Source organism: Dermacentor variabilis, chromosome 9, assembly GCF_050947875.1.
Source record: "Dermacentor variabilis isolate Ectoservices chromosome 9, ASM5094787v1, whole genome shotgun sequence".
Classification (NCBI taxonomy): domain Eukaryota; kingdom Metazoa; phylum Arthropoda; class Arachnida; order Ixodida; family Ixodidae; genus Dermacentor; species Dermacentor variabilis.
In genome coordinates this window covers 51,447,898-51,505,559 of record NC_134576.1, presented here as the reverse complement: position 1 = coordinate 51,505,559, position 57,662 = coordinate 51,447,898, and the positions used below count along the sequence as shown (strand labels likewise).

General features: G+C 48.4%; 1 protein-coding gene across 1 annotated transcript; it reads left to right on the top strand.

Annotated features, from left to right (window-relative positions):
- The first annotated feature begins 14,105 nt into the window (after positions 1 to 14,105).
- Positions 14,106 to 54,525, top strand: LOC142592674 (uncharacterized). The gene is made up of 8 exons (XM_075704239.1): positions 14,106 to 14,193; positions 27,881 to 27,925; positions 28,022 to 29,047; positions 39,884 to 40,064; positions 41,856 to 41,918; positions 43,971 to 44,258; positions 49,767 to 49,966; positions 53,015 to 54,525. The coding sequence occupies exons 2-8, from the start codon at positions 27,918 to 27,920 to the stop codon at positions 53,670 to 53,672; spliced, it is 2,424 nt and encodes an 807-aa protein (XP_075560354.1). The 5' UTR covers positions 14,106 to 14,193; positions 27,881 to 27,917; the 3' UTR covers positions 53,673 to 54,525.
- The last annotated feature ends 3,137 nt before the right edge of the window (positions 54,526 to 57,662 follow it).

The following is a 57,662-nucleotide window of genomic DNA, read 5'->3' as shown; positions in this document are numbered from 1 at the left end:
TCAGGTCATCTGAGGCCAGGCCAAAAGTAATTATGCTGCAGGAAACATTAGCGGACGAAATTAGGCTTACTGGGTACAAAGTTATATGTAGAGACAAAAAAACGGGGAGAGGGTTGGCGATCCTCATTGACAAAAAGTTGCCATACATTGAGCATGATATTCATCTTAGACATTCCAGGTTTGAATTTATTCTAGTTGAGATAATACTTAAAAGGAACAGAGGTAAGACGCAAAGCATTTTCTGTTTGAATATTTACAGCAGTCCTAACGACATGAGACAGAGGTTTAGAGCACTCTTCAACAAGGTGCTTTCGGTTGCCAAAAACTCCCCGCTCATTATTGGAGGGGACTTTAATGCTCCCTATCACACATGGGGATACACTTGGAACACAAAGAAGAGAGGGGAGCTATGGAGTCTTGCCATGGATTTGGGGTTATGCTTGATTACTGATCCGGCGTATCCCAACCGTTGTGGCACGTCCACAAGCAGGGACTCCACACCAGATCTTACTTTTGTAAACAATTCAAGAGGAGCCAATTGGGAAAATTCAAGCATGGATCTCGGGAGCGATCATTATATCATACACATAACCATACGCATACCGGGACAGGAAACTAGAATCTTCAAATTCACTGATTGGGATCAGTTCAGAAAAATCAGGGCGAACAGAAGGACAGTGGGGCCTCTAGATGCCGAGCAGGATCCCCTTCAGACGTGGGTCACCCAGCTGAGAGAGGACGTCAAAGAGGCCACTAAAGAAATCAGGACAGAGGAAAATATTGAGGCTATGGACAGCAGGCTGGCGCATCTGATTGAGGCCAAACAGTCTATATTACATAGACGGAAAACGCAGAGACTTAACAGAAGGCTAAGAAAAAAAATTGCGCAATTAAACAGAGAAATTGATGACCACTCGAAGACTCTCGTGAAGCAACAGTGGGATGAGATCTGTAATTCGGCTGATGGTAGACTCAAGCATGGAGGTAGCTGGAACCTCCTCAAGCACTTGCTCAACGAGAATGAAACAAGGACAAGCAAGAGAACAGCTATATCTAAGTTGGTTCATCAGGAAAGCCAAGATAAAACACAGAAGGATATCATGGATAGTCTCGCAGCCAAATATCTCCCACTTAAACAACCAAACGAAGAAGACGAGAGCCCCGAATATACTGGAGGCATATGTGAAGAACTTGACCGGGACTTCACTGAGACTGAAGTGAGGGCGGCTCTTCACAGTCTTAATAGTAGATCGGCGGCTGGACCTGACGGAATAACTAACAAGATATTAAGAAATCTGGATGATGAATCAATTTCTTATATAACTGAACATTTCAATGAGTGTTGGAGAAAAGGGGTATACTCAGAGGAAAGGAGGGTGGCCAATACTACCCTCATACCAAAGCCAGGAAAACAACTCACTCTGGAAAACCTCCGTCCTATTTCCTTAACGTCCTGTCTAGGCAAAGCTATGGAACATGTCATCCTAAATCGACTCACTAAATACGTTGAGCAGAACGACATCCTCCCATACAACTTGATCGGCTTTCGTCCCGGGCTGTCAACTCAGGATGCTATGCTGCTGATCAAACACCAACTTATACAGGCCAGCCCAGCGCATACGAAAGCTCTTTTGGGATTGGATGTGGAAAAAGCTTTTGATCGTATAAAGCATAAGGCAATACTTGGCGTCCTCTCGGAGATGGGGTTAGGTAAGAGACTTTTTAGCATGATTAAGGACTTTCTTAGAAATCGAACTGCACAACTCATGCTGGGCGAGCTTAAATCAGAAGCTAAGAAGTTGGGAAATATGGGCACTCCACAAGGGGCTGTGCTTTCACCCATGCTATTTAATTTAGCAATGTCCAAGGTTGCAAGAAATCTGGAGAAAATTGAGGGTATACATTATGTGGTATATGCCGACGACATAACCATATGGAGTGCCAAGGGTAATGTAGGACAGACACAGTCCAGATTACAGGAAAGTTTATATGTTGTAGAGAACACACTGAAAGACATGAGGTTGAAATTCTCGGCAGCCAAATCAGAACTCGTGGTCATTAAACATCGCAGAAAAGGTCGCAAACCAAGAGGTTGCATTCCGGAAGATGAGCCAAGAGTGTGCTTATACACTTATGTAGGATCCGCAGTCAGGCTAGTTGAAACAATCAAGGTTCTTGGGTATCACATAGACGGAAACAATGCTAACTATAGAACAATACAACATATCTCGAATAAAACAGATGAAGTCATTAGGTTACTAAGGAGAATTGCCAATAGACAAAGAGGCTTAGGAGAGGACAGCGCTTTGAGGCTAATACACGCCTTTGCTCTCTGTCACTTCACTTATGTGGCTGGATTATTCAAATGGAAGCAGGCAGAGCTTAACAAACTTAATGTGATGCTCAGGAAGCTCGTTAAAGTAGCCCTAGGGATACCCAGTAACGCTGCAACTGACAAACTCATGAGTCTAGGGGTGCACAACACAATGGAAGAAATCGCGGAGGCCCAACAGCTAGCGCAACACGAAAGATTGACAAAATCACGAGCTGGCAGGAACATATTACAGGCAATAGGTGCAGAACTGCATACATCATGGAGCCCAATAGAGGCTGAAGTAGAATTAAGGACTGACGTTAGGAACAAGATCAGAACCAACCCTCTCCCCAGAAACATGCATCCAGAATATAATGTCGCAAGGAAAAAGGCAAGAGCTAAAGCACTCTTGCAGGAAATAGAACAGCAGAACCAATTGGCAGCTATAGTTGATGCAGCCTGGGTGAAAGGTAAGAAGCATATACGGAAATTGTCTCAAATTATCAAGGGAAGGTGCAAGATGCTATCACTATTTTTACCAAGGACTCCATGGTGGCGGAACAAGTGGCAATTGCTCTAGCCATCAGGAGTAATAAGTGGGCCTGCATTTACAGTGATTCGAAATCCGCTATTAAGTGTTTTGATAAAGGCTACGTAGCTGGTGTTGCAGCTAAACTTTTTGTAAACGTTGGGATTATGAGAACTGAAATTCGATGGTTTCCTGCGCATATGGGAAAAGTGGACTAGACTCGAATAAACCTCAATGAGGTTGCTCATGGCTTGGCACGAGGACTTGCTAACCGTGACAGTCACAACCGAGCCGTTCACCCTGAAGGCAGGGAATCTAGAGATCATTTAATAACATACAATGACATTACCAAACACTACTATTTAGGACGCAGGCAATTCCCATTGCCACATTCAAAACTGAACAGGGCTAAGGCAGTCTCACTGCGCTTAATGCAAACAGATACATATCCCACACCGTACACCATTAATAAAATATATCCAGAGAGGGAGATTAAGATGGACTGCAACGATTGTAATGGCATCATTGGAATCAGACATATGCTGGCGGGGTGCCCCGCGATTCTCCCCAACCTCGTTGAAGAATGGACACAGTGGGAGAAAAGGATTCAAAGCCCATTGTTTCAGGACCAACTAAGGGCCGTCCAGAGGGCCCATGATGTCGCTGAAAGGCTTGGCCTGACAGTGCCAACGTGGGAGCGGCCCGCCTTGACTTAAGAAGTCGAGCCTCCGGACCTCATTCCAATAAATGTTTTCACACACACACACACATGCCTGGCCTCAACACATTTTGTAGTTCCTCCAATATATCGATTTTCGCCACCCACTTTGATCTAAATTTATAGGTTGCATTGCCATTCGACATGTCATCGACGTTACCGAAACCGGCCTCTATGAGCTGGTCTTATCCGTATCACCTTTGCCTTAATAGATAAGGTTCATCCTACTTTCTCAATACCCAAGCGGGATTTTCTTTGAAGATTAAGAAAGCGATGCTGTGCCCTGAAAAAAATGGACTTGTTTGCGACGTAACGTCGGTGGCGGCATAAAACGGTATGCAAGGTACAATGTCAATCCAGTGCGCGCTCGCTGCAATGCCCTTAAGCGGATTAGGCATTCTAGGGAGACGTCTTTCAACTGAGATTAAATGTGGCGCCGCTTTTGGCCACTGGGACTTCGCGGCCGAGTTGAGCAACGTGTGTTAAGCTGGCGGTCGCAGATAGTACGATTGCGGAGAAAAGCTTTCCACGTAGTGCCAGTTTCGCCGTCACCTGTTGGACGCCTGTGAATGAGCTCGAAATGCCGCCAACGAGCCGAACAGGTCATCTAGGAACGCGTCCACGTGCACCGAATATCAGATCAAGCTTATGACGCTCCTCTAGTCGAGCGGACCCGAACATGGCAGGAATAATAATGGCGTCATTTCATGCGTGTAGGTAAAGAGCGGCTAAATGCCGGCCCACAGATGGCCTTCATAGATTACGGTATCTCACTCAGTAGAGATACGAGCACTCATGACAAAATGCGTAATTAAGTTGTACAGGAAGCATACGTGAATATCTTCGCAAATATTTATAAAGACCACTCCACAGCTAAATTAATTCTCCACAAGTAAAGCAAACATAAACCGATTAAGAATGGGGTCAGGCAAGGAGACTAAACCTATGCAATGCTACCCACTGCTTGCTTAAAGGAAGTATTCAAGCCATTGAGTTGGAAATGATAAGTAGTGATGATCAACGGCGAATATCTCGACAGCCCAAGATTTGCAGATGGAATTGTCCTTTAGGCAATGCTAGGGACGAATCGCAACAAATTATTGAATACCTAAGTCGAGAAATTCTAAAAGACGACCTCAAGAATAATGTAGCACTCAGCCTCTAGAATCAGCGGAAGAGTACGTCTACCTATAGCTGACTTATTCACAGGGGATCTGGATATAGAAAAGGAAATTCACAGATGAATAAATATGGATTGGAGCCCGTGCGGCAGTCATCACCAAATCATCACTGGGAGCTTGCCGCTATCCTAAAACATGAAAATGCACAATAACTGCATTATACTGGTATTAACATAAAGGCTCGTAACTTGGATGCTAATAAAGAAGCTTGAGAAGAAGCTAAGGACTGCGCAACGAGTGATCGAACGAAAACTGTCAGACGTAACGTTAAGAGACGGGACGATGGTGGTGTGAATCAGAGAGAAAATGGGGTAGCTGATATTGCAGTTGACATTAAACAAAAATATGGAGCTGGGCAGGCCACGTGATGTGTAGGGCATCAGTGGTCTATTAGAGTTACAGAATGGGTTCCAAAAGAAGAGGAGTGCAGTTGAGCGCAGCATAGAATTAGGGGGCGGGAGCGAAGTCTGAAATTTGCAGACATCACTTCGAATCGGCATGCACAAGACAGGGGTGATTGGAGATCTTTGGCAGAAACATTCGTCCTTCAGTGGACATAAAAAATAGCCTGATTATGGATTGCCGGTCTTGTTCTCAGTCCCCCGAAGACCTTGGCCGGGCTCTTGTGAGCAACAACAAAGGATAAGGTGCCGAAGAAATGGCGGACGAGGTACGGTCGCTTAGTGGTCACCGCTTGATCGACAGAGTCGATCGCAGCTGTCGAAACCAACATCTGAATGCTTCGGGACCTGAATCTACAAAAGGTACGAGTTGAGCTGCAAAGGTTTTTCTGCCCTCCTCTGCGAAAGATTGTTAGTCCAGCAAGCTGCAAGCGTGAACGAAATGGATGGAACGCACAATGAAGACAACATGGACGCAGAGACCACCTCGGTACAGTCGCTATGCTCACAGATGCCCTCGATGTCAATAAGAGGCTATGTTGCGAGATTTGGCTTGAGGACTTGTGGTAAACGGAAATTGAATGCGCCACTAGTGCTGCATTCCCTCAAACGGAACCAAATGACCACGTGGGCGCCTGTTGGTACTGTTTTGCATCTGAGGTCGACAAGAACAATGCGTTCATGGAAAGCATGGTCACTGAAAACGAAAAGCGCTCGTTTCTATTAAAGATACGACACCACACTGTAATGGTGGCGCTGGAGTGCCCACAAGCGTAGCCCCCTTCTGGTTACAAGGTACAACAGTTTCAATGCGACTCTCATGGATGAATAGATGGATGCTGTTAATGTCCCCACCCTTTGAAACACGGGGGGGGGGGGGGGGGGGCTTGCGCAAATACGCTTTCTTTGCTTATTTTGCTGAATGTCTCACAAAAAAAAATCCGGACCTGCCTTTCTTTACAGATCCACACTCAGTTTAATGAAGATGATTATTATTTTTTGTTATCTTCTTTTAAACGTGGCAGTGACAAAAAGTCACCTAGCCTGCTTGAGCTAATCATGTGTGCTATACATGCCTTTCACTCAAGCATTTTTGTATATATCTATTTCATATATTTAATGGGAACAACATTCTTTGTCTACTTTAGCCTTTCTGAAACTATCTATCTATCTATCTATCTATCTATCTATCTATCTATCTGTCTGTCTGTCTGTCTGTCTGTCTGTCTGTCTGTCTGTCTGTCTGTCTGTCTGTCTGTCTGTCTGTCTGTCTGTCTGTCTGTCTGTCTGTCTGTCTGTCTGTCTGTCTGTCTGTCTGTGTATATATGTCCTTGTTTGTGCCACTATCTATGTGCTCCTGGTCGGGATACAGTCATGGATACAGTCTTCATCATTTCAGCTCAGTGATCTTACTCTAGTCATGATGTCGTCGTCCCGCTTCATAGTTTAGCAAGGCGATGAATGTTGGTAGGACGCTGATTGAACTGAAGGTGAGATTCACACATCTTTTTCATTTGTAAGTTCTGTTTGCGAGTGTCTGTGGTAATAAATACGACTGACTGGCCTCTGCTCTTGCGAGGTACACTAGCGTAATAGGTGCCCTGTATTACAAAAGCGCTCTAGTGTTTTTATCTCTTATTGCTGCGTCTCCTTTCGGTTTCTGCCCTTTTTTGCACTTGTTGCGAAATATTTTTTCCTCATTCCAGGCGCTTTGTGGTATGTAGGTAGGCAGGTAGGTAGGTATTTCTTCGCTCGCCCTCCTTCGGACATCTGTTAATAAGAAAGAAATACGGCAGTGCCCATCTCACAATGACTGTCGACAGTAATGTGTTCATCTTTGAGTCAATATCGCGACACTGCGTAATGCCATTGACGAGCTGTGTATGAAGCATCCACCGCAGCGGGATTTCTCTTCCGCGCTTCCCTAAGAACACTGGGTTCCACCTAGCGCTGCCGCCGCGAAGGCTTCACGTGGCTTCCGAAATGCATGGCGGGCCAGTGCGTGCGAACGCTGAGAAACGCGTCATGCGCCAACCGGGCTCCTCTCTCGTCCTTCTTTCTTAAGGTGCCTGAATAGCGTCTCCCTCGCTGCCGCTTCGTGCAGGGTGGGGACAATCTTTGAAAGGTACTCGCCGCCTCGACCCGTTTTCCCCGACGGCCACCGCCATTGCGGATCTCACTTCGCAATGCGACAGGTGAGTGGAAGGAGCTACGGCCGCTTGGTCGCTCCTTTTTTCAGTGAAATGACTGGATGCTGCGTGTCCATGTGCACGAACAATTCCAGAAATGGTTGGAAACTTTACCGTTTTTCGACAGAGACCAAGAGAAAGCTGCAATGCGTCGTGAAGATTGGGGGGGGGGGTGGGGGGTCGGGGGGACCTTGCCGACGTGCTGTCAAATGGTAAACAAGAGCGCGGAGAAGTGACGGCTGATGTCATCGATGACTCTGAAACTTTATTCATCGAAGAACTTGAAACAAATGAATGCAACATCCTATTCTACCTAGGCGATTTTCTGTTAAGAGGGACGCTGATAGCTGTTGCAGGATGTGAGTAGTGCAACACTGCCGTGTTAGCCTCGGGTAACAGCGAGCACGCGCATTTGACTCTTCTTAAAGAATAAAGGCGTAAAGGCGGCAAGCTCACATATCGAAGTGAGAATGTTTTGCTGACGCTAAAATCTTGCGAAGGGCACTTCAGGGGCATCATAAGTTGAACTGATACCTTGCTTCACTAGTGGTCCCCTTTGAAAGCTCCGACTATTTGAAGAAAATGGTATGTCCTTGCGTGAAGACCTTCCACGAGCACTGCGAGCCTTCAGAGAAGTTCCTGATCTAGAGTTATGCAAGGCTGATGCATCGCAAACATTTGCGCCACGTTGGTGAGAACGGCGTCAACGAAAATGGAAGCAAGACATGTGCCAGGGGCCTCCAGTGACCGAAAAAACTGGAATGGCTTTTTACTGTGTGCATTGATAGTTTTCGTTTTCCTTTCAGAAAGTTTTATTGTTTCATTGTATTATGTTGTGCTCATAGAGATTCCCCTTATTCGTGACAAAATGCCACGTACGCAAATAAAAGAAGCATTGTGGTCCTTGATCTGAATAAAGTTCTGGTTTTTGAAAGGGGTTATTCTCAGTGCAAATGGTGATTGTCGGAACAATACAAGGCCCAGCGTCAATGAGGCGGAATGTATCAGGGATACTTTATTGCTGATTTGATCGGGCGCTTTTATATATAAAGGAAGTTCAAAAATGCAGGTCTATTACAGTAGCAACATTGTTATTGCTCTATTTCACGTTCTACCGTCCTAGAGATCTGTAAGCAGTGTTTTATTTTCTCAGTGGTCACTCAAAAAAAAAGCAAGATTCATTTATGTGAACCAAATTTCACATTCTCCGTAAGCTTAAAGGGAAAAAGAGTGACCTGATAAGCATTGATGCTCCCTCCGTCAAGCTACGAGTGTACGCACCATGGATGGCGAAAAAAAGCAGGTTTAAACCGTGTAAGATGGGTCCGAAGCGCACAATGAGAAAAACCACACCGAGCGGCTGACAGGCCGCACGCCCACCGAGGAGTGTGAGTTGCGGTGACAGGAAACAGCATGCGACCGCTAAATTAATGTTATTTGAGGCTGCAAACCGTCTATAAGCGCAGACATGCACATTATGACCAGTCTCTTTTGCGTAAAACGGCTTTGGTTGCAAAAAGCTCATACTATACGCGCGCGCCAGTAGTGCGTTCCGTAGGGGGTGAGATATGTAATGGCGGACGTAGTAGCAGACGGCGCAGTTGTCCCCACCCTGTACGGAGAGGCAACGAGGGAAAGACCATTCAGGTATACTACTCTTTCTGGACCGGCTGCGCCGTCTAATGGCACTACCGAGAAGTCCGCGTGCGGCCTCCGTGGCGAGAAACGTGGCGCGCCTGTGCCTGCGAAAGCTGACTGTTTCCTCGCTTGCCGCACACTCAGTGGCACATACTCACTGACCCAAGTTGGCGAGTGGTTTGTTGAACAGTGGCACATACCAAGTGCATTCATAGTGCAGCTTGCTAAAGCGTCGGCGTGACGGGACTTCACTGAAAGTATCACATAACCAATTAATTTGTAGGACAGCCTGCTAATAGGCCGAATTGCTGTCCTTAGGAACCCTTGTGACGTGGGCTCGATTCCGCTCAGCATCGAAGAAATTTAGGGGGCCTATTTTTTTGTCATTTCAGAGTGGCACATTCCCAGTGGCACGTGCCTATAGTTACCCAAGTTGCCGTCAAAGACGATCCTGGAAAAGCCGCACACACTTTCTGGTAGATACCCACTACTCCAAGTCCTCCACGTCTTTGAGTTTCTTCAAATAGCGGTACCTACGCCATCCCACGTCTACAGTCGCCTAAGTCGGCGTGAAAGAGGTTCGTTGAATAGCGGCACGTACGTACACATTGCCACACACTCAGTGACCCAAGTTGGTCCGACGGTTGGTTTCGAACCCTGTAACCTAGCACAGCAGCCTGGTGCGATAACCATTCGACCGCGGAATACCCAGTGACCTAGGTAGGCGGGACAAAAGTTATATACAAACACACATAGAGACAAGGCTGCATACATTGATAAATAGCTCTCGGAAAGTCACGAAGTACCCTAGGAATGCTAATGCATTAATATTCATGAACTATAGTGGAATCGAACCTCTGCCTTCGAGCGCAGAAATCCGGTGCTCTACCCACTGAGCCACGATATTTTTTCATTGTTGACCGGGACGCGATCACATGAGTGAGTGAGTGAGTGAGTGAGTGAGTGAGTGAGTGAGTGAGTGAGTGAGTGAGTGAGTGAGTGAGTGAGTGAGTGAGTGAGTGAGTGAGTGAGTGAGTGAGTGAGTGAGTGAGTGAGTGAGTGAGTGAGTGAGTGAGTGAGGGAGTGAATAAACAATTATTGGGTTCAGCAAATCAAGATAAAACGCTCACCCGGCTAATCCCACGGCGGGTCTGACAGGTCTAGACTGCCGGCCCGATCGCGGGCGCGCAGGACGGCCAGAATTTGGTCTTCAAAGACGGGACCTCGCAGGAGCGCGTCCCACTTTTTCTTGGTGAACTTCGAGCCCAACGTCCTGCACTCCCAGAGCACGTGAGACAAAGTAGCAGCCTCACCACAGGCCACGCAAGAAAACTTCGGGTAAATCTTAGGATATATGCTGTTAAGGGACGCCGGATTTGGATAGGAGTTAGTTTGGAAGAGTCTGAGCGTGGCCGCCTGCGGCCTGCTTAGCTTGCAACGAGGCGGCAGGAAAACCCTTCTCTCTAAGTAAAAGAATTTAGTAATTTCCTTGTGCGTGATAGGAGCGTCCCTGTGTCCAGGGTGACGGTTGCACGATCCTAGGGCAACGGTCTAGGGCAACCGGGAGACGGTTGCCCGATCCTAGCGCAGCGCGGTCAGTAAAGCCACGCGCTGCCTCGTTGGCAGACTCGTTGAGATTCAGAGGAACCCCTAAATCGCCCCGATATGGGCAGGGACCCAAAGGATGGAGTGTATGGAGCTGTCGGCGTGTTCAGCGCCTTTCAAAATTTGAACTACCTGCCGGGCTACCCGCCACTGGAATGCCCTGATGGCCGCTTTTAAATTGCTGTACACCCTGTCTCTCCGACCATCTTGCATGGCGAGTGCAATGGCCACTTACTCGGCCATCTCAGGGTCCGTCATCCGGACCGAGGAACAGTTGATGACTTTGCCCAGCGTGACCACGACGGAAACCGCAAAAGCCTTGCCGTCTCGGTACGCGGCGACGTCCACGAAGCTTGATTCGATCCTATCCTTGTATATTGGCTTTCGTATATTCGACGCTCTTGCCTTGCGACGACCTGCGTTGTGCGCGGGATGAACGTTGCGAGGCAACTGGGCAACGACGAGCTTCTCCTCTATTTCTCTCGAGATTTGGGTTTTGTCAGCCAATTTCTTGAATGGGGGGGGGGTGAGGGATCTCCTCGAGGATACACCTTCTGGCCGGCATGGTGGACAGCCGAGTTAGCTGGGCCCGTTCCTGAGCTTCGGCTACCTCCTCCATGCTGTTGTATATGCCAAGCCGGAAGAGGCCTTCGGTATGCGTCCTGACGGGCAGCCCGAGGGCTCTCTTGGCGAATTTTCTAATGAGGGCATTGAGCTTGTCCCGCTCGACTCTGAACCAGTTGTGTATGGCCACCGTGTAGGTGTAGTGACACAGCACAAAGGCGTTAATGAGTCGAAACAGGTTGTCCTCCTTGAGGCCACGATGTCTGTTCGTGACCCTTCGCACGAGGCGAAAAGCATTGTCCGTCTTTGCAATGATCTTGCACAACGCAGTGCCGTTGCCGCCACCCGATTCGATGAACATACCCAGAGCTCTGATGGTGTCGACCCTGGTTATCGCATCGCCACTCCGAGTGAACAGGTGAATGTCACTTTGTGAGACCGGTTTCCAGCCCTTGGTTTGCCCCCTCTTTCTTTTATGTAAATCAGAAGCTAGGATTTGGTCGGGGAGCACCTGAGTCCGTTGGGTCGCAGGAACTGCTCCGTGACGTCTACGGCCCCTTGCATGGCGCTTTCCATTTGCGCTTCGCTACCGCCGGTGCGCCAGATCGTGATAACGTCAGCGTAGATGGCGCGTTTGATACCTTCAATTTTGGCCAGCTTCCTCGAGAGGCCGACCACGCAGGTGTTGAAGAGAGTGGGCGAAATGACCGAGCATTGCGGTGTGCCCTGTGGGCCCAGGAGCAACTCGTCGGAGACAAAGTCGCTGATCCGCAGCTGCGCTTTCCTCCTCCGTTGGCAACGAACGGACGTAGTTACTCAGTCTGGCACCCAGCTCGAGGTCCGCGACGTAGGCCACGATGTATTCATGGAGAACGTTGTCAAACACCTTCTAGAGGTCAAGTCCGAGCAGGGCCCTGGTGTCCCTGACACTGCCATCGATGATTTGATGTTTGATCATTTTCATCGCGCCCTGCGACGAGAGGCCGGCACAGAAGCCAATCATGTTGTGAGTATAGACGTTGTTATCTTCGAGATATCTGCTTAGTCTGTTGAGGCCGACGTGCTGCGCCACCTCCCAGACGCAGGACCTGAGAGAGATGGGTCGGAGGTTGTCCACGTTCGGAGCTTTGCCGGGTTTGGGGATCAGGATGATGTTGGCAGTCTTCCATTGCTCTGGGACGCTGCCGTTTTTCTACGTCTCGTTGATCTTCTCTATGAGTCATTCGATCTAACGGTCGTCAAGGTTCTGCAGCATCTTGTTAATGATGCTGTCGGCACCTGGCGCAGAGTTGCCGTTGAGCGCAAAAGTGGCTTGTCTGGTTTCCCCCTCGGTGAAGTATTCGTCCAACTCCGGACGGGCTGGGCCGAGGTAGTCGGGAAACCGGACTTCCTCCTCTCCGTGCTTTCCGGACAAGTACTTCTCCATGAGCTTGGAAACCAGCTCGTCCGCGGAACAGGATCTGGTAGCCTCGTGCAGGGCTCTGGCGAGCGTGTGTCTCTGACTGGATCTGGTGCTGCCCTCGTTGGGGAGATGATTGAGCATGCCCCAGGACTTGCCGTGACGCAACAGCCCGTCGATCGATTTGCTGACCTCGTCCCATTGCTACTTGCCGAGGGTCTGACAGTGATCTTCAATGGCCTTGTCGAGTTAGGAGATCTTTTTCCTCAATCTTCGGTTGAACCTTTGTCCCTTCCATCAAAAGAGCATTGCCTGCTTGGCCTCAGTCAGATGAGCTAGTCTGCTGTCCATCTTCTCCACCTCCAGGTCACTGACGATCTTCTTAGTGGACGACTTGGTGTCACTCTTGGTTCGCTCACATCAGTCTTCCAGCTCTTTGGGGATGGGTGCGCTTTCGTTGCCAGGGAGCTTGAGAAAAAGGTTCCAGTCTGTGACCGTGAACTTTCTGGATTCACTTCGGGCGACGTCGAAGCGGGTATCGAGCACGTAATGGTCGCTACCACTCGGCCCCCTCGACGTTCTCCACGAACGCAAGACCGGGGGTGGTGTCCCAAGTTCACCGAGTTGCCGATTCGGGTAGGGAACACTCCTCCCGTGAAAAAGCCTGCTCAATCTTTCAGACGTTTGGCGCGTACCTTGCGTGCCACGTGTTCTCTCCTCGGGACAGCTCGCACATGTGAGATTCTGCGTTTAAGTGCGCGTCACCGGGATCGGGCCACATTCCCCTGTACTTTCCGCCTAGTAGATACCGTTACGTAGAAACTGTGCAACGCTCTATCGATTTCCTGATCGGCCCCGGTAGAAAGAGTTTTAACATTTCATCGCCAGAGTACAAATGCCGTGGTCGCTCTAATACACGCCACATAATATAGCCATAGGCAAGTACGATTGTAGAACACATAGTTACTGGTGACGTCACAATCTGTATGTCTCTCGCTTACCCCCCGTCCGGTACATATGTAACAACTGGCATGTCTTAACCTCGCGTCGAACAGCCAGAGTAGCAATCAGGTCGTTGGCGTCCCACCATCGTCGTCACCGTCGTCTTGCTGCTTTCTTCACTCACATACGCGCTCGTGTTACACGTAGCTGTTCGTCTTCACATACGCGTAGGTACACCTGGGAACGCTTCGCGAAATCCCAAGTAATTCTGTTGATTCCCATAACGACGGTGATATCCTTGATTTCCTTCCTTCCTTCCCTCTTTTTGTCCTTCTCTCTTTCTTTCATGGCTTCATTCTCTCGTTCTTCCTTCAATCCGTGGCCACGCCGCACGAGCGAGACGCGACCATACTGCTAGAATTCTCCACATGTGGATGGATAGGCCCACGTTTCGCTCCGTTTTCGCAATCGCACTGCCCGCCAGCGAACCCGGGCCCGCGGCTCGGCGCTGGGGCGCCCGTTTCGGTGCCACAGCGCTCGAGACGCGGCGCTCGCGACGTCGGCGCCGCCGCCGGCCCGCTCCCTCTCGGCGCGTGGCGCCCAATCGAAGAGCGGATGCCGCACCGCGCGAAGCCCGCTGCAGCGATGGATCGGGGCTGGCCGTAGCCCTGCCTGCACCACCACCACCGACGCCGCTGCCGAAGACGGCGCAGGTGAGCGATTCGAAGACGGCCGGTCGATGCTGCGGAGAGCGCGTGCTCGTGTTCCGGCGCGCTCGCGGCACCCAATGCGCAGCAATTGCGGACTGCGCGTAGCCCAACGCGAGAAGGGGGCCGAGAACCAAACGCGAAAGCTGTCGCGACTCCGAGGCGGAATCAGATCGCGTTTCTCGTAACGCGCGTGTCTCCTCGCGGCGCTATGGTCTGTTGCTCGTCGTTAACGTATGCACAGGTAGCGTGAAAAGAAAGAGTTCGTTAGGTGCGAACTGTGTCCGAGGCGTCTCTCACCAGTCACAGTCGTGTTCATTCGCCGATGCGCGAGAGGGAATAGAGGAGTAAACGGTGAGCAATGCTGTTGAACCGACTGGTTGGCCACTAGGTTCTTGATTCACGTTTTTGCCACCAGCGCAGTGTAAACGGGACAAAAACAAAAATGAAGGTGCAGACAATGCAAACTACTTCCTACTGCCTCTTCTCGTTGTGTCCATTTATGTTGAGGTGGTAGCGTGAACCGAGAGTCCAGTGAACGAGCAGGACCCAACAATCCTCCCGGCTACTTCGCTGCGCAGTAACGTTCGTCACGCACTAGTAAATGTAGTTTCGTGCCGACGCTGCCTAGATCGCTTCCGACCCTGCAGCGATCTCTCGTGCTCGCGTCAATACGGGGCTTCGGTTGCACGTCGCGGAAGAACCAGGCGTGACCTAGTGTCAGAATCAGTGCCGCCGTCGCGTTCATCAGGCAGCGAGCCTGTTGCGAAGGCCTCGGCGAAGGCCAAGTCGATATAGCGAAAAAACAAAGCACAATAACGTTGTTTCGATGGCCGGCTTCTTTTTTTTTTTCTTCGCTTTACACTTTGCGGCGATGCGGGTAGAGGCAAGCTTGCGAAATTTGCGACTTGGGTGACGTGGTTGCCAACTGACGTGATCAGGGGAAATTGATTCCTTCGTAATCAGCGAGAAAGCGGCTAACGTCAGCGACGTCTGCGCGTGACGGCTCCGTTTCGTTGACGGTTAACTGCTGGCGCGACTCCGCTCGTATTTGCGGTAAATGCGCCGTTCGTCGGTGGCTCACGTTCGTCTGCTTTCGAGCGTCACTGGTGGTGTGCGACGCTCTGTTGAGCACGTAGTTTTGCTTTGTCGCCAGCGAGGCCATCGATGATTCGCGTCGGTGCACATTCGCTGAAAATGATGGCATGACATTTGCCTCGCGAATGAGAACCTGTTGTTGGCCAAGTTGGTACGAGGTTGTTAGGTGCAGTGCTATGCGGAAGACACACATTAGCACTTGCGTTCGGCCTTTGTGTGTCTGTGCTTGGTGGTTGGGGGAGTGGGGGATGCCTTCGTTGACTTGCATGCTTACGATGCTATCCGTACATCCGGCACAAGGGAGACCTGACGTTAGGATTCGGACGCCCTCGGGTTGCCTCGGTTAGGTTCGGATGCGGCCGTGTTTATTGGACGGCCGCAGGCCCAATGTCTCGCCACCCGGGACGATGCGTTGTTCGTTTTGAAAGACACGTTGACTACTTCACACGAGATCCACGGGATAAAGCTCGCGATAATGTTCATGCGAACAGTATGGAGAGAAATCGCCAGCTGTGCGCGTGTGTTGACTGATTTATGTAAGTCTACGGAAGTATGCTCTGTGGGGGACAGTCCACGTGCCGAACAAATTCCATTGACTAGGATGTTTAGCGGAATGTCAGTCGGATTAGATCCGCGGGCCAGAACAAAAATTTCTTCAACCGACACGTTTGGTTCCCGAAGGCGCCAAAACGGGATAACTTGTATCACTCTTCCACAATCACGTAGGCGGCACTTTTTTTTTCCGGACGTGGTAACGCTGTCAGCGGGGATCGCCACGTCACTGGCAACTTCATTTGTATGGGAGTCTGCAGAGACGCCTAACCTCTGCACGTGCTCGATTCCATACTCACGCGTGCAGTGCATTGGTTCTTTCGACGTGCCTCGCCTAAAATCGCTGCTCTTCTCATCCGTACCAGCCCTCGATTCAAAGGTATCCATTCATACCGCATACGGATTTCGCTTTCGCACCTAGGCTTGTAGGTAAACGTATAGAGCGCGACATAACGCAGGCAAGGAACGAGACGAAAATGAAGGCAGTTGTTTGTGGCAACGGGGATATTTAGGCACCGTTTGTCGCTTAAGTGCGCACATCTTGGAGAATAGAGCTGCTCACCGGCACATCTATCGGGGCACTATTCAGACGGCTATATGAGGTGATTCGTTGGCCTCGCGATCATTCCTTCGCATACTGGGTAAGAAACAAAACTCCCCTCACGCGAAATCTGTCACCCTCGCCCCGCCTCTCAGCCAATTAGCTGGTTTTAGGCTTATGAGCGCCATTGCCAACCAGCGACCGCAGACAGTGGCCGAAGTGTGTCGCTGAAGTACAAACAGGACGAGCACTATTCATTCTGCTCTGTCACTGTATGCACTTACACTTGCGGCTTGAAAAAAGTAGCGATGTAATGTGTCTGCGATTCCCCAGAGAGCGTGTCTCGGGGGAGAGCTCTCAACGTCGACAGGTTACGATCCTTCGGGTGTCGCTGTGCGCACTTGGAGAGTTAGGCGCAGGTCGTTCGCAGGTTTGTATATCGCATTTCCTTCACACGTTTCTTTCAAAGGGCTAACAGGGAGATCCGTCGCGAGGAAAAAAACAAATAAAAATAAGGATATCGCCGCGGTTTGCCCTACTCCTATTGAATCCGCGTAAAGTTGCACGCACTTACTTGCAATAGCGTGTCTGTGGTTCGATTACCGGCTGCTGCCTTGTTCCGAGTTGTAGTGGTCATGTAGTCCACCATGGTAGCTTAGTGGCAGTATCGCGTTGCGCTGCTGAGCTCCAGGTCACCGGCTCGACCCCGGTGGTGGTGGCCGCATTTCCACGGGGACAATACATACATACACACACACACACACACACACACACACACACACACACACACACACACACACACACACACACACACACACACACACACACACACACACACACACACACACACACACACACACACACACACACACACACACACACACACACACACACACACACACACACACACACACACACACACACACACACACACACACACACACACACACACACACACACACACACACACACACACACACACACACACACACACACACACACACACACACACACACACACACACACACACACACACACACACACACACACACACACACACACACACACACACACACACACATACATACATACATACATACATACATACATACATCCGCCCGTACACTTAGATACAGCCCTACCACTGCGGCGTTTCTGGTATGAGATTGTGGTTTCATTGAGTCTTCTGTAATAAATTATTAGCTGGGGTGTGAAGGGTATTGGGATTGTACGGGGTCTGATTTTCGTCAGACATCTGTGCCGCTTATTCAACGTCCTGGTGAACATTTTGTAACCTTTATTTTGAAATGTTTTCTTAAAAAAGTATCATTTTTTTAGGTAACAGCCAAGTTTTAGTTTTTGCTTTCTTTCTTGCTTGCTTTCTTTTTCGTGGTGACATGCAGTGCCAACTCGCGCCGGTTTGTTGTACATCGAGTCGGTCGCTCGTTGGACGCTGTTCAACTAGCTGAGATTAGTCGCCGCTGTTGTGCGCCGATCACTGATCACTGCCTGCCGGACGTGCGCGGTGAGGGGATCGAGCTGGAATCAAACGCGCCGCTTCATGACAAGGCGACTTCGGCCGAGACGCGAACAGTGAGTGATGCATCGTTCGTTGAAGAACCAACCCACAGCTGGCTGCGCCGAGGAGGACGCCGCTCGTGTGACTAGCGGTAAAAAAAGGAGTGGGCGACGAGTACTCTTTCCGAGAGAGAGAGAGAGATAGCAGAGAGAGTAAAGGCAGGGAGGTCAACCAGACGAACGTCCGGTTTGCTACCCTACACTGGGGGAGAGGGAAAGGGGGAATAGAAAGAAGAATCGAACAGCGAGAGAAGGAGGACAGAACCAGCTTCCGGACGGTAGAGTAACACGCGCGCAGCCCCGTGTCGACGGCGTTGTTGACCCCGTATCGGAGGCTATTCGGACGAGTGTCGTCCGAATAGCGAGATAAAAGTGCCATGCCCGCCTCTCGGGAGAGTCGCTTTCGCGGAAATGTCGGATGTAAAAGGCACTGGAACTATAGGTTTCAAAAAGGCAGTATTTATTTATTTATTTATTTATTTATTTATTTATTTATTTATTTATTTGTTTGTTTATTTATTCATTTACTTGTTTATTTATTTATTTGTTTGTTTATTTATTCATTTACTTGTTTATTTATTTATTTACTGCGGTCGTCGGACCGTTGCTTGCGTGGGATAACGCCTGGTGCAGTCCTGCTCGTAATGCCTGCCACGTAGTAGGCGTAGTATACGGCGGGCGAGCCCGGAATACGCTTAGGCCGCTAGTGCGTGAGTTGAAACGCTTCGCGCTGCTTTGCATTCGGGATGGCACGGTGGCCTGTCGGAAGAGAATTCACCGGCTCTGTAACTGACGTCATTGAAAATATTGCGCAGCTATCGAGTGCGATGCGCGGGTTAACAATAGGAATTGCGCCAGTGCGTTTTTTATACGTTAGAAAGGGGGAGAAGGGCACTCGGCTTGGGCGAAGAGAAGGGAGACTCGCTGATGTAGGGTTTAGATGAAACTGGTGACAGTCCTGTCGTAGTCGTAAAGCGTCAACAAAAGGACGTGCCTTGTGAAGCGTTCGGTTGTATTATGCCCCGAAGGATTAGGACGTAGTAGTCTGCAAATATGACGACGTTCTGGTAACCCCAGCTCGTCTGACATTTTCTAGTTTAGGACTCGCACAATAGTTTCGAGAAGGCAGCTACAGTTTGAGTTTTTTTTTTTTACTATACATTGACGCACAACTCCAACTAACGTGAGCGAACGCGTCGTTAGTACGTGTCGATACGGGATAATAACCCGCGTTCTTTTGTCCCCGGAAATGACGTTTCACCCGGTCCTCGAAAGAAGACGAGCCTCAAAAATAACGAAAGAAAAAAAAAACATATTCGAGTGCCAGACGCGCGGTTCAGAAGCGTTGTCGTAAGACCACTCGTAGCACGATGGAGAAGCCAGACAAGCGCATGTACTTTAAAGAAGTGCACGAACAGTTGCGTTTGAAGGATATAAACATGGGCTAAGCCTCGCAAGTACTGTTCTGTCTGTCACTTTTTTTTTTAGTTCAACTTCATCTTGCAAAACCATACATTTAACATCTCGCTCTCTGTCCGGGTCTGGGGATAATGCAGTCTTATATACTTATATACGTGAGCGCGCCCTCCGAAGTTTGATGAAAGGAGAAACTCCAAAGAAGGCAGGGACACAGAGTCCGGTTGCTCCCGGCGAAGCGCTCCCGGAGTCGCACGGGGCGCGCGTGCCAGCTTTGATCTCCTCAGGAGCCAGTGCGCCAACGTCCATTCGCAGAGACCTTAAACTTTAAGGAGGTAAGGAGAAGAACGGGTGCCTCAATAATTCAAGAGCCCGGAAGGAGAGCAGCGTCCCCCCCCCCCCCCCGGAAAAAAATTGGCCCGACCATAATCTCGCGGATTTCTCCTTCCCGAGAAGCTCGCTCGCTCGCTTACTCGGATCTGTTACGCTCGGCAGACCGCGCGAAGAGGTGCGCGATGCGGGCGTTCGCGGATGAAATATTCACGCACCTTATGCACACCGTCGAGCAGACGGTACGGGGCATTCGCGCGCGTGCGAGCCCTGCGGGGCGACTGGGAGTCTCGGCAATGTTAAAGCCTCCGCGGTACCGTTCTCTTGGCCGTCACGCCTACGGAGACCGCGCTGCGTGTTTGCCTATTGTGTGCGAGGCTGTGTGAAAACTACTTCGTGGATTCCTTTTGAAGGATTACTTTGTCCGGGCCGTTCGTTAAGCGAGTTCTATCTATCTATCTATCTATCTATCTATCTATCTATCTATCTATCTATCTATCTATCTATCTATCTATCTATCTATCTATCTATCTATCTATCTATCTATCTATCTATCTATCTATCTATCTATCTATCTATCTATCTATCTATCTATCTATCTATCTAGTAGTCTGTCTGTGTGTCTGTGGTTTTATCCAGACGCTCACCAATATAGTTCAATAGCGACACTTATATTGTGATTCGGTACGTTTATACCTTTGCCTCTGCATCTTTTTCTCCTGGTCTAACGGCTTATCTATTAGTCTGCCAAGTCTTCTCATACTGCATTCTTGTTGTCTCTCTCTGTAACTGCCCCGTGAGGGGCTTTCCTCGCGATATGGTACTGTACGGTATGGTATGGTACGGTATGGTATGGTATGGTATGGTATGGTATGGTATGGTATGGTATGGTATGGTATGGTATGGTATGGTATGGCAAAACTTCATTCTGGTCCTTCTGAACTCGCACCACCACGTAGCGGGCCGCTCCCACGTCGGTACAGGAAGGCAGAACCTCTCTGCTGCGTCGCGGGCCCGATGGACAGCCCACAGCTGCGCTTCAAGATCGGGGTAGCTTAGGGCAGCCTCCGACGACGTGACACCGTCGCCTTCGCGTAACGCGGGGCACCGCTAGCTTTGTTGTGCCTTCGTAGGTAAGCAGGCTGCTCCTTAGGGCAAAATATTAAGGACTGGTAACCAGTTCACGCCATTCTGAAGCTACGATGCTTTACTAACCGTACCCTCCGTTGAACTACTGCTAGCTTTCTTGGGGTTTCAGAACCATTGGACAGGCTCTGCGTTCTGTCGGCACACAGACTGGATGCATTGTGGAAGGACGGAGCCTTTTGTGGCTTATTTTCAGAATTAATGGGTTCGAGGCACCTCTGTCAAAGCTGCGGATCTATCAAGTTCTAAAACCCTATAAAGTACGTCTAGCGTCATGTTTCGATGTAGACCCAGAAGGCGACGAAGATGACAGAGAAAGAAAGCATGTACGAAAGACATATTTATTTATTTATTTATTTACTTACTTATTTATTTATTTATTTATTTGTTGCAATAGGCCGCATTACCTCTAAGATCATTAAAGCGAGGATGGGTGGCGGCATGGTATGTTTGCTTTTTAATGGACACGGCAGGTGAATTTCTGCCGCCGCCGTCGGCGGCGCCGTGAGGTTCCGTTTAAAGTCCAATGACGATAAAACCAACGCCGCGCGCCGTATGCTGCACGTGCGAGTGAAAGCTTGCGACGGTGATCCGGCGAACTCGGCTCAATCTCACGTGTGCGAGGGAGGAAGGCGAGCCTAACGCGCCCTCTCCTGTCGCGCGCGAGGCACGCGGGTGAGGCGAGGGAGGGGAAGGCACCCTTCTACGGCGGCTGCTGCTCACGTCGCGACCGTGCGGGCGCCGTGTCTTGAAAGCGATCTGCGACGTGGCCAAAGTGGCCACCCGCGCGGGCCTAATCTTCAAAGCGATCTGCGATGTTTGCAGAGAGCGCGTCGCGCCGGTAGCTTCGTATGCACTGTGCTTTCGACGTTGGGCTGGCGTTGAAGCTAGATATACACGAAGGTCAATTCAATCGCTGCTGCTGCCCCGATTCCTCCCTCCAGCATTTTGAAAGCGACTTTCCGTGCTCATCGAGTTAGATGTGTTCGTGTTTACCTGTGCGCACGTGACACCATGCTGGTTAATTTAGTTAAAACACATTGGCGGGCTAGTTGGTTTGAATCAATGATGAAATGTGTAAGCGCGACTGAACTAAGGCGCATACCGTGTGTGTCTCTTTCTTTCTACGTCCTCGTTCAGTCGCGCTTGCACATTATATCATTGTCAATTTAGTTAGTAAGCGAATGTTTACAAGTTTGCCTTCTAAAGAAGTTAGTTATGAGTTCAGCGCTGTTCAGTGTGTTTCCTGCCTTCTGCCTTTGTCGTCTTGCGCGGCACCTTCAAGATGTTCTACAAGCTTATACGGCCGATAAAACTACTGTCCTTACTTCGTGTAGCTATCTACTAATTTGCTGTCGCAATAAGTGCTTCGCTTTTCGGGCGAAACCGCGGCTTTTTTAAGCAATAGCACGGTATCACTGTTAGCTGCGAAGCAAAGGCGGTTACAATAAACAGTACAATAAAATGCAGTCTACCATGAAACGCAGCGTATTGAGGTTATCCAGAGGTTGGCATGTTCGGCTGCTATGCAGTTGCAAAAGGCCCTACGGAGATACAAAAGTGCAAGAGAGCGTAAAACGAGAGGAAGATAGACGATCATACAGCGCCAACCGGTGACGTTATATAGGCTCTCGTGTAGTCAAGAAAACATCAGGAACTTAAGTTGCACAATCATAACCTTGAAGCGAGTAACAGCCACAGTTATGAATATGCTTACGACGTAAACTTCGAATTCGTGGTTAAGACTCTGGGCTCCACTTCATTGCTCCGCAATAAACCAGCAATGTTTGATTTCTTTATACGTTTAGTTGTTCGCTTAATTTGCTTTTGCTTGTTTTGTCGTTTGTTTTGTTTTCGTTTGCGTGTTCGTTCGGTCTTTTGTTTTTCGTAGTCTCCAAGAGAAGCGCGCTGGAGCAGCAACCGCGCGCCTGCTTACTGCATCGACCGCATCAAAACGTGCACCCAGTCACGACAACGTCGACGCCACCGCACTGCTAGCTATTCGCGTGTGGTTTCTGCTTACCCGTGTTATAACGAGTGTACGCAAATGATATCATTTATTCACGCGAACTCGCTGTATTGCCGTCCCCAGGCGGCGGTGGTCTTTCGGAATACGCGTTAGTCGCGCAGGCATTGCAGGATCAGGCTGCCCGGGTGCTGGAGTAGAAAAAGAGCGAGCGATCGTCAATGTGTGTGTGCGCGCACACACACACACACAAAGACGCGGTAGTCCTCGGCTGCCCACCAATGCCGTCTCGGGGGCGCTGTTTTGGCGGCGTTGTGGTCTCCCGGCGGCAACAGGAGTCTTCATTAGCGAAGCTAATCGATACGGCTGACGCGGTTTTCTCCTTCGCGCCTAGAAGCGTGCCAGGAAAGCCGCAGGCCACTCCGGTCTGCGTACATCAGCGCGCCCTACATTCGGATAGGAGGCGGCGGAAATATTCGCTTAACGTGAGGATGATTCGGTTTACCCTGAATAGCGAATCGGAAAAGACGACCAGCGCAAACCTTCGTCAGTACCATGTGGGACTATACTTTTCGTCCACCCGCGGGCCTTTCCTTGTGCGAGAGTACACCTCTATATGCGTGCCGCTCACTTTGGTTCGTCCGCCGCCGTTGCAGTGGTTGCTATGCGAGAGGCGCTTATTTATTTATTTATTTATTTATTTATTTATTTATCTTTAAATATGAAATTGCTGACCACTTTCGTTGTCACACACACACACACACACACACACAGAGAGAGAGAGAGAGAGAGAGAGAGACGCTAATTTACGTCTGTCAAAACCATAATTAGCAGGGAAACTTAAGGTCCCTGTACTTATGGCGGGTACTCTTCTTGAATTCTAAATATATAATTTTAAATATAGAAACTGAATGAAGCATTTAACTGGGCGGAGAGAAGGGGAAAGAATTCACCCACTGTCAACGCGCACAAGATGAGTTGTAAGGGCGTTTTCTTTTTTAATTCTTTGTGAAATTAATGCTAATCGCTCCAGTGATTAGCACTCTCGTGTTGCTAATTGTACAGATGGCTGATATGACGTCAGCTTTGTCCGTCACGCAGGGTACGAAGCTATCATTGCGACAGCTTTTACACTGGGCGCCGACCTTCGTGTATGACGTAGTGGAAATAAACATTATAGTACACAGTTTGATGAGGCCAAGAAAGAACGAACACAGAATATCTCTGATGTGACCAGAAATTTGCGTAAATTTTCGCAGTGCATAAATATAATTGCACTCGCATGCAATACAGATGCGTTACCTACGCCTGGCGCCTACCTTTGAATCTAGGTTTTTGAACGCACAAAAGTTTAAATCCGCTATGCAACTTTTGTGAGTAGCTACCGCATGAAAGCGCAACACGCTTTGCAGCGTTACGCATTTCAATTCGAAGGCACTTTCTCTAAGGCACCATATTGTCAGAAAATATTTCTGCAACGCCTCGTTTATTTCGCCAAAACCAATGGCGCGCGCAGATTGTGTACTGCGACTGAAGATCACATGTAAGCTTTAGTGCGAAGTTTTCCCTTTATGGGATTGGCCAATGCAGCGTTATTGGAGCTTAGTTGTACCAGTAGAAATTTTGTTAGGGTAATGCATTTTCGTCTTTTTCAACTGCTCATTTGATCATCCAGCGTGTGAGCGGACACGCTCCCTCTATTTGCTAAATGCATGCCCCACATGAGGTACGCGCAGCATTGTACGTCGAAGACTGCAGCTGTTAACTTCCTGCATTTAATTCGAAAACGATGTGTGCTAGCAGAAACGTAAAAACAATGCAAATGTACTGCATGCTTCAGTACATTGAATTTCCTTTTTTGAAATCTAACTTCGGCAAAGCTTTTTTCAGCAAAGCTTTGCTTTTGTAAACGTCAATAGCCCATCAACCATTAAATTAGCGCTGTTTTGGATGTCTTGGAGGAGCGCGTACTCTTCCGGACATCTTCCAGCCTTTAATTCGCTCAACTGCGCGCGGGAGTTTTGGTCAGAATCTAGGTCATATGCTCCAATAGGAGTTGGGTTAGTTTAAAGCTCTTGTACGTGTAACGTTGCGAGCCTTCGTAGAACATTGACGTTACTGCTCGCCATTGGATGTTATGTGTGTGCTTATCAATCACCACCAGTGAGGGAACGGTGCCGTTGTTGCACAGCCCTCTCTTGCTTATGCTACGCAGTACCTCGTGTAACTCTTTCCATGGACGACTTCCTGGTGTTGAGCTAGCTCTGTGAAACTTGTCGAAGTGAGCCTGCAAATACGAAAAACGGGGAGCTGTGCATTCTTGTATGCGAACTTGAATGTTCGCACGCATGGGCAGGCAGGCCAACGAAAACACGCGCGCGCGTAAAAGCACACGCTCGGTTGGCCACACACGAACTTATGCGCATTCGTGCATGCACAAAAGTACACACCTGCCTCCACGTGCAATCGTACAAATGCAGACACAACAAACACACGCGAGTACGTGTACAGTGCTCAGCAATTCAAACGCGACACTCGTACCCCACGGTGGTCTGCGCTTTTTTGCAATGCCGGTTAACTCTTGGTGGTGGTTGTGGTGGTGAAAACTTATTTATTGGCGGTATAATTGCTACGGAGAGACTTCGGGTGGTTGGATGTTTTTGACTTGCGGTGGGCGGCCCTCAGTCTAGGGATCTGCTTGCGCCTCCCGCTCTGCGGGCCCAGTCATTCAGACTCAGCTGATCGTCCAGGCTCTAGCTGGCCAGCAGCTCCTCCCATCGCTCCGCTGTAGGGTGTTGTATGGGGGAGGGGGGTGTACACCAGTGATGGCCTGACATGCCCACGTGGTAAGACGTGGCTTTAGCTGGGCACCGTGGGCAGCGAGCAAGGTGTGCCGTATTATCTATTTTACTGAGGATGTGCGAATTGGAGTACGTGCCAGTTTGTATTTGTCTCCAGCTGACCGATTCCTTTTTATTTAGTGTTCGGTAACTCTGGACGATCGCCGAGGGGCCGAATGCGTGTTGCAATTCATGGCAAACAGTCTCGCTTTCACGCGATATCAAAATTCATCAGCTCGGTGTCCGCTGCGCACACCTGTGGCCCAAGAAGTGTCAGGCAGCCACGCGCTCCGACAATCGCGTTTCAATCGCTCAGCTATGTGCATGCTGCACAAGCACCCACACGTGCGCGAACATAAACCGATGCACGCACGTGCGTGTACGTACAAACAAGAATGCGTGCGATCTTTGCATGCTTCGAACACTCTTTGGAACAGCGCGCCAGGCTACAATAAATGCCAAATATAGTAAAGCTACGTCGCCAGCTTTGCATACACACGGTGACTTCGCAGGCTGCCACTTGTCTCGTTTTATTTGGCGCGATATTAAAAGCACATTTTTTTTCGCTCTCTCTTTCGCTCTTTCGTTCTTCCTCTCTGAAAAATGTGAACATCTGCCAGGCATCTCCTGAAGTAATTTGGGCACGGTGGATCACCGTACCCGGGAATAGTGTACGGAGTTGTCAGCTGACGCCTGCAACAAGCGCGCAGACAGAGCTGCCGGCCTGAGCTGTGCGCTAAGATGGCGGAGTGCGCCGGGGTAATTGGTCTAAAGGGGATATCGTCGGCTTCAAAGAATGTCGCAACCTTGCACAGAGCGGAGGAGGAGGCGCACATAGAGGCGCACTACGTAACACTGCGACCCTGCTAATACATATCGAGGGTGTCGCATTCCCGTGTGACATGGGAACATCTCTTCGTTTTGCTTCCAGAGGTTTCATTCATGATGCCCACTATAGCGTTCGTCCCCGCCTTCTATCATTCTTACTAGTCGATTCTCACTCAGTGTATTTAAATCTGTACGTCTAAGTGAACCGGTGTTACTCTTCCTTGCCGCCATCGTCGCTCAAGCTGACCATTCCGGTCAAGCAGGTTTCTCCTCAATAACACCAATATTGCGGCGGAGCACGCTCTGCAGGACAACACATCAGACTTGTCAGAAGCGAAAGCGAGGGGTAAGAAGGGAGAAGGAAAACATCACTGCTTCGAAGTCAAGTACTCCCTCTGAAAAAATAGAGCATTGCGCACTCTCTCCTCTATTTTTCAGAGTCGTGTTGCTCGTCGTCCGCAGCATGCGTGTGAGGGTGCGATAACATCATCTTGCCAAGGGTACAAATACGCGTATTTACAGGATGTATACAGGGAGAAGGTGTACTGCTGTTCGAGTGTAACAAGGTTGTACAAATGCGCGTATTTGCAAGGTGTATACAGGGAGAAGGCGTGCTGCTGAGAAGGCAACATGGTTTGTCATCAGCTCGAGCGTAACGTTTATGGCGGTGTCACATCATCACCTTCTGCGCCTAATAACGTCCGTGCACCTCGGCACAAACGACTGCGCAACGATACCATTCGCCCTGGTTTCGTAACAGGTGGCGTGACTGTACGACAACCGGTTCCGCCACAGAATTGGCATGTCAAAGGTAGCGTTTACTCTGCAGACCATTCTAGACGTTTGATCAATGGCAGTCGCTGTGTTTGAAAAAAAAAGTTAAGTCGCAGTTTCGCGCCACCCCCATCCCCCTCCCTCCCTCCCTCCCAGCCCGCCATGGCCTTTCGTGCGACGGAAGACGGCGCGCTTGCACTCAGCCTTCGTTCCTTCGCGCCCGCCAGATTGAGCCGCACTCGTCGGCTTCCCTCGTGTACTTTCACTCGCACATACAGCATACGACGCGCGGCGACGGTGTTATTGCCTTTGGACTTTATGTAAACATCAAGGCGACGGCAAAAATGCACCTGGAGTGTCCATATAATTCCAGTCGCGATAAAATAAAAGCGAAATCTATATTTGACAGTAATCAGAACTGTGTTATGTTTAATGTGTTTAAATATATTCAGCTATTCTTACTAGTCTGTCGTCGGTTATTTCGCAGGGATCCCTTCTTTCTCTTTCATTTGAAAATTTTTCGCCATCACTGGCAGTTAAAATTTTCTATCCGCAAGTTCGAGCGTTACAAAAATTTGTAGCGCCAAAACGCCCTGACATTCCTGATCGTTTGCTTTCCAACAGGTTTCGAATACCGGGCAAGCAGGACCTCCCCTACGTGATGAACTCGTAAGTAATAGCCCTTACAGGTTTGTGAGCGACCACCAGCACTGTCTAAATTGAAAACTTATTAATCTACTCGTTTTCTCTTCTCTCCTTACGAAGGTACGTGCCCTCCGGAGGCCCGTATGCGGCTCCGACGTGGGCTTTCGGTGCTGCGACGACGAGAAAACCAAGCCGCCCTGCGTGGTCAAGTTTCGCTCGTTTAATGCTCGTGCTACTCTTGCAAGCCAAGTTTAGCGTCAGCGGCGAGCCTCCTCCCCCGTCTCCCGCGAGCAGTACTCGGACTCCTCCCGCAAGGGAACAGACGGTCGCGAACGCCAGCTGTGCTTTCTCCGGTTGTGCTTTGACCATCGACAACGGGACGTCGGTTTCCGCGGAAACGACAACGTACGTCGTGACCACGATGAGCGAGCTTCAACAGTCGAAGGATTACTTTTCGACGACCGTCATCCCCGCCGCTCACGAAGGAGTCAGTGCCGCTCCTTCGTCCAGTTCGAACCGCCCCACGGTGAGGAACGATTCTAGCTTGGGTCTCTCCGGCGGGAACGCGAGTGAAATCAGGGGATCTTCGGTGCAGCTAGGGGAGGTTCCGGCAAAGGAATCGTCGCAGCGCCCCAAAGAGCTAACCACGGAGACGACCGAATCAGCGACAGAAGGCACGACTGTCCCAGGGAGAACGACGCCGCAGCTGCCCGCCGACGTCACGAGGGCTGGCAAGCCGCCGCGCCGCAAGTTCCGCAAGGGGCAGCGTCGGAACGGCGGCGGCGACCGCAGGAACGCGTCGCTGTCGTCGCCTTCTTCTGCCTGGAGGGAGGAAACGCGCTTCCTCTGGGAACCCCGCGATCCGGTTCCGGTGCCGGGCTACGCGTTCGGCCTGGCGTTCGGCGTCGTCGCCCTGGCCGGTCTCGTGGGCGCCGGCACCATGTGCGGCGGCGGCGGTGGCGGCGCGAAGCCCATGCTCGGCACAGCGTGGGCCACCGCCGTCACGGCGCTCGTCGTCACCTCGGCTGCGTCGCGCGCGGCGGCGCTGCTGCTGCTTCCGGCGCCGCCCTGGCGCCGCCTGCTCCAGGCGGCGTCCCCGGCGGGACTGTTCCTGGCGCTGGCCCTCTTCTGGCTCGCACTGTGCAGGTAACGCTTCTAGCCACCTGAAGACGCGGTTAGGGTGGCTAGCACTGACAAGGTCTTACTTCGGCGACTTCAGATTGATTCGGCTACCCAGCTGCCACTTTCTCACCACTTTTGTCAAAACGATGCGATCTGAGGCCTTTTAGTGCAAGAGAGACGACTAGAACTGGTACAGCGCTACATAGAAAGGAAGAAAAAAGCCGAGCCAGCCACATAAAAGAACTTAGCGCTAACTTCCAACTAGTTTGTTAGCAAGTTGCACGAAATATATAGCTACAAGAAAGCATTAAGAAATGCCGTGACAACACTTCACAAAACGTCCCACTGATAGAAGTCTGACTGGCTCGGTTTGTCTCTTCCTTTCTATGTTGTGCTATGTTGCGCTACCCCAGTCAAAATGAAGCTTGGCGCAAGAAAGACTCACCAAGCTAGCGTAGTACGCACGAAGCATTAATATTGCCTAATTAGCGCAATACGGTTGAAATTATGGCCAGATGAGCTCGTTGAAACTCCGCGCGCCCACAACCTGAACCGGAAGGGTGGCATTGGTCAAATATATATATATATATATATATATATATATATATATATATATATATATATATATATGTGATACATATGGGCCAATCCCGGAGACGTTACAGTCTCAAAATGTGGGTCTATCCCGAAGGTAGTTATTTCTAAACAACACAAATGCCCCCACGAAGACCTCGTCTATTTGCGATGCCAAGCGCTATTGACTAGCCTTTACTATCACTTGTACAATTATGTTATTTGGCATATAAGGTCGTCTAAATACGTTTCTTTTTACATCTGTAATAGCAAGAGTACCGCATACCGCACCGCCTGCATCTATTGTATTTTTGATCATCTGCGCACTGTCACGCTAAATGGCTCATCATCGGAAGTTATGGCTGCACACTGAAAGTTGCAAAGCGCCGTCTAGGGTGCGTTTTAGAACAATTTCTTTTTCAAATTAGTTCCTCACTAGAAGAGAGAGGAGAAATTGAAACGTCGCGTTTCTGGGCTGCCAGGAGGCGACCTTCAACGCCGACGGAGACACTATCTCCCTCTGCCTCCACCGAAAAGACGGGTAATACGGGAGATGGAGATTCAAGACGATGAGCAAAACGTGAACAAGGTGAATGCAGGAGCCAACGTTTTGACAAGTGGACTTGTCGCCTTGAAGAAGACAAGTCCACTTGTCGAAACGTTGGCTCCTGCATTCACCTTGTTCACGTTTTGCTCATCGTCTGCCTCCACTACTGTCCTCAAGCGACATTCCTTCCCTGTTTTCTCTCTTTCTGTAGCCGAGGATCCGCGTGACGTCACGTTACGAGCGCCACCTCTTGTTCTCTTTTTCGTTCTGTATTGAACAATCCGCAGAAGCCACGTGCCAGTAATCGATGTCGTGGCACTCAGTTCGTCTGATTTAGATTATTCGGTAGAAAGCAGGGGTTGCTTCAGTGGAAGGACAAGCAGGCATTTGTTTCAAATATCAGCTCTTTTCGCGTCGTGCAACGTTTCGATTTTATATGTTGCAGGCGTGATTGGCCAGAGCGCGATCTATGCACCGCGCTCGTCCGTTCGCAGTGACCGAACCCTGTGAAAGGCGCCCTTTAAATTCAGGCCGCCATAATGAAGGCTTTAAACAATGTTTAAAGGGACAAATGAGAAATACAACTGGTGTAGTTGCCGCCATTATTTCTCTTTTATTGTTACGAACACAATAATGCGCTGTAAAATGCGCGATTAACATATGTAATGTTCACACATAAACGTATCGACGTTGAGATTTTTTATCTTCGGGGTGAGAAATTTAAAAAAAAAAGATTATGCAGTTCCCACGCGCTGTGGGAATCGATGTTATTCGAAACATTTTGCCGCTGTAGCTTACTCTATTCAGCATGGCTCGAAGTTCTGCAACACGCTTCCAAGTAGACCAACGCGCTTTTGTGAATCGGGTTGTGTGTGTGACGACAGCGGCACGACGACGGTTACGACAGTCGCATAACGGCGACTACTCCGGCAGTTCGACCCTAGTTTATGACATGTCCGTTGCTGGGTTCTTGAGTCCGTGTCTATTGCAATTTCTTCAGTGATCCGTGTTATATAGCACGTGACTTTCAAGTGGACTCAGCAACTGCAGTCTGCAGCTGGTATTTTCGTTTTATTAGTTTGGCATGATGGGGGCGGCATGTCCGCAGCCGTGTTGGTAATATACTGAAGCAAGGTTTGGGTACGGGCTAGTTGGTATTCCATGGTATCAATCGTCACTTACAGCGCATACATAGACGAGGGACAAAAAGGACGACGAAGACAATGTCTTCGTCGTCCTTTTTGTCCTTCGTCTATGTATGCGCTGTAAGTGACGATTGATACCGTGTTGGTAAATTAGAAAAAAGCGGTTGTTTAGAAATATGTCTAGAATAGAGCAGAGATAGATGATAGGGTAAATTAAGTGTACATACAGTACTAGACAATGGAGCACACAGAGACATAAGGCGAGGACAGGTTGTGACACACTATATCGAGCTTCCACACTCGCACGTATAATGAGGTCCGAACGTATCCATTTACACGAGATGAATACGCGTGCGAATGACGATAATACGCGGACGTCATAATACGCGCACAGAGTCACGACAGTCGAAACCGCTCTTAATCACATAAGCTGCACAAAGATTAGTATTGTCCCGCCGTAGAGAGGGCATCCTGCGCCGAGTGATGACTTTGCAGCTATAGTCAGCCGGCAAAACAAAACAAAAAAAGTGACGATCCCTTAGACAAAAAAAAAAAAAAAGCCGGCAGATCCCAAGCCCTATGGGAATTGATGTTATGCGAAGCAGTATGCGGGGAGCCTACCAAGTTAACGAAACGACCATGAGAGCACCAAGGCGTAGGCGGATAGATAGATAGATAGATAGATAGATAGATAGATAGATAGATAGATAGATAGATAGATAGATAGATAGATAGATAGATAGATAGATAGATAGATAGATAGATAGATAGATAGATAGATAGATAGATAGATAGATAGATAGATAGATAGATAGATAGATAGATAGATAGATAGATAGATAGATAGATAGATAGATAGATAGATAGATAGATAGATAGATAGATAGATAGATAGATAGATAGATAGATAGATAGATAGATAGATAGATAGATAGATAGATAGATAGATAGATAGATAGATAGATAGATAGATAGATAGATAGATAGATAGATAGATAGATAGATAGATAGATAGATAGATAGATAGATAGATAGATAGATAGATAGATAGATAGATAGATAGATAGATAGATAGATAGATAGATAGATAGATAGATAGATAGATAGATAGATAGATACTGTCAAAGTGGCAAACGTTCTCCAAGAAGTGCTTCGCATTTAAAACGTAAACGACGTACGCGCGTGAGTGTGACACACGTAGTTCACAACAAGCGGACATGTACATAAATGACGGAAGTAGATTGCGCTTGCGTAACCCTGCCCAATGTGGCACGTCTTGTTGGACGCAGCCAAGGCAGTCAAATGACCGCACGGTTGACATCATGGTGGTCACGCTCCGTTCTTTGTTGCCGGCAAGCGATCCTGAGGTTTCAAACTAGCTTCGAGCCCGAGTTGAGCCATTTTCTGATAGCGGCGCGCATGCACTTTCCAATGCGCCTGACGAACCGCAAGTGAAAGTCAGGCTTGCTCGAACGCTTTCACACCGTTAATTTCAAGCAAGTACTGCGTCGATCCCAACCCACCCAGCCTAACTTCGTCAATCTCAATAGAGACTCTCGAAGGTGGTCGAATTCTGCAAGACGGCTGTGGCATGGATCAGATGATAAAGAAGCGCAAGCACTTTTGTTTCAAATAACCGTTCTCATTTATTTATTTATTTATTTATTTATTTATTTATTTATTTATTTATTTATTTATTTATTTATTTATTTATTTATTTATTTATTTATTTAGATACTCTCAATGTCATTGCGGTGTTACGGAGAGGAGTGGTCTTACAAGTTCAACATGGCAGTCTTGAATGATGCATGCTCAGTGTTGCTGGCAATGGAGACCGGGAGGTTTTTCCATTCGGATGATGTCTTCGGCATGCAGGAGTGGAAGCGTATACATGTTGTTCTGGCAGAGCGGCCAAGTTATGGTTGACACGAGATGAGAGGTAACAAGGTGGCGACAGCAATGTGCGTTTCAGTTCAGGATTCGTAAAGATTTTATGAAAGGGACATAGGCGAGCCTGCTTTCTTCTGACAGAAAGGTTAGGAAAGTCTAGAGCAATTTTTATTGAAGTAAGACCGTCATTACGAGAATAATTAGCAACAATGAACCGAGCTGAACAATTTTTGATGGCTTCTAGTGCGTTTACAAGTGTAGAAGAGTAAGGATCCCAGTTTGAAGAAGCGTACTCGAATTTAGACCTGATTAAATTTTTATAAAGAAGCTTTAAGGAAACAGGGGCCAAAGCAAAGTTACGACGCAAAAAACCAAGAGTGTGATTTGCATTGTTAATGACATAGTTAATACGAGTATTCCATGATAAATTGCTGTCTATGTGGACACCTGGGTATATATATGTATTGACAGATGACAAATTAAAATTATTAAGGGAATAAGCAGGCATAGTACAGTCAGCCGTTCTTCGGGAAATCCTCATTATTCTGCACTTGTTAACATTGAGTTTCATGGAGCAGAGTGTACACCAAGAATTAATGCTCTTAAGATAAGATTGAAATTGAGAAGAATCATTAGGGTTAGTTATTACGCGGTAGAGGACATAATTACTGGCAAATAGCCTGATTGTTGATGTTTTTTTATTGATATGATATAAGGAGATGTTGGCGCACAATTTAGGCGCCGGCTACTCCTCATCTCTTGAGTGGTTCCGTCATACATCATACAGGGTTCAATATTACATATCAAATACTCTTTTCACACAAGCACCAGTACTTATCACGCAACGTTTCCACAGGAAGACTATCACGTAAGGAACACATGGTAGATACAATATACAAAGTAAATGTCTCCACACTTATATACATAAAGGTCTCAAAAGTATAAACGATACTGTCGTCTAATAACACATTGTCTAGTCAGCGGGTGGTACATACATCGTTTAAATGCATTATCACATACAGTTACAATAGAACAGTCAACAAAACATAATTCACAAACAGATGCATATATACAGTAACATTGAAATGAAGGGAACAATGAAAGCGCTAATAACGTCCAAGAATGCCGCTGTTTTCAAAAAAAGTATTTAGTGCTTTTAAAGCGCTCTCCTGCAAGGCCGTTGTTGGCCAAGGGCCCAAAAGTTTCCTTAAACTGAAAGGTCTGCGGTCTAATTTAATTAGCGCTGATTTAAGTCGGCATCTTGGTGTGTCATGATGTAAGCAATCTAGAAGGAGGTGGTATATATCCTCGTCTACAAATCCACAATCACATTCGGGGGTTTCCGCTCGGCCAATTCTGTGTAAGAAATACTTTGTGTAGGCAGTGCCTAGCCTTAATCGATGAATAAGGGTTTCCATAGTTCTATCTAATGACAATAAAAATTTGAATTCAATAAATGAATCAATATGGTATAAGTCCGAGCTCTTAGAATTCTGGTCAAACCAAGTGTTTCTAGGCATTTTGAAGGACGTTGTCTTGTAATGCACCGTAATTCATTCTTTGATAGTGGGAGCTGAACCGTATCATCTTTGAGGTGCGCTTGTCAGGCTGCTTCGTCGGCTGCTGTGTTGCCAGGAATGTTGCAGTGCCCTGGTATCCACTGGAATGCTATTGCATGTTTCGCTTCGCTTGCCTTTGTGAGGTTTTTAAGTGTTTCATATATTATACTGTCACTGAATGTTTTCCCCTTTGTGCTGCAGAGTGATGTTAGAGCTGCCTGTGAATCGCTGAAAATTACCCATTTTTGCGCATCTCTTACTGACAATATAAATTTTATCGCACATAGGATTGCGAACAGTTCAGCCGTTGTGGACGAAGTCGCACGAGATAACTTAAATTATTCTTGTTTGTTGAGGTGCGGTATAATGAATGATGAAGTTGAAGAGGTTGCTGTACTGGAGCCGTCTGTATAGAATGTGTATTCTGAATGCCGCATATATATCTGGTAAAGTGCTAGTTGTTGAGCAGCTTGAATCAAGATGTCTCTTTTTCTGAATATCCCATCTACTGACAATTAGATTTTTGGAACTGTAAGCAGCCATGGAGGATATTCGATGTCAGAGTTCCAAAATTCATTTCTTGGCAATATGTGAAGATTTTCTCGAATTTCTATATTAACATAACTTCTCTCTCGTTTCATTATGTCTAGAGCCAATGGGCGGTTTTTATGCTGGGTTTGAAGACGGAAATAATGCCGGCATGTTTCTGTAGTTCGCATAACTGGAAATGGTGATTGTCGAGCCTCAGCTATTACAAGAGAACTAGAAGTCGCTCGTGGAACTCCTAGACATAGGCGTAGTCCTCTAGCTAAAAGTTTTTGAAGCCGCTCTTCTGACGTGTGGGAAAGTCCGTGTAAGATGGGCGCGGAATACGCAATTTTTTGTCGTATTAATGCATTGTAAACAGTCAGCATGGACGATACTGATCAGCCCGATGATGTCCCACCCCAAGTCTGCGAAGTGCAGTCACTATGGCATTGACCTCGTTTTCGAGTTTTTTTTTTTTTTATGTGGGGTGCCCAGGATAGCTGCCTATCAAGTATTATGCCAAGAAATCGATGCTGTGCGACAATCATTAGAGGGTGTCCTTCCAGATTAAGAGTGAAATAACTGTTGATGTAATGCAGGTAGGAAGGTCGACCAACTTAAAATCGGAAGAATAGTGGCAACATACAAAGCAGACAACCCAAATGACTTCGCGAACTATCGACTATTTTATCATGCATTAGTACGCTTTTCGAAAAACTAATTGCAAAGCGCGCCCCAAGCTATCTCGAAAAGCACCGCATAGTTTAAAACGCACAGCACGGTTTTGAACTGGTTACTCTGTTACAACTGCTTCGGTCGGTAGATTACAGCATACTATTACAAATATTTGAACCTTGCGATTTTAGAGGACAAGCGCTTGGGTTTTTTCGCAGCTTTTAACAAATCATAAGCAATATGTAGTAGTTAGAGGATAAGAATATTCACCAAAGACAGTAAAAACGGGCGTTCCGCAAGTATCAGTGCTGGGTCCAACACTCTTCTCTCTATTCATTAATGATTATCCTAGATCACTCAGATTTCCTCATTTTATCTTATGCGCGGATGAGACAGCTGTAATAATTCCACGACAGTCACTACAGGAAGCAAAAGAAATCTCTAAAAGTGAACTGCAGAAGACTTTAACGTGATTTGAAACTAACAAACCTATTTTAGACTCCAAACAGACCAAGCATATAGCATTTGCTTCTGACCGCAAAACTACTTCTAGTAAGTGCAACTTGTACTTCGGAGATACACAAATCCAACAAATTAGGGTAGTTGCTTGGGCTAGTTGGTAATTCATGATAAAAAATGACGTACAGCGCGAAGGACGAGGACTGCGAGAGACGCGTTCTCAGTCCTTGTCCTTCGCGCTGCACGTCATTTTTTACTAGCAAATTAGTGGACATAAATACCTAGGAATAAGTCTTGACTCGATCGTCACTACACTGGGCTTCACATATTGAACAAGTAACTAGAAAAATAGTTTTTGGCTGCTATACCTTGTTAAAGGCATGCAGACATTTCTATCCTCAAACATTACGACTCATTTTTTTTCAGCATTTCTCAGTCCCATTTAACATACATAGAAGCTTGGGGTTTCACCTACGCCTCGTACATTGATTCTTTTATCAAAATTCAGAATCGTGCTGTGAAAATAGTATTGCATTGGCCACAAAGGACGAGCCCTCTGCACAGCTTTTTGCACAGTTAAATATGATGGCACTCATTGAAGCTCGTGACTATAACACACCTATACTAATCCACATAATATTAACCACGAACAAGCCAAATCTCTCATTAATATGTATCACGCCTACATGGGACACTATACAAGCTGAACATAATAAATTCAACTTGCCAAAACTCATAATGTGTATGGTCAACGTTCCCTATCATTTATCGGTGCAAAAACCTGGAATTAAATACCCAGCTTCATAAGAAAACTTCCAAATACTGATACATCATTAAAACACCTCTTTAAATTAGGTATATAAAACAACCTTCTTTTGCTTTTTACTTTGGGTTGCAATTTACGATCACTTTTACAGTATGGATCCAAAAATAGCCACGTAGGCTAAGAATCCAGATGATACTGTCAATGAAATTGTGTTGCGTTATGCGGGAATAAAGATTTTCTTTCTTTCTTACAATGTAAATTAGAAACAAGAGGGCTCCGAGGAAGGAGGTTTGCGGTACACCGGATGGTACAAAACAGTTATGGCCGTTATCAGTTACATGCTGGGTTCCGATAACTGGAAAAAGAAACAGCATCTCTATGTTTAAGTATTGCTTTGCCAATTAATTTTGCTCCATCGCAGAAGTATTCGATAGCTATTGGCGCACGGCTGCGGGATTGTGAAGTGAAGCCTGGGGCGCGTAAAATCGGTTGCTTTAAGGTACATCGGCGCCTTGCTTCGATTGCAAGCGTTCGATAAGTCTGTGCAGACCGAGTTTGGTGAGAACCAATGGTGCTTGCGTCAGAAAAGTAGAAATTTTGAATGTGTATCTATTATGAGTTCGCAGGCCTGGGAAGCCTCCATCAAGAAGCACTTCCATAGGAAAAGGCCTGAAACTAGACTCAAAATGATAATAAAGAACTACCTCCCGTGAACTGCTGCGAAGCGCCGTTCCCTTTGCCAAGAATTCTTGCTCAGCCAAATGTTTCGTTCCCTCTCTCTCTATCTCCTTTTGAGTGCGTGTGCCTCAGGCATGAAAATAAGTTCAGGCAGAAATGATACTGCGTGAAAAATAACAAAGATGGTACAGTTGCATGCAGATTAAGTAAATGTGTATATGTTTTTTTCGTTAGTATGATATTCGCAACCGAAACTACCGCAAATTAAGTGGCAAACGTTATCAACGGTTTCATTGATTGATATCCACGATTAAACGTTCCAGCGTTTGACGTGGCGCACACGTTGTAATTTTGGACTTGAAGCCAGCAAGTGCTCCTGCCGTGGCCAGAGGCCAATGCACCAGACTACACTGAGGCAGGCACCACAGTCCAGATACTCGTCACCGAAACGCTACGTTTGGCCGCATGTTATTACAGCACAACTGAAAACTTATTCTTCAGTGGGACACGCAAGAAATGCGAAGAGAAGGAAAAAATTCTGCGGAAACCGTCGGAGATGGTTGTCAATGTAGAGGCATATAGCCTAACGCTCCTATGGAGAGCTATTCGCTTTCTTTAGAGACTCTTGATGGCGTGAATTTCTTGCAGTGAGAATGTTCAGTTAGCGTTCATTGTTTGATGGAGTAATTCTGCAAGGAACAAAGCGGTTGCCAGCGCTAGTATAGGTAGGCGGCATGTGAATCTCAAAGGGGGTCAACTGTAGCCGTTCTGATACGAATGCGCCGCAAAACTCGGTTGCGTGTTCACACCCCCCCTCTGCGTCATCGCTTTGATATCGTCAATGAAAGTCCGGCCACCACCGGCTAATAAAACGGCCGCAAAAGCGAAATAAAGCTACTGAATTTTACAAGAGGACTAATTTGTGCGAAAGGAAAAAAAAAAAGGCGCAAGAACCAAATACAAGAGGCGACGCCGCTTCGACATTCTCGCACTAGCTGTCTGTGACGTCATGGATTTCTGCAGCGTCTGCTCGGGTCTAAACAAGGCGTACTCATACCGCCAATGAAGAATGTCTATATTGCATTCTAAAGGAATGGAACGCACAACCTAGCAAGTCGTGAGAACTTTCTCCGCCCAGAAAACAGCATGTGGAACAGGCGCAAATACTATGGATATCGTAACGTGGCATGCATGCAGTGACGTACCGGCTGTGTTGTTTGAGGGAAAAAAGATTGTCAAAACAGGGATACATTTTTCCTTCATTTTCTCGGCTAGTAATCAACCCGATGTTTGCAATATAACCGAAGACAGCTTCTTTGAATGAATACTTGATTATTTAAAGTTAACTTATAATGCAATTTTTGTGTCTCTTCGAAGCAACCTCAGCTCTAAATATACAGCTTTGTCCGTCGCTCGGCCGGATGACCCGATAGTGATGATCACTTCTAGTGGCACTCCCTTTGGAATCGGTGTGGCGTCAAGTAGTGTAACTTAGCCTCTGTGAGTTAGGTGTTATTATAACGTAGCGATGCGCTTTACCTACGTCTTCTTTGTCGCTTAAGTTTATACCTGTGATCACACCGCCCCCCCCCCCCGTCTCTTGGCCGCTTTTTCCTCCGCCATTGACGATATAATCGTGTCTTACTTATCAGGACCACTCACCAGTTCACGCTGTCATCAGCTCTGAGCCCTATAGCCTTTCTGGAAGGTGGGCGTTCCTTGCAATACGGGGTCAGTAAATATCTATACGCATATTAATTCGATATGTTGATCGCTTCCGGCTTTTTTTTTTTTTTCAGAACAAATTTGGGTAAACCTGTTGACAATGTTTGCTCCTGTCTTTCCCCCCCCCCCTTCTTTTTTTGGCGTAGAAAGGGCATTAACACTCTCGTTCAGTACAAACCGCCTTCCTTTATTTATTTCTTGAGCTCTTTCGTAAAAATACGTGAATTCTTTTCCTTCTTTCTTTTCGTTGGCTTTTCATTCTGTGCATTCGACCTGCCAACCCTGAGCGCTCTCTGGCGGTCGCCCTGGTCGCAGGCCCGCTCTGTCCCGCCTCGTGGCTGCCGGCGCCTGCTTCGTGGCGCTGTGGGCGCTGCCCATCGTGGCCGAGTCACAGGCCGGGGCGCTGGTCGACGCCCGGCTGCTGCTGGTCACGCGACTCGCATCGCTGGCCGCCGCCTGCCTGGCCATCCTCGTGGCGCTCGTCGCCTTCCCCTGGGTGAGCGAGCGTCGAGCTGCTCCTCTCGTCGGGCCGCCATCGTTCGCCGGGTTCGGGGGGCGTTTCAGACACCGGCGCTGCTGGTGTCATTCCCCCCCCCCCCCGCTACTTTCAGCAGCGCCACGATCTTTCTGCACGTTTTCCAAAATGCGAAAATAGTGCATCTATGACGTAAATAAACACGTGGAAAGCGATTGATTAAAAATTATATTATGAGGTTTTGCGTGCCTAAACCACGATGTGATTAGGATGCGCGCCGTAGTGGGGGACTCCAGAAATTTGGACCACCTGGGGCTCTTTAACGTGCACCTAAATCTTAACGTGCACCTAAGTATACGGGCGTTTTCGCATTTCGCCCCCATCGAAATGCGACTGCCGTGGCCGGAATTCGATCCCGCGACCGCGTGCTTAGCACCATAGCCACTAAACAACCTCGGCGGGTGAACGATTTATTCAGTTGGAGGTCCCATAGCGCGCGACTGAGAGCCCTTCTGTCAGAGGATGGGTATAGGTGAACAGATGGGAAGCGTAACAGCGCAGCGTAATTAGTTGCAACAATATCAGCGCTGCAAACATTAAAATAATACCATACAGCATCTGGACACAAGGCACAGCCAACATCGTAGCGGTATGAAAATGCGAAAGAAGTTACAGAACATGAAAACACAATGTGGTAACAAAGAAATTTCGAGAATAAACAATAAGTTAAAATGGCTCCTCATTAAAGAGGTTCCTACTGAAAAGCATTGCTTAGTAAAGCGGCGGTACGTTGTTTCAGAACACACCATGCTGCGAAAGTATAGCAGTATGTCTGCCGTATACTCGTAATCTGCGCCCCGTCAGAATAAACGCGCTTACTTTGCACAAGCACGACTTTGATTCGGGGTGGGACACTGCACAGAGCGCGCTATATGTGCTGTCTGCTAAATAAATAGATGAAATTTTTTTCTTCGACAATCTTCGCTCTTCAATTATTTAACACGTTAACGTTGCGACGAAGCCGGCGGGATGTTGCACTTGTTGCCGACATTTACAATAAATAAATAAATAAATAAATAAATAAATAAATAAATAAATAAATAAATAAATAAATGTAAACAGGCACGAGTTAGTTCAGGACGTCGTCACACGAAATTTAAAGAGCTCCATACTCCGTTTCATACATCAGGTGCAACGCTGTGGAAGCTACGCACGAAGTCCGGTCACCAAAATTTATTACTCCGCGCGTTTTTGTCTATGCTTCGCAGCGTGCCAGCGGCGTTTGCTCGCGCCGGCATACACGTGAAGCTGCCGCGACGGGTGCAATTAAAGATAACGAAGAGCAGATTTAAAACAACCTGTTATCAGCCGTATAAGTAAATGGATTGTTTCTATAGGTAAATTCTTTCTTCTTTCATTCAGGACTGAGCATATATAAAGAAAATTTTCGCAAAAATCGGGTCAGAAAACACCGTTTCTAAGTGCGAACGCAGCCACTGCAAGCAGTATCTGTAGCCTCCACAGCGTTGCACCTGACGTATGAAACGGAGTGTACATCTGATGACGGTGCGCTACTAAATGTGATGCACTATCGTCGCGTTCCTGGAAACGCAGCTTGCGGTATCGTATCGCCCTTATGGCATTTGTGCTGCGCGCCCCGATCCCAAACGGCTGTCTCGGTGCACACTTGGCCGTGCTCGTGTACCTGCGGTTCTTGTAATGGGCGAGCTTAAATTTTTCAAGCGCTATTTATAACCTATGTGCGAGCGACATGAGTGTTACAAAGTTCTGATTTCTTTTTCCTCCTCGCAGCTTCGAAGGATGGCGCTGAGGTCGCAAGATGCCCTGCTTTGCTCGGCCTTGGCCAAAATGCAGGTGAGGCATGTCTCGCAATGGCGTCGACGTGGGACGCACACCTACACTGAAACCAAGGCGTAAACAGAACGCACGACTAAAATCGTGGCTTTATTGTAGTCGTGGTCAGTGTAGTAACGTTTACGCGTCCTAGTCAGGCGCTAGCGGCAAGTGACCGGGTATATACGGTGAAGTGTTGATCGAACATACTGGAGCTTTGCATTATAACACAAAAAAGTAAATTAATGCGTAGCGTTCTCTACCTATTACTTCGACATTGCCGTAGATCGGTACGCAGGTAGTTTACCATCTCGCCTCGTTTGGCGCGTCCTCAATAACGAAAAAAAAAGGAGGCTGTTTCCCCCAAAGGATTAATTAATTTTGACCGCCAGGGGATCTTTATCGTGCCCCCAATGCACGGGACGGGGGCGTTTTTGAATTTCGCCCACATCGGAATGCGGCCGCTGCGGCCGGAATTTGATCCCGCGCCCTCGGGCTTAGCAGTGTAATGGTCACTGTGCCCCCAGAGCGCGCAAAAACACCTTTGATATTTGTGTGTTCTGCCAGCTTTTTCAAGTTCTGTGAACACTTGTGTAAGCATGGGGCAACAGCAAATTATTTACGTTCACCTTGGGCGACAGGAGTGTCGGAGTACGCACATAAAATCAACTTATTAAGAGGAAACTGAGCTACAGAGACTAGAACGGGAAGGGGGTACTTGGCTCCTGAGGGGTGAGTAGCTTGACAGACGAAGCTTTCTATCATGCGATGGTCACACGATTACTTAAAGACATTGTCAGAGCAAAGACCGACAGTGCTCCTTTTAACGTGTTTCTAGTGGAAAGAGCTAAAGTGTTAAAGCTGTATGCAGCCACTTGGAAAGTACTCCTAGCACGTTCGGCCCGAGTGAAAAGTAAGCATAACATCAAGATATCTTGCGTGCCGTTCGTGGAAGGGGGTTCACGAGTGAGGGCGAGAGGCTTCAAGGGTTGGTTGAACATATCTAGTAGATTAAGAGCAACGGACTGCTCAGATTCATTGTTGCACTTAGTAAGAACCAGGTGGTTGTCAATGTGTCTAAAGATTCTAATCTTGGTGCAACCTATATGCGTCTAAAAAGGACCTCTGTCATGACCTGCGAAAAAATAAATCACCTAAATTGGGCGCTATGCATGACCCAATATGAACTGCCTGCCTTTGAATGTGAAGTTTACCATCCCAGTGGATGAATGCCGATTTAAGACCAAAATATAATAGCTATAAAAAAAACCCGGCACACTCAACTCCAGTTGGCATCTACGTAGATAAAGCATTCTTGGTGTATTTGGCTCATGAACCATGTGTGTGTGCATACGAAGTGTGGTTATCGAGGTAAAGATCTTATTAATAAAGTGCAACATGGAAGCGATATTATTTTGCAGAGAAGTATAGAAAGGTCGGATATTATATACACATATTTACGTCATAAGTATATTTGTTTAAAATTTCAGTGGTGGTGCTTCTGCTGTTTTCTGATGCGGAGGGGCGGGTTGTGTAAACTTGGCGCTTGTATATTAACGCGATAGCGTTAAGGAGCTCGTGTCGCAGAAAAGCCGGTGTCGTCGGCGTCGGTGTCGGCGTCCGCGGCGTTGGCCGTGAGCGATAAATCACGGCAGGCACTTCATAAATAAAAAGCAACTTCCAAGATGGGCTGGGTGGGAATCGAACCAGGGTCTCCGGAGTGTGAGACGGAGACGTTACCACTGAGCCACGAGTTCGATGCTTCAAAGCGGTACAAAAGCGCCTCTAGTGAACGCGGTGTTGCCTTAGAAACTAGCTGTTTCTAAGGCTCAGGCGTGCGTCGCTTGCTCAGGCGCACATTTCGTTGCCGCGCCGAACGCTGCGTTGCTCGACGCTCACCGCGTCCGATGCGGGGCGCGTAGTCGCTGCGCCGTAGCCCATTGTCTTGCACCCCTTGGCGGGTCGACGGGAACCCTGTCGCGTTCCACTCTTGAAGGCGAAGCTTAAGCGTCCTCCAATTTTTTCCGCACGCCTTCCGTGCTCGCAAACCGACCTCTATCCCCGGCGACGCAGGACGATGCGGCGGAGGTGCCGAGGCGGCTGCCGAGACCCATGGCCCGGACCACCCTGCGCGCCGCCCTGTCGGCCACGCTGCTGGGCCTCGCGCTCGCCCTGCTGCTGGGCCACGCCGCGCTGCACGCGGGCCAAGCGGCCCACCCGCGCTGGCTGTGGTGGACCTGCCGGGGGCTGGCGCTGCTCGCCGAACTGAGCGCCGACGCCTGCCTGGCCTTCGCGGCGTCCAGGCCCGCGGCTCGGTGCCACGCGGCGGTGCCGGCCACGGCCACGCTGCTGACGCCGCCCGTGAGTTCGGACGCGCCCGCCGTCGAAACCCCTTGCGAGCCACGGCCGACGAATGGTCGCGCCACGGCACAAAAGAACAACGCGGGGAACGCGAAGTACTTCAGCCCGTGTGTGCGACGTATGCGTGTGCTCTTTTGTTTTGCGGTCATTATGGATAGGAAAGAGCAGGATGCATCCAGTGAGAGTTAAGCAGGGTAATGTCACCGGCAAGTTCGATGACATGTTACAGGCAGGAGAGGATTTCTATACCGACCTGTAAAGTACCCAGGGAGGCCATGCAATCTTAATTGGAAGTAGTGACGAACAGGATAGAGAGGCTCCTTATATAACGATAGCGATGAAGTTAGAGGGGCCTTGCGAGATATTCTCGGCCAAAAGCGGAAGGAGAAAATAGAATAACAGTCGTTTCAGACAATGACTAAAATAATATTGTACTCGAGAAGCATGGGACCCTTCATACTCAATGCCTCACGATTTCAAGTGTACCAGAGAGTTGGATGAATGTAAGCTTTATACTAATCCAAAAGAATAAAATGTTCCTAGCAACATTTCGCTTCAACTAAACAAGAGGACAGGCTATATTCAGTAAAAGGCTATATTCACAATGGATAACGTTTACTGGGAAATCTGCGGAGCACAACCAATCTCGCCATATATGTATTTCATGGTAGGATATGAAAAGGCATTTGATTCAGTAAAGATACCAGTAGTCATAGAGGCTTTGCGTAATCAACGATTACAGTAAGCATGTGTGAATATCTTAGTGAATACCTGTAAGGGCTCCACTGCCACCTTAATTCTTCAAAAGAAAAGCTAAAGGATGCCTATCAAGAAAGTGATCCAGCAAGAAGGCCCAGTCACTCCAATGATATACCCAACAAGCTTAGAAACATTCAAGTTATTAGACTCGGAAGGATTAGGAGCGAGGGTCAATGGCCAATATGTCTACAACCTACGGTTGGCAGATGACGTTGTCCTGTTCGGCAACAATTGGTATGAATTGAAACAAGCGATTCAGTACCTGAGCCGAGAAAGTACAAGAGTAGGAATGAAAATCATTATGCAAGAGAGAAAGGTAATGTTCAACAACATGGCAATAGAACAAGATTTCGTGATTGGAAGTTAATGTCTGAAATATCTGCAAGATTACGTTTATCAAGGTCAATTGCTCACAGGCGACCCTGATCAAGCGAAGTAAATTTACAGAGGAATGAAAATAAAGATGGATTGGTGGGCATACTACAGGCACTGCCATATCATGGGCAGCAGCTTACCTCTACCCTTCAAAAGAAAAATGCGAAATCATTGCATTTTATCGGAAACATATGGGGCGGAAACAAAGAAGCTTGTACTTAAGGACCACACAGCGAGCGATGGAACCAGAAATGTTAGGTGTAATGCCAAGAGACAGAAGGGCGGCGGTGCGGATCAGAGAGCAAACGGGCATAGGCAATATTCTATAGTTAAAATTAGGAGAAAGAAATGGGCTGTTCAGGCCATGTAATGCTTAGGGCGGCCAGCCGGTGGACCATTGGAGTTACAGAATGGTTGCCAAAGGAACGAAAGCTGAATTGAGGACGGCAGAAAATGAGGTGTTCCGATGAAATGAGGAAATCTGCAGGCGCAAACTCTAACCAGCTAGTGCAAAACAGGAATAATCTGAGATCGCTTGGAGATGTCTTCGTCCTGCAGTGGACATAAGCACAGGCTGATGATGATGATGCTGGTGATGATGATGATTAAAGCCGTGCAGGAAACGAGGACAGAGATATGTATCTACACCACAGGTACTCGAAGAATTGAAGTCATTTTCACTAAATCGTGTTATCGAGCAGCTGCCTTAAAATTTTATCTTCGTAGAGCTGATCTGACGCTTTCCTCCCTGGGCCTTAATGCGATGATAATTAGTCTGTAAATAAGTACCGTTTTACTGTAGTGGAATAAATATTTCCACTCCTAATAATCTGTCTTTAGGAGCCTCCTCTATGGGACAATTTTTTATAACGTTATGCTATTTTACTTCTTCTGTGGTTTAATCACAATTCTTCATTAGTGTTTTCTTTTTCGGCTTGATTAATTACCTTTCTAACCACAAGTTAGTATTGCCCCTTCCCCCATTGTGGGTAAGAGTCACGCATATATAGGTGCAAACCAACGAACCGCTTCTAGTCTGAATACCACTCTTCGTCCTTGTTAGCGGTGCTGCCCCATATTACAATTAATCCATACCGACAGGTTCAGGGGTAATGAAACCCAGCCTGCTTTCTGTTGCTTTGTCTCAAACAGCCGTGGCGCAGTACATTGACCGCTCCACATATCGACAAGTATGCCCAACCCAGTTTAGCCTGAGCTACAAGCAACCGCTAATAGACACTACTGCGTCTTAACTTTGGTGTACGCCTCGACCCTTGTCGTTAGACGTGACCGGGCCTACACTTTCGCAACACTTCCTCAGCTGTCCATTTAGCTTGGCGCCGAAAAAATTTCCATATAGGAGGGGCGGCAACGAACCAAAGAGATCCCCTTCATCCATGCCCCCTGGAAAGGTGCTTGCCTGAATAAGTAAGCAAGTAACGAAGGTGTCATTGCTTCTTATGAAAAGAAAAATTATTTTTGCTTCTGGATCTTCGTGTATTTTCTCAAATAAACATCAGCGGTCAGCGGTGTTGTCGCCCTCCCCCCTCTTTCGATTGGTATGAGAGCCAATAAACGTTAAATATTAAAACATAAGTGACACTGCCAGTGGGTATTTCGTATGTGAGTCGATGAAAAAATGGCCTGAAGGCATGCATGCAGGGCATTTGCCCATTTTGACATTGTGCGGGGATGTTCAAGGGGTCGCCTGCCGGCAGTAAGCGTTGTTGCGGCCTAAACGCGACGTTGAGCCCTGGATTGAGTAACGTGGAGTTATCTTAACAGGGAGTGGTAACAGGAAGTGCATTAAAAAAAAAAAATATATATATATATATATATATATATATATATATATATATATATATATATATATATATACACACGTGAACAGTGCGCCATAAGGGAGTTTGAGAAACAGCGTCGCTAAACCAGTTCGCTCCCCCAAAACACCTTTGAACGTGTTTCGCGATCTTTCATACACCTGCCGGTTGGCGCCCCTAACTTTGTGTGCGCAGACGTCTAACATGTCCAGCGCGTACCGCATACCATGACGAAAAACGAGGCGTGCTGTAACTCTGTGGCAATTACGACAAATTAGAAAAAAAAAAAGGGGGGGGGGGGGTGCGCTCTCCTGAGCACACCAAAACTTGCTTTAGGTACAGAGATCCCACAGGTGGCGAAGCGGTGGTCTTATCAGTTAACACTTTAAGAGTCGAGCTCGACGAATCTGTTCTTCTCCAACGTTGAAAACAAAATGGCTCCTGTGGACTGCGGTAGTGCAACAGTAACATTTTCTTCAACGAAAAAAACCAATAAGACCAGAGTTCCCTACTTCCCGTGGCCTAGAGCCTTGCGTGTCTTCAATAAAAGACTTTAAATCAATGAACAAAAAGTTTCTCCTTGGGATTCCTGCGGCCCGGCTTTTGGCGTTCTTCTTGATGCGAATAAATGACACGCCCACGGCGCACTAAATGTGACGATTCCTCTTACTGTTTTTCTGATAACGCAGTGTCTTATTTCAATACGGGAGCGTCCGGTGTAATATAATGGAGCGCCTGCTGCCGTCGTTGGTATATCAGATTTTGACAGGCTGCAGCGATAGGAATTCCAATCTCGTCGCTTAGTCTGGTCACTCGACTTTTTCGCTAGAATTTCCTGCAACGGCACGATTTCTGTCTCAGAAACTGTGAATGACCGCAGTCGCTGCATTTCTGGTCATTCACAGATCGCGCAGAAGTCACGTGGCAGACGCAATTGCAGGCGCAGCTCTTGTCGCGCTTGTAGCTCACTAGCGAAATCCCTTTAGAATATATCGGTTATAACGGTACAGTTGGCTAGACTTGTGGATCTTGTGACATTAAGCCCGAACCACACATATGCCTCTGACGTCGGCGTCTGGCGGCGTCTCATTGTGTCAAAATGCTAGTATTATTCGTCATTGCCGGAAGATAAGAAGGAAGGTATAGTTCTGGTGGCTTCACCCTGACACCTGTAGAACAGCCCGCGAGGGGGTAAATAAATTTGCAAGGTCTACACGTTTGTGCAGTGAGGAGGTGTTTTTGAAATCGACAGAAAACTTGCCCGCGCCTCCCCCGAACTGTCAGGCGCGCACGCCGATATCTGCCTTGTGGAGATCTCGGCGCCACAGCGTGTTTCCGCTCGTGAGACGCACTTCACAAGCGCGTACCAACTGCGGTAGAGAAGCGAGTGAAACAACCTCATTTAGGAAGTGGATGGTTCGCAGGGACATCTCCTGCAAAATTATCTGACGCATATTTTAATGAGTAAAACTCTTAATTCCTACACTAGTTACGATACATGCACATTCTGTGGGCAGACAGTGTTGTTCGGACCTGTGGTTCGGTAACTGCAAAAAGGTCGTGAAAGGGGTGGGGGGGCACTTGCTTTTCCTTGCGGACGCCCATGCTTAGTGGAATGGGGTCGCTGACAGCTAGACTGAATTTAGGCTTTAATTGATTAAATTCTTAGGTCTCAGCGCCAAGCCTAATATAGTCCACCGGTTAGTACGGTGGACAGCGAAGCTCTATCTGAAAGTCATCGGCGCGCGAGTTCAGGGGGCTACCTCAGAAGCCGCTCTAGACCTCTTACGCGCACTATCGGTGAGCAATGAGCATCGGGGGTCGAAACAAGAATTGCATGGCTTGGGGAAGACGATGTTCCCGTATGAATTTCGCGCACGCCGCCAACTTTCGAATAAACCAATTCCCAAAGTAGGGCCGGCCTTGAAGCGGAGTTTCTGTACCGAAAGTATTCTAGATAACCTGAAATTGCTGGCTTTTTTTCGGCTCGCAGCGTCGCCTTTCTCACATTGAACACCAGCAATACTTAAAACGCCAAAATGTTCTCCCACAGAAAGATTACTTAACTCAAAAGATTACTTGCTTCCAGTTTTCATTAGCAGAATATTAAGACTGCCTCTCTGTGCGCGTTGTTCCTCGAAAACTAATAAGAATTAAGAAAAAAATACCGGGATATTAAGCAGAAAAAGTGTCCGGTCGGCTACCCTAGCAGGGGGAACGGAAAGGAGGAACCAAAATAAAAGATAGAGAGAGTCCGTGAGCATGTACACGTGCGCTTACAGCACCGAACAGCCAAAGACGCTCTCGCCCACAAGTCAGTCCTTGTCAAAAAAGCACAAAAGGGCCTTCACTTCCTTTTGGACCGATGATCGGTGGAAACGGCCGCTCCAGTAGTGTCTGTACGCTTGTCGGACGATCGGGATTCTTTCAGCGGCGTCTACGAATGGTTAAGAACCGTCACACAAGATGGCAGTCCGGAGGACAGCGGGCCAGAATATATGTGCCTCGGCGCTCTGCCGTCTCGTTTCCCAACGGCGCTGCATTGTGGACGCAGGGCTTCTCCGCCGACGCGTTCGGCAGGCCCGGTGGTCACCGCTGCAGCGCCATCGGAGCCCGGGGGGACCCGAGCGAGGCTGCCGCGCTGTGCGACTCCCAGTCGCCGGCCAAGACGGGCCTGCTCGGACACGCGACGTTGCAGCGTACGGCCCTCCTGTTCCACGACCAGTGCGTCTCCAGCAGCGTGTCTACGTCCAGGTAAGCGGCGCCTGCGTCCGCGGCACTCTATAAGAGCAACTCGGATCGCGGAGATGAGGGTCCCAGTGGGGAAAAAGAAAAGAGACTGGAAGATCCCGTCTCACGATGAATGTCGATGCTAATGCGATTAGCATAGAACCAATGTAGCGACACACTGTATTGCCGCCGCAGCCACACGAAGTGCCAAACTCGCTTCGAACCACAATGCCCAATGATATCGCAACACGTATGTCTTATGGTAATCACTGCGCCCCAATGGAAACTCCGTGGTATCCTCTAGTAACGCGGGTGCAACTTAGTTGCAATAGCTAAGCGGCCGTGCTGACCGCGGAGGTGTTTGCTGGGGATGGGGCGCTATCGGCTTTACGTGCTTTAAGTCCAAATATTCTTTATTGTGTCACCTTACTGACACGCCTGTTCTGAGGGATTGGCTAATCGAGAATGGACACGGTTACCCAACGGCACAATTTGTTCTCTAGGCCAGACGGCTGCCAACACAAGTTGCCCGCTATACACCCAGTGGCCTACGTTGTCTGCTCGGCGAAACAGCAGCCAGCACATACCTATAGTGGTCCAAGCCAGTATACAACTTGGGTCACTGTGTAGGTGAAAGAGGTTACGTACAAACAAACACGCCGAAAAGAGGGTGAACTTCCAAAAGAATGCACGTCACATTAATAGGGTCCTAAGAAACCTCTGACCAGGGGATAAGAATTAGTGCCCGTACCTGACTGGGGACGGAGCCAGATAGTCCACGCAGATGCCACATGGAGCGCATCACCTGTAGTCGTTCCGTGTTCTGATGTTCAGCGTTTTCCGTCGCTAAGTCTCCTGCAAGACAATCGTCACTGGAGTTCCACAGTTCTTGCTGATCATTCTATGACATGCCTTATCGTTTCTGCGCGTTTTTTTTTTCTTGCTGCTATGGCGTTGACTACTCCAATGACAGAGCCTCAATGGTGCTTGACTTTGAGGAAACTCGGCATTTGTGCCTCTTAAACATTAGAGCGGCTGTGTTGACGAAATTGTTCGTTGATCTTTGTGAACATTCCGGCCTCCTTGAAAACGTTCAGCTGCCGTGCTGAAGTGAACGATTAGGTCAGAGTCGCAGGATATAAAAAATATTCCCGACCCGCGAGTCTTCACACGATGCTTGCCGGGGCATCGAACCGTGGGTTTGCAGGTTCACGGCATCTGTTCCACGTGTTTAACGTACTCGGTTTAGCGGCAACAAACATAGCGGACAGTGACGCAGGCGTTGGCTACGCGATTGACGCCGGTAATACGTGCTTGTCGAGCGCACCAGGCATCACGCCTGGCTATACGGCGCTGTTTGTTCATACGTCGCATGTTTCAGAGCACTGATCACGACGCGCAAGCGCGCATGTGACGCGCTTCTTCCTTTATCTTTTCTTTTTTTACATTTCGTCGTGTTTCTTTTGGACAAGGGAAAAAAATATTTACGTGACAACTAAGAAGCTCGAAGTTGATGCATTAGATGTTTCCTGGCATGCATTACGATCATTCTCATTGAATGTACTGGCCGTCGAATGTTAAAGCTGGCGCGATTGATAAATGATTATAATGTAATGAATAAGTTAAGCACAATTCTTAAAAAGATAGTGGGACTTGCTCCTTACAATAGCCGACAACATGCATTTTGCTCACGTCCTCCTAGGGCGCTTAGGCGTATTTTTAAATCTTGGCTAACGTTAGCTGAGACATCATATGTATATTGGCTCTCATGCAACTTTCCCTTATGGCGTCACCGACATTGACGACAAGCTCATTCGCTGAGACCACATTACAATATATTATGGCTGACAGATGTCCCAGAGTGGGTATTTGCTACTACTACTAACACCTGCAAGGCGAGTAGGAGGTGAAGAGGAGTTCTTGTCAGGAGGCATGTTCTGTCGACCTCGCTTTCCTTCATTTCGTTGGCATGTACAGATGGTGTCTTAAGAGAGCTTGAAGAATCCGAAAGAGTTCCTTTGCGCCCAACATTAGCCGTTTCCACGAACAGTATATCTTCAAAGGTATAGAGCAATCGGGTGTATTTTTTCGCTCGTGCAACAAGCTGCGTTGCTTTTTTTTATTTTATATAGAGCACACTTTTCTAGTACCACCGCTAAAGAGAAACGGAGCACAGAAGGCTGTTTGGCGGTGCTACTTAGTACGTTCCTGTACGGTGGCATGTACAGAAACATCTTTAGGGAAGAATTACTGTAGAATGCGTCGTGTGAGCATACTATACTGTAACCATGATCGATGCACCCAGTGCTTAAAGTCAGGAGGGGTCCGGGGTGTCCCGGCCGCTCCTTAATTTTTTTAAGGAGGGTTTCACCCGCCTCCCCACTCGGCAGGTCAGCTGTAACCCTGCGGCACCGCCCTGCATGCACCGCGATCAATGTGTCGATGGCGTTGTTCCAGCTCGCTGTGCTCTTAGGGCTATGGATATGATACTGAGTCATACAATATTTCACTTTTACCGTAAATGACCGAACAGGTGCCCAATCAGAATAAGAGGATGCTTGGGCAATTTTTTGGTTCGAGCAAGATAATTCAGGAGGTTGCGATCGGGTGGATTTCGGTCCGACAGAAGAACTAAAAATGGAGGCAGTACGGCGTTCTCGGCAAGTAGTCATCAATTTTTGCTAACAAAATTCTGAAAGCATATTCGAACTATACTATACGCACATTTATTCTTCCTTTCAAAAGCTATATCAGCAGACTTTCTGAGTCTGAACGAAAACGGAGGTCTACACACTTATCGTCAAAGACCCTGTAATTGCAGGGAGCCATTACGGAACGCCGGCCAGTTGGTCGTGGAGCTACCGTTGGCTGGGTGTGCACATAACAGCCGCCGCCGTAGACTTGGCACTTGATAGGTTGTGTGCTAACTTTCTAAACTGCTTCGCGAGTGGGGGCCCTCGCTGTGACATGGGTGCATGCGAGGCATCTTACCGTACCTGCATGCAGCGCCGTTGTCTTGTCATCCCCTTCGTGCATTATTACAGCCGTAAATAAACGCGTGATGCTACGCAGGTTCTGCTCGGCGGCCGGAGGAAGCCGCGACGGCACCAGCAGCGACGACGAGGGCGACGACGCCTCGCACCGGGCGCTGGCCGGTTCCACGGCGCCGGGCACCGTGGACGGCTCGCCCTGGTCGCAGGCGCACAGCAGCGCCTCCTTCAGGCGGCTGGGCAGCAGCACGTGCAGCTCGGAGAGCGCCGCACACAGCTTCGACCTCGCCTGGGGAGGAGGCGGCGGCGCCCTGCGGCCCCCGCAGAGCCTCAGGCTCGACCTCAGCGCCAGTCACCACCACCACCACCGGCGAGGCAACGGCGTCGTCGGCGGCGCGGGGGACGCCAGCGAGGACGTCACGCCGGACTCGGCCGTCTACGTCGACCTGTCTCCCGAGCTGCGCCGCAGCGAGGGCCACTCGCTGGACAAGCTGCAGAGCAAGGGCTGCCCCTGCTGCGCCGCGCGCCGGCCCTGGCGGAGGGCGGCCCTCCAGCGGTACACCCTGAGCGCCTCCCGGTTCTCCCTGAGCGGGTACGAGCCGCTGAGGCGTGACGAGGACTGTCGCTGCTGCGCGGTCGACCAGGACCCCTTGCGGCAGGTCAAGGCGTGCGCGGTGTCCAAGGAAGAGTGGCACAGGAACCTCCAGTCGCTGCCGCCGCCGGCGTCTTCGGCCTTTTGAGAAGGCGGCGCAATCGGTGCGGCCGCGGCTTTGCTGCCACGCCACGCGAAGCGCGGAGAGTCGACTGGATATTAACTGTAACCGCTCGTTCGCTCGGCGGAACGGTTCCAGTGCGTTTCCGGAGAGTCCAAAACGTCGGCCTCGCTTGCCGAGAGCAGCTTTTTCCTAGCCCGCTATCGTCTGGTGCGGCGGATGCACGGACAAATGAAGGGCGAGGTGCTTCGCTGCTTCTGAACACTAGCGACTGTCTCGACGCAAGACGAGCCTGTTTGAAGACCTGAACCTTGATTTTCAAGTGCTCCAGCCTGAAGAGCACGCCTTCAGCTCCACGAACATAAGGAATCGATGTGCTCTATACACGCTTGTTCTTGTGCTCCGATGATAGCGAACGGCTGTCCCCCAATGCTACGTGACCACGACGACGTCCAGTAGCTGTGTGCTACAAGATCAAATCCATGGTGCGGACTGTTAGAAGCAAGTCTTCGTGGCTGCGTCCAGCTGAACACAGTTTTCGCCGAGTGCGACCCCACTTGCGCCAACGCGCCGAGGCGAACACTTGCGAGACCGAAGTGGGGCACTGTTCCGTGACCAGGCGAGCGTAACAGCCGGCAATGACCACGATGACGTCCCACTAGAACCGACCTAGCATCTCCGATGTGGTGGCAGTGTCGTGCTCCGCGTGATAAGATTTTCGTGGACGCGAAACGAAACTATTGCCCGTTCTCGCGTACACTGCCGCTTTTGTCGCTCCCTTCTTTCCGTCTGCCTACAATGACATATCGCCTGGGACGTTGCGCTTCTATCGTGTAGCTATACACCGCTAATCGGAGCAAAGAAATGTTCAATGCGCACAGTCGTCCTCATCCCACGAGCGCTGTTCTTCCCGTCTACCCGGCACTGATCACTCTGGGGTAGCATTACGAGGTACGAAGGACTTGGAATTGCGTGAGTTATTAAGTTGGAAGGGTAAACTCTATGTACGCCAAACACCTTTTCGTACCTATACCCATCCGCTTTGCTCACTCGATTCCACCTACACTGCTGGTGCGTGCTCGCTCACCAAATATTATGCCAAAACAGCGTTAATCGCTATGTGTTGTCAGTACATTATGTTTATTTCGGCTAATCGGTTTTCCGAAAACCCATTAAGGAAAATGAGAGAAAAGAGGTTAAGCCTAGATTTAGCTTGGTTTCACTTGGTTTGTTGCCTGATGCTATGGCTCAACCCAATACGGGGGATAGGAGCCGTTGTCCAGCCCAACCTCTTCTCGTTCCTAAATTGCTTAACATGCATGCTCAACTCAGGCGTGATAAAGCACTAAGGGTCGCTCTGTCTTGCACGCAGAACACCAGGAAAAACCAGGGTTTACCAATGGAATAAAAGCAGGTGGTGTATGGGGGTGTGCTTCACGACAAAACTCTGCACTTCACATGTGCGAAAAATACACGGGAAGCGATGGAAGAAACAAGCGCCTACTCGTAGTTCGATTTACTTCCGGGGGGGGGGGGGGGCGGAGGCACACGCGTGTACACGCCAAATCACAAAAGTGGACGCGTACAGAACTTGTCCTTTTACATTCGTACACGTGCGTCATTATAAACACAGCTCCGAGTCAGCGTTGCTCTGCTCCTCCATGCATGTCTAGCGTCCTTGTGCGCGCTCCATTTAAATGTCGTCAACGAGTTTTGTGAATCGCCAAGCTCGCTGCGTGAAGTAACGGAGTCGTGGTCTTTCAACTCATGACCGAGCCACACTTCCGCCCGTGTGTCTTTTGTTATCTTTCTCTCTCTCTCTCTTGCTTTTTCTTAATTAATTAATTTTTTTTTTCATGGGCAAGTGACGGCTATTCTCCGATCGAAGTGCAATATATTGACGGTATAGTTACCAACGAGCCACTTTCGGACCTGTTGCAATGTAAATCAGACCCAACGTTACAGTCAACGATGCATTAAAACTACATTCTGGCGCTTTACGTGCAAAAACTACAATGTTATTGTGAAGGCAGAAGGGGGAGGGGGGGGGAGATGCCTTCGCGTACTTAATGAACGCACACGAGCGTACTTCGCAATTCGTGCCGCCCCACGAAAGGCGCTCCCCGCGGCCGGCATATGAAGCTCGAGCTCAGCAGTGGCAACACCATATAGCCACCGCGCTACTGCGGCGGGTGAAGGAAGTCAAGCGTCGTGTCACGTGCTGGAGTAAAGACAAAGCTTGAAGAACTTAGAGAGAGAGAGGGAGAGAGAGAGAGAGAGAAATGAAACGAAATAAAATTAAATCGCAATCAGCCTTGAAAGCTGTGTTGCCGTTCGGCGCGGCTGACGCTCCACTGAAGCGTGAGGACAGCGCGCCGCAGTGGGGGCGGCGGGGAGGGAGGGAGGGTGTCGTGTGTTTACACGTTGCCGGCTCGGGCCGCATTATACGAGGCGTACTCGAAGAAGCACTTACACAGTGCTACTCTAGCTGGCGAAATAGTAAAGCATCTGTGTGGGAGCTCGCTCGAGGTCTTCCATACGCGGCCACACCATGACTGCAGCCTTTGCTTTGTATACAAATATTGCCACGGGGAGTCGCTCAAACAGCAAAGGAATCGTGGACATCGCGTTGACTTTCTTTTGATTTATCAGTGAGATCTGCCGGCAGAATACTTCGCTTGTTTATTTGTTTGTTTGTTTTGTCGTTATGTTGTTCGCTTGTTAGAACTGAAAGTATGCAGCTGGTGTCCAAAATGAGCGGCACCATCTGTGCCTGCGGTTGAAGGGGCTCCAACAGTGCACGGCGGGGCCGAAATACGAAAACTTGCAGAATCATGCGCATTTCCAATTACTGGTGTATTTAAAGCCAATTTTGTCATATGTCAGAGCCGGCACGCAGTCTCTGAATTCCTTTAAGCACGTGAGCCGGTGTTGCATCTCATATTGAACGCGACTGTACCTTAACAGCGTACAACACTCGGTGAAACGTCGAATCAGCGAAGGAAGTTTCACTTATGAAAGCTCCGCGGAAGCAGTTCAATAGTAAGTCGAATATACTAAGACGAGCTGGACATAACCACTACCACCCTGCAAATCTGCGTCAATTAGTTTCAAGGAAGTTGGTTTTAAGAAGTGGCAATGAAAGCTGAAGCAAGAAGAACGAGGTGTGGGGCAAGTTCGGATACATTATAGAATGCTAACTCATCTGTCAAATTCACCAGCGCCAGATTTCCCCCTAGTGGTAATCGTTAGAAGCGGCAAGGTTACCGCGCACACGTACCGTTTGCGTGCGAGAGAGCACAAAACGACAGTGATATCTGACAGACCATTACAATTAGGCAAGATATCTCAAATGTTATCTGTTATCTCAAAAATTCTGTTATCTTACTATAAGATTTTGCGAACAGTCGACATGTACAGTACGCAAACACTACAATCCGTTACACCGTTTGACGACAAAAAATAAGTGCAACTTAATACCAACCGAGCTTAACCGCGTACAGGATGCGAAAATATGTCAGACGCGGTAAAACAGCCGTAATGTGGGCGTGTATACAGAACGCCAAGTCCTTATTTGACAAAATCCGGGAGTTGCCAGCGGCTAGCCCTGATTCAAGTGTATATATTTTCTCGCATCTCTCGGTATCGGTTGACGTCGTGGCGCCCGAAGTTGTACATCCGTACACAGCGCGCAATGGGCCACGGTCGCGTTGGCGAGCTCCCGCGCACCCATCCTCATCGATCGACGTAAACACCGCAGTGTCTCCACATTTCGCCCCTCTCCGACATATCAAGCGCAAGCGCTTCCAACGACGGTATCGCGCAGTAACAGATACCATCGACTACGTTCTGTGAGATGTGTATAAATGGCTGCCTCTATAGTACGCAATAATAATATAATAAAAAAACAGTGAACCTCTATCGTGCCAACGCGTTGTCCTTTCTAAATGGACCTTCACATCGCTACAGAAGAGAAGAGACAAGAACATTTTATTTGCCAGTGTGCTAGAAGCGTTC

What these genes read in the sequence shown, in the direction of transcription:
- LOC142592674 (XM_075704239.1), top strand. An exon ending in CGCTCGTCGCCTTCCCCTGG is followed by an intron (nt 40,065 to 41,855) that starts GTGAGCGAGCGT and finishes TCCTCCTCGCAG; the next exon opens with CTTCGAAGGATGGCGCTGAG. An exon ending in CGGCCTTGGCCAAAATGCAG is followed by an intron (nt 41,919 to 43,970) that starts GTGAGGCATGTC and finishes CCGGCGACGCAG; the next exon opens with GACGATGCGGCGGAGGTGCC.